Below are 72089 nucleotides of genomic sequence, written 5' to 3'. Positions count from 1 at the left end.
AGGATTCTCGTTCAATCATCCACGCGGTAAGTCGATCGGATGTCTTTCGGGTGGTAGGTCGATCGGACCCCGTTCGGGTGGTAGGTTCATCGGCCGCCGTTCGGGTGGTAGGTCGATCGGATCCCGTTCGGGTGGTAGGTCGATCGGACGATCATCTCGTCAAGTGTCTCCCAGAAGTCTTTCATTTTCCTCACGCAAGGTATTGATTTGCGCCCCGTTCGGGTGGTAGGTCGATCGGACGATCATCTCGTCAAGCGTCTCCCCGAAGTCTTTCATTTTCCTCACGTAAGGTATTGATTTGCGCTATGTTGGCTTATTGAGCTCGTCTTAGTGCATTGATCTGTTCTGCACTGGCTTCGTTGGCTTGTCAAAGGACGTCAAGTTGTACTAGCATCTCTTCATGTATTTTCTGCATGGTCTCTAGTTGTTGCGGCTGTGCAATGTCTGATCCTGCTGATATTCTGGGTTTGAGCCTCTTGTAAGTAGTAGAAAAATGGATTTTTGTATCGAATTCCCATAGACGGTGCCAAACTGTGGTGCAAATTTTTACACCCAAACACTTAAGGAAAGTAGTAAGCTAAAAATCAAAGACTTGGAATAGACGTAAATGAATCAGACAACAGAAGAAGTATTTTCAGTGGAATTCGATGCCTCCTCATTCTCATTCAGGCTCTATTTATAAGTTTTTCTCAAAGATTTACATGGAGCCGTTTCTTGGCTTTTATTCCCAAACGTGGGTAATTATGCCTACTGATCGTGTGTGCATCATTATGGCAAACGTTATAGAATTTTGGGCTTTATTGAGACTGGGCCTTCTATTCAACTTTTATGTTAAGTGGAACTTTCTCCATTTAATTGGGCCGAACTGGTGCCTGCTCATGGCCTCTTCTGTTCGGCTTCCAAATGACTGTGGGCTTCTAGTTGTCTTAATTTGGTTGTGGGATGTTTTTTTGTTGCCACGTGGTGTATTGTGATTGGTGGAGTTTTTTTTTTCCCTCCACAAGTTTAAATGTTTCCTGTGAATAATATGTAGGGTCGGTTTTTTTTGACGTAAAATATTTTTTTTTTGAAAAATATAATTTTTTTTAAAGTAAAATATTTTTTTATTTTTATTTTTTTAGTATTTGGTAAATGTTTACGTCAAGGTTGAGATCGAATTTATCGGACATGACATATAAAATAATTTGTCGAAAATTGATGGATAAGTTATTTTTATTAAATTTTAATATATATATTTTTTTGTAAATATTTTGCAACAACCAAACACCAGGAAAAAAAAAAATTTAAAAATATTTTATGTCCAAACAAACGGAGCCAGTAATGTCAAAGATTTTTATCAAGATTCTTCTATGAAGTTAGAATTTATTTCAGAATATCCTCATAGGTTGCTTTGTGAAACTATAAAAGAGAGTAGGATGTAGGTTGAAAATGGATTTGGATACATTTAAACTTACCTAGACTTTAAGGTTGTACTTGATCCAATTATGAAATGGTTATTCCTTGAAATTTAAGAAACAACGTAGCATTGTATTGGTAAAAGTGCAAACTAGTTTAAAAGAGTTTTCAAAGAACAAAAACTTATAAATTTGTTTGATTGTATCTAATGAAAATATTTTTATGCATATGAACTAAGAAAATAAATAAAATATTGCACATCACTCTTTATCTGGAGAAAGAGACGATCATGATCAATCACTAAGTGAGCTTCTATGAGGAGTTTCAACAATTTCTGACCTCTTAAGAGCAATACAGAGAAAAGAGACGAGAAGTGTTCTTCCGAAACATTATAAGCGAGCTAGGGCACCAGGTAGAGGTGGTCCATATAATTTTTTTTAAAAGTTAAAGGGGTCTCCGTGTTTTCTACTTACTCTCCTTGTTCTCGAAAAATTGTCAAAACAACTAAAAGTTGTTCTCCAAAAATATTTACTCATGTAACTGAGTTTCCAAAAAATTGTTTTTTAAAAAGAGTTCCAACAAACTAATTTTTGAGTTGCAATTCAAACAAGGCTTTTAGTTTTTCATGCTTCCATGAGCTTTCACCTAAGAAATTCAATAAATACCCCACGCACACTTGTGATGGAGTTGAGATCAAAGAACTTTTATTTGTAATCATTCAAATTCAAATTCAAATTCATTCATCTTTATATACCTTAGAAGAGTAATGGTCATTACAAAGGGAACAGATTATTCATGGAGTAATCGTGTTCTAAGTTAGTGGCTCATTTGCAAAATTGTTAAAGGGAGTTTGAGATATGTAGCAACTAGGTTCGTTGGCGTTCAAGTTGTAACTTGAATGAGACGGTTAGCAACCAAGTATTGGCAATGCTTTACTAACAAGTTAGTGGCCTAGCGGTACCAGACCCTTACTTCACAAAGAAAGGTTAGGAGTTCGAACCTTAGTGGAGACGTGTGTGAGAATATTAACTAGGGAAAAAAAACATGCTTTACTTTTTTTTTTTTTTTTTTATTTGGCAAGGAGGTCAGGCATGGTATGACTGGCCAACGAAAATTAATATGACAATTAGTTGAGACCAGTTTTAAAAAATAGGTGGGTCCAATTTCATAGAATAATGTATTTTCATTTGCTAAACATACTAATGATATGGCATGCCAGTGCAGGATAGGATGAGTCGAACTTGGGCTCCCACGTAATTTAGGGGAGTGCCTCTACCAACTGGACTACTGTGACGAGTGGATCGCTGATCCAAAAGCTTAAGCTATTAAGTAGTTTTGCATACCCACCCATTTATACCTATTTCACTTCCCATTCAGATCTAATCTGGGACACCTCTAACATTGCTTATAATTATCCAAACCTCAAGGATGTCAGTGAAAATGTGCTTAAATTTGATAACACACTGAGAATGACATTTCAAGCTATCATGCTATGTTAAATCTTTGCCCTTAAGCCAGATAAATCAGTCTTGTGATGTATTTTGTTACCATTTGAAATAAAAAATAAATTCAACTGAGGAGAATTAACAAATATTAATATTAACTTGGATTGAAATTCAAAAGATTCAAGTGATTTTTCTCATATTTTCTTTGCACTTCTTATTCCCTAAAAACTGGTTCCGCTCCAAAATTGATAAAAAGTTCAGACTTCCCCAGCTTCTCATCAACTCTGTACTTCAATTTCAATCTCTCAAAAAATTGCTAAAATTTATTTATTTTTAGCATTTTGAAACAAAAACAGAGAACAGAGAGAGAAAGCAACAAATATGGTTTCTTTCTCATCATCTCAGGCTTATCTTCCATTTTATTGTAATAGGAGTATTCCAATGTGTCATTTTATACATAAAACAAACCTTTAGTATGTCAGCACATAGTCAAAATGTGATGACTTTCCATTTTTCATTCTTCGACATTTTCAGATTTCGGGTTATGTGGGACCGAGTCGGATCAAGTGTTCAGGAATTTATTTTTAACACTTTGCATTTATTATTTTGGGATATATTGGAGATATATATTTCATTTGGGACATATTGGACATCATATTTTATTTTGGGGCGACTGCGTTATTATTTTTTGAGATATCTTGACTTTGGGTCTTTTGCGATTTTTGAAAATTGACAAGGCCCGCTGGAGATATTTAGATATGCATGGTTTGGAAGAGAAAAATCATTTACTCTCTCCCTTTCTTCTTTTCTTTTCTTTTCTTTTTTGGATCTTGGCTTCAAGAGCCGGTTTCATCTCTTTCCAGTCGGATTTTGCTGACGCTGTAGAATGGTTTTATGACGAGGACACCAAGGGCTTTAAAACCCTTGTCTTTGTTTCGAGTTCGGACCATTTTCAGGATTTTGGGATGAGTTCGGGTTTATAATTTGAGGTGACTGTAGGAGACTTTATCATTCCCCTGGTCATCCTCTTCGACTCTCCGAAGTTGTAACTCAAATGGAGCACTTTCATTTTGGTGATTATTGGGGTTTTCATCCCAATTGAGGGTATTGCATATGTAAGACTATTTCTTTGACTTTTGTGGGGTTGAATGTGTTATACATGCATACATGTGTGTGTATTTAGAATTTCATACATGAATTAGAAATGTTTAAAAGGTTAATATAATGATTTGGGAATATTGATTTCTTTGCTTAATGTATTATTAGATAACATTGCTTATAATTGATAGTCAAAGTATGAATTGATTTATTGTGATTACATATGCATGTTTTTATTAGTATTTCTTATATCGAGTATAAATTCATAAGTGGTGTTTGGTTGTGGCTCAAGGGATTGTATTGTTAGACTTGGTTCAAAAGCATGCCATTATAATCACTTATGTTGCCTCGTAGGTCTTGTATTTGGCAAATGCTTAAATAAGGAACTTGACATTATTATGATTGTATATTGCTTTAGATGTTGTCATTGCATTAATGAGCATGCCATAATAGCATTGGACTTTAGGGCATGATTCGTGAGATAACATGAGCTTATGTGCCCTTGTGAAGTGCAATTTGGTTATATATCGGTATGTGCTTACCTTGTGCAATTGGATGATGATTTTGAGATATTCTCGAGGAATTTATTGTACGGTTTGATTCGTGACAACTAGGGCTTGGTACTAGCAGGCGAGCTCGGGCTCTCCAACTTTATAGTGGCCACTTAGGTGGTTTCTTACAGGTTAATAACCCAAAAACAACTACGATTGTTTACCGGGTGTCTTATTTTAGAAGAGCCACTTTTATCAGTTCATGCAATATGTGTGACTGGGGGTGCGTGTGTAACGAGATATCCCTCTCCTTTGTTGATTTCGAATCTATTTTAAGTTGGCATCCATGTGTAATTATAACTTGGTTTATCATTATTATTTTTAATTCCCGGTTTTGTTGCAAGTTGGCATCCATGTGTAGTTGCGATTTAATTATTTGTTTTATTTCATTTGCTATATACATGTTTACTAGAAATGAAATTGATATTGTATATTTGTTGAGATTCATATAATGACATTGACATACCTTAGTGCAATTAGTAGCTTAGGACGATGCTTTTAGGATTTTCCCCAGAATTAGACGTTAGGGAGCATGTCCCTTTGCATTGTTGGCATGGACTACTCTTGTGAGACTAAAGAAATATAGTATGTGTATGTACCTAGCATATTTTCTACCGAGCATTGTAAGTTTACCCCATGTTGATTCCCTTTTTAGGTTGAGGCAGGGCTATTGAGGATGACTCTCCTCATGTTTGTTTTTGGAAGATATAGTTGATGTATATGTATTTGTTGCCATCTCATGTTGTAGCTAATTTGGATATTGTAATCTTGAGTTGAGATGCATAGTTTAATATGTATAATTTCATTTACAATGTATGATTATATTGAATAATAGGACAAGTAATGTAATAAGGTCATGGGGCTATTTTAATGCCAATGTGTATCTTTCATCATTAGTTACACACTTGTATGAGCAATTGCACACGCATACTTTGATTCACAATGTCAATGCCATAATTTGTGTTTCCATGAGGGTTAAGGTGGACTTTATACTAAGTTCATTGCATCTTTAGGTACCAAGGAGGTGCTAATGACCTTTGGCACTCTTCCTTTTGGGCTGCTGCATTTTCTGGGGTTTTGAGCTCGAGCATTTTTCCCAGTAGCTCAAGCATTGGCTCTGTGAGCTCGATCTCTCATTTTTTTGAGAAATCCATCACCTCATCCCCATTTATACTCGAACATTTTTTTCCAATGCTCGAGCATTTTCTCTGAGCTCGAGCATTTTTCTCAAAGCTCGAGCTTTCTTTACAGCATGCATATATTTAATTCTTTTTCTTGAGATGGCCATATCTCTTTCGTTTTAAACTTGAATTAGGTCATTCTTAAGCCTAAATTATAGGGTTTTGAGCTAATTTTCCAATGGTGTATAACTCATCCACCATATTTTTCATGCAACGACCATTTTACCCTTAGCTTATGTATTATGACCATTTTACCCTTGGCTTCCACATTAGTTGCCCCGGTTCTCGAGTCGGGTTTTGTTCTACTTGGTTAATGCACCAAATCATGGGATTTGCACCAAATCATGGGACTTGGAGCATTACAGAAAAGGATAACAATATCATTTTGCATGCAAAAAATGATTTGACATCGACGTTTGGGGTATGAGTGAAAAACGGACTAAATATATGTAGTATGAGTGATAATTATTTTCGAAAGGTATCTCCGTGTGAGATTTAACCAAACCTTAAGGGAGTGTCATTGAAATTAACCCTTATTTTTATTTAGCAATACCACATTCACCGTCAATCACCATATACTGATATTTGAGCCCTCTATATTTTAAAATCAAGAAAATATCACTTGACTAAACTTTTATAGTAGTCCATTTTAAACCCTTAGGTGTAAACCAACTCGATCTAGAGACAATGGATGGGGTCAACAAAAAAAAAAAAAAATATATATATATATATATATATATATTTCAATATAAAATAATTAAAAGAAAAGATTATGTATAATGTAAGATAACTTGAAAAAAACTCCAATGATTATCAATAAATTGAATATAACTATCTAATATTACAACTAATCCTACAAAATATGATAATTTTGCAAATAAGACAATGGTGTTAGCTGATGTTAACCTAATGAAATTATAGAAATACCTTAGTTTGTAAAAATACTTTATTTAGGTTTTTACTAGTGAAATACTTTATTTAGGTTCTCACTAGTGAAGATGTACATTGTCTTTCATTACCTAAAGACATATTTGATACGTGTTTTGTTTTCACTTGAAACAAACCTTCAAATCAAGGTTTGTTGTAGATTGTTTTGAATAGTAATCGAAAACATGTTTGGTAACGTCTATTTGTTATCATATTTTTTTTAAAAGTAAAAACAAGAAAATATGTATGGTATAAAAATGTTGCAAGTTTGAAAAATGTAATAATTAATTTAAAAATGTCATTTAAGAGTTTTTCAAAAATATATATATTTTTAATATACCACTGTACCGCTAATACAATATATGATTTTCTTTAATTGGATTTACCTATCAACTAAGCTTTTAAAAGCAGTGGCGTAGCCAGGAATTTTCTTCTGTGGGGGCAATCTTTAATAGCAATAATATATATATAATTTGAACCAAAACAATATATATAAAAATTAAAACATTGATTCATTATATTTCTATTCAGTATATTCATAACGATTTTTTCAGATTATTCAATGCTGTTTCAAAATTGAGTTCATTTAATTAAATATACTAAAAAAAATCATATTCAATGAATCAAGAATACAATATGAAAAAGAAAATAACACAGTTACCGGTTCTAATATATCACATATGTAAAAAAAAATAAAAATAAAAATCCATGATAAAATTTAATCTGTGATTTCATTGATTTGGGCTGCAAATAAAAACAAATTCTAAGTGTTATTTAGAGGATAATAATTAGTAACACGATTACACAAACTAAAATTTGAAAGAACAAACAAGCCCTAAAATAATTTTGATAGTAATAACTAATAAATTTTCTAATTAAAATTATAATATGAAATAATAATCGTAAATTCATATGTTAAAATATATAAATAAAAAAATCAGATTATCAGACTGCCGCACCGCAGTACGACTCTTAGTTATTGTGTCTACTGTGCGGCAGTACGACTCTTAGTTATTGTGTCTACTGGTTAATGGTTGCTCCGCTTGCTTTGTTTGGATTGTGAAATATGTTGAAAATTGAAGATATGATAGAAACAATCCATTTGTCTGTGGTAAAGTCAAAAGTGTGATAAAATATTAAGAAAGAATATAATATTTTCAGAAAGTAGAAAAAAATATCATATTTTAGGGAAAGTAATAAATTGATAGAATATTTACAATTATGTGATGATTATATTCCTTTGTTTTGTGCCGCCTCCTTTTTTTTGTTTTTTTTTTTTTTTCTTCGATGTAAAACCGTGAATGAGTTTTTGATTATATATATATATATCAAATTTTAGAGGGGACAATAATACAAAAATAAAAATCTTTCTATATAAAATTTAAAAAATTTAAAAGTTGAGTAGGGGCAATTGCCCCCACTTGTCCCTATGTGGCTACGCCATTGTTTAAAAGGGTCAAGTGCAAAAAAACACTCCTAAAATATGCTTACAACATATAACACCCCTCACGTGCAAAAAACACTTCTAAAGTTTCAATTTAGTCCAAATAGGTCACTCTGACAAATTTAAAACCTAAGTTTATTAAATTACCCTTATTAAACCATTTTATAAAATATATAAAAATAAATAACTTTGTAAAATGACTGAAAATGACACTATTGGAGGACGCACCTCACATGCAAAAAACACCCCTAAAGTTTCAATTTGATGCAAACAGGTTCCTTTGACAAATTTAAACCATAAGTTGACTAAATAATTTTGTAAAATGACTGAAAAGAACACCATTAGAGAAGCCGGCAATAGACAAGTAAAGATAAAAATAAAAATTAAAGTATAAAAGAAAATAAAAAATAAAAAATAAAAATAAAGTGCAAACTAAAGAAAACAAATAAGCTCTAAATTCTGAAAACCAATGCACACTGGTATTAAGATTTTTTTCCATTTCTTTTTTTGTTTAACAGTGTTGGTAAGAAAAAAAAAAAAAAAAGGTGAAAACTATAAATTGAAATCTCAAAAAATTTAAATCCTTGTTCTATAAATTCTCAAAGTTTCACAAAAAAAAAAAAAAAAAAAAAAAAAAAAAAGGGTAACATGTATATAATACTCCTATATTATGAGATTACTAACATATACATCCTTGGATATTTTCGTAAGAGTAAAAAGGCAAAATAGACATTACAGTATTAATTTATTTCATAAGAATATTTTTACACAATGTGAAAAAATTATGAATATTTTTTGTAAACTTTTATAAATAGGAAATAAAAATACTAAGCCAAATATACTTGCCCTTGTCACTTTTAAAACCCCCTTTCTTAAAGTCAAAACATGTCTAGTCTATTTTCTTCTAGGATTCTCATGGTTTAAAATGAGAAATGACAGTCCCCAATTACTGGGTCATGAGTCGAGCTGTATGTCTCCTTTGTCAAAAGGGGACATGAGAGATCCTAGCTCCATAATGGGCATTAAAAAAAAAAAATATTCCCTTCCAGTTTTGACAAAATTAAAGGATTTGACATCGAGGAGCCCTTACCATGAAACTCTGTTTAACATCATTTACCAACTTATTGCTAAAACTATTGTTGGAGAGGTTCAAAGAGAAACCAATCATCCCATGTACTATGATCTGAATTTAATCATAGCCGTTAAATTGTAGAGTAACAAGAAGAAAACCCTAAAACACAAACATCAACATAGCAGCAGCTACTCTCGACATCAAAACAGCACCATCAAGCATCTACCCCTCCTCCAACACTCCTACGAACAGTTACAAGGTAATTAACCCCTCCTCTTATCTCTCTCTCCATTGCCTGAAATTTCTCAACAGACCATTGTTAGTGTGTATCGAATACTTGTTGGGTCAATGTTGAATAAAGCAAGTCGCGGCTAGGTGTTAGTTGTTCAACTGATCTAGGGTTTAAACAATTTTTTGCAGTTGAATTTGAAGCTTTTGCTAATTAGGACCATATATAGTTGGAGAGCTTAAACATTTTGTGTTCACACTGTCAAGAGTTGACATCGATTACCAGCAGCTTATGCTAAAGCCACTGTTGGAGAGCTTCAGAGAGACGAAAGAAAGAGAAATATGGCAGAGTCTGCTGTAGATTTTCTACTGGAGAACATGATGCAGCTAATAAACTCGGACAACGAATTGATACTCCAGGCTTATGAGGAGAAAGTAGTGATTGAGAAGGAACAAATCGAATGGCTTTATGAGGAAATGCAATTCCTACAGAAGTTTCTTAAAGATTCAGATCAGAAGAAACGAGATGAGCACGAAGAGCTGAAAAGCTTCGTGGCGAGGATTAGAGATGTCACTTACAAAGCAGAAGATATCATCGACTGGTTCCTACTCAAATCTGTCTTGCAGCTGAGAGATAGAAGCACGGGTTGTGATTTTGTCCACAAGGCTCAAAATATCTGTCGGAGCCTGCTCCTTCCGTCGAGAAATTCATGAGTGAGGTACTGGAAATTCTCTCGTGGCTTCATTCTCACATGGCTTATAAAATTGGTGATGGCTTTCGCCAAACCATACAAGAGATCAAGCCTATCTTAAAGCAGGCGATCAATGTTCATGAGAAGGGATCGAGTCTCAGATGGCTTGACTCTAACGCATTTGATGTAGCTGATTGGCTCGACAGTGATGAAATTAATGCTTGCCTCCATCAATTGTGCAGAGAAAAATTTTGTGACGTTGATTTCCTCCTTAACACGTCCAGTAAGGAAATTCCCGATCGATTTGCCTGTATCACAGAAGAGATCAAGATTATCATGAAAGATGTGATGGTGATTCATGAGAAACGAACGGGAGAGTTGAATGATAAAACTGATACACTCTGTCATTTATCCGTAGAAAAAATTCAACAAGTAGATCAACTTCTAAATTCATCAAGTAAGGAAATCCGTGATGCCTTTGGTGTTGTCATAAAAGAGATCAAGTCTATCATAGAAGTGATCAGATTGCAGGAGTGCCACAGACAACTTGCTGTTCGTTTGTCCAAAGCAAATCTTTGTGAAGTAGATTGCCCCAACAATGTTTACAGCATGTTCATTCCGTACAAAGAGATGGTTCGGTTGGCTGAGAAAATTCATCAGAGCTTTGGCACCATTGCGGAAGAGATCTATGAGAAGGGATTGAGTGTCCCCTGGATTAATTCTCAAATGACTTGCGAATTCCTTCACCTCCTCAGTTTGTCCTTAAAGTTGGTGGACCTGGCTAAGAATATTCCTCGTAGATTTTCGTCTGTCATAGAGAAGACTAATTCTATCATGACAGAAGTGATGAAGATTTACCAGAATGGTTTCAGAAGTTCATGGCTTGAATCTGTTATGGGTGACGAAATTCATAAATGGTTTGCCATTGTAACAGAAGAGATAAAGTCTATCAAGAGAGAGGTGGTGAAGATTTACGAGAGGAAAATGTATGGCATTGGAGTGCTGCGAGTTGAGAAGTCTTCCCGTGGAGCTTCTTCAATACGCACCACCTTCAGAGACAGGGAAGAATTAATAGTTGGCTTTGCAGATGAAACAACCAAGTTAATGGAGCTGCTTATCGAAGAACATGAAACGCAGCTTAAAGTTATACCAATTATCGGGATGCCTGGACTCGGTAAGACCACTCTAGCCATACAAGTGTACAACAATCCTCTCATTGTATATCAATTTCATTTTCGTGCATGGACCCATGTATCTCAAGTATACTGGAGGAGAGATTTGTTGCTAAGCATTTTGAGTTCAGCAGATATCCAGCTTAAAGGTGAAACTGAAAAAATGAGGGACGAAGCGTTAGGTGAAGGATTGTACAGAAGCCTGAAAGGTAAGAAATATCTCATTGTAATGGATGATATATGGGAGTTCAGGGTCTGGGATGATATAAAAAGATATTTTCCGAATGATAACAATGGAAGCAGAGTAATATTTACTAGTCGGCATGTAGATGTGGCGTTAGCTTCGCATGCTGAACCTCACTATTTGCGGTTTCTAAATTCAGATGAAAGTTGGGATCTATTACAACAAAAGGTATTTCGAGGAGGTAGTTGCCCTCGGGAGTTAATTGAAATCGGGAAGAAAATTGCCAAAAAATGTCAAGGATTACCACTTGCAATTATTGTAATAGCTGGACTTCTCGCAAAGGAAGACAAGAAGCAAGACTCATGGAGGCATGTTGCTGAAAGTGTAAGCTCATACATTGCTACTGAACCAGAGCAATTCATGGACACACTATCACTGAGTTACAACCACTTGCCATATCACTTGAAACCATGTTTCCTCTATTTTGGAGCATTCCCTGAAGATTATGATATTCCAGTTTGGAAATTGACCTGGTTATGGATTGCTGAAGGATTTATAGTGCAAAATCAACAAAAAAGCTTAGAGGAAGTGGCAGAGGATTACATGATGGATCTAATTAATAGAAGTTTAGTGGTTGTTTCCAAGAAAAGTTCTAATGGCGGAATTAAAGCATGTCGTATCCATGATCTCTTGCATGATTTATGTTTGAAAAAAGCTTGAGAAGAGAATTTTATGCATTTTTCGAGGTATGAACCAACATCTTCATCTCTTTCAAGTCATATGGATAAAAGACAGCGTCGCATTTGCATCAGCACTCACATTGAATTTTTTACCATTCGTACTCACCTTAATGGATGCGGTTATTCAAAGCATGGTGATCCAGAGGTTCGCTCTTTCTCTTCAACTGCAGAGTTAACTCTGTCTTCTCTTATTTCATTTTGTGGAGCCTTCAAACTTCTTAGGGTGTTAAATATATCATCCGTTAAAATTTCCTCATTTCCTGAAGAACTGCAATTGCTGATTCACCTGAGGTATTTATCATGTCATGTCGGCAAAGAATATTTTCAACCATCAATATCAAAGCTATGGAAGCTAGAAACCTTTATTGATGAAGGAGCACAAAAAGGTTGTATATCTTTCTCAGATGATATTTGGAAGATGGTGAAGTTGAGGCATCTATATACAAAGCGGTTTATTGAAATCCCTCATGTACCCAATAATGACTATCCCTTCATGTTGGATGACCTTCAGACCATATGCAATCTAAATCTTTGTGGTGGAGATGAGCAAGTTCTGCGATGGATTCCGAATCTAAGAAAACTAACATGTTCTTTTGTGGACTCAAGGGGTTCGAATGATATTTTTCCTAAATTGAATTTTCTATTTCACCTTGAAACTCTGAATATAAGTTATGGTGGATGCAAAAGAGATCTTGGAAGATGTCCCTGTCTAACTGAGTTTCCCCCAAATCTCAAAAGCTTAACTTTGTCAAATTTCCGTCTATCTTGGGAGGAAATGTCGACCCTTGGAAGGTTACCTAACCTTGAGGTTCTTAAATTAAAATATAACGCCTTAGAGGGACTAAGTTGGGACACGAGTGATGGGTTGTTTCGCAAACTCAAATTCTTGAAGTTTCAATACCTGGATATCAAGAAATGGAATGCTTCTAGCAGTCAGTTTCCCATCCTTCAGACGTTGGTTTTAGATACCTGTGAACAACTGGACGAGATCCCATCAGGTTTACATGAAAGTTTTACATTGGAAATGATTCAGCTCCGGTATTGTAGCAGCTCTACAGCACACACCGCCTTGCAAATTCAGAAATGGCAACGAAGCATGGGATATGATGGACTTAAGATCCACATTTACCCTTGGAAAAATGAGTACAATGACGAGGATGAGGACGATGCACAAGTGATGGGTTGTTTTTCTACTCTCTGTCAATTATTATTTCAATTCATTTTTTCTAAATTCTCAAGAGGAAGGGAAATCCCTTTTCCGTTAGCTTGACTTCATGGAATACATAAATTTAGCAGAATAAAATTTTAGTAAACTGCAATAGTTTATCATGCGTTGTGAAACAAAGGTTCTTAATTAGTTTTGGCTCTCCTCTTCTGGAACCAGATAGATTATAAAACATCAAAAGGAGACATGTTTAGAGCGTGAAGGATGGATGTCAAATTGCAACGTTTTCTCTGCAGTGTCAGGAACCAAGAATAGTTTAAGAGATACACACATGAATTTTCTGAATTCTAATAAGATGTCAAACACCTAATCATAGAGGACCTAATTCATAGAGGTTGATACTTCAACAAAAACAAGAATTCCCTCTTTCTTTCTTTCATTTTTTAAAATTTAAAATTTTATTTATTTATTTATTTTTGCTGTGGAATCAAATTCCTTTACATGTTTGTATTCTGAGCTTTGATCACTACAAAAATGAGCTCACAACAAGCCTCGTATACCAAAAATCCTTCAGAAGACATGTTAGGATTGGAAGTAATTGATCTAATAAGAATAACTAACCATGCAAGAGCTATTTATAAAGAGAGAAACATGCTGCAAGTCCAAGGCATTGGAGATGGAATTAAAGCTTAACTGGTACATTGTAGTTCTTAGTTGCTCTATACACCACAAGTTTTAGCGTCCAACTGTCCATCAAGGCCCGGAGATCTAATTGATACTTTTTGTGATTTGTGACTCATTTTTCCAGAATTTTGAGACTCGAGACAAACTCTCATACTAAACTTTTCAATATGTATAGTTTGACACATCAATCAACAGAGGAGGTTGTACCGATTCATGAGTTTTAAAAATACTTCCACCAAGATCAACTCAATATTCTTGAGTAACTTGTTCCGACACAGAGGACAAAGTGGCAGTAATGTATATCTCAATTTCGAAAGACCTAGAGGTTTCATTTACTTTTTTTGATTGATTTTAAAATTTTGTCCAATTTTAGTGATTTAAGAAAGCAACACAAAAGCAAACACAAACAAGACCAAAAACAGTATGGTAAGAGTGCGAGAATGAGAAAAACCTCAGCGACTAAAAAACCACAAACGAGACCAAAAACAATATGGTAAGAGTACGAGAATGAGAAAAAACTCAGCTACTAAAAACCACGAAGACTAGTCGTCTCAAGGATACCATCCAGTATAACTAGAGAGAGTACAACGAGTTTCAGTACTTCGAAACTGTTCTCCATGAGTCGCCGATTCCAGTGCCTTTGGAATCAACGATCGTGGATTATGCTTAGTGTTCTCCTACTCCAATGTCTTTTGACCCTAGCCAGACACAATATTATCCGCTTTTGGCTCCCCCGGACCAGAGACTTCTCGGGGGTCACCCATCTTAATACTACTTTAGGTTAAGCACACTTAACTTTGGAGTTCTGGTGGGTTCACGACCATCACGGCTTTAAAACGTGTATTGTCATAAAAGGGTGTTGAATCTACGTATAGCACTTGCCCCATCCACACCCAGGCGATGTGGAATTGTGCATCTGCAGCCCATCTAGTGCGGTGCCACCTGCACGCGCTCACACACACCTGCCACAAAGTTGCCACAAGTAACATCTCTGATGTGTCAATGCAATCAACTCACAATGATCCGCATCTCGTAGTGATCAATTACACTATCTTCCACAAGAGAGTGCAAAGAATCTGAATAAATCGCTTTAAATATTCTTTAGAGTATAAATCGCTTTAAATATACTTTGGAGTATAAATCGAAATCACATGATCAGGAATGAAAAACACACTACTAGCACACTAGTGTCAAAACGTGATTTAAAGAACCAAATTCAAAAAATCAACCAATTTTCTCTCAAAAAGCACTCTGATTTTCAATGAAATCTCTTCTATATTGAAAGACGTTATAGCTGAGTTTTTATGCATAGAAAGCCCTCTATTTAGCTGAAAAATTCATCCAAAAAGTGTAGAAGACATCTCTAGGTGTTTTGATTAAGATTGGAAGTTAAAACATATCAAAACTCAAAATCCTAGTTGAAGATTGTAAGGTTTTACCAGTACAATGTACTAAATTCAATTTATACCAGAAGCATGTTCTACCAGTACAACTGTATGGTCACTGGACAAAAGATAATAGACATTCTATTGATACATGAACCTATTCTACCATTAAAATACTAATAAACATCAGAATCACATTCTGTCGTTATGAAAACTTATTCCACCAGTCCAATAGTAATCCAGAATTTTATTCCGTTAGTCCAATAACCTATTCAAACCAACTTTGTTGAGGCTTGACTTCAAGACTATCAATCAACTTATTAATTTTTGTTTCAAATTTTAATAATTGAGGAGTCAAGATATTCAATGCTGGGTAACTTTACTGTAAGAAGTACACAAAATGAAATCATTCAGCTCTTTGGTGGCTAAAATGCAATGAACTAATGACTAAAGAGAGAAGCCTTCTCTACCTAGCAAAGCTGTGTTGGTATGAAAAAGTTTCATCAATGAAGTTTCACTAATCTCCAATAGGGAAAGATATTCACAAAAACAAATCAAATATAATACAATAAAATAAAAAAAATTGGACAATAACTGTAAACATTCAAGGCTCATTCAATGGAAATTTTTCAGAAGGAAAATAAAGTAAAGAACATTAATATCCATGGCTTCATAATTGAAGTTCTACCTTGTTTTCTGAGAGAGAGAGACAAAACATTATGGGTTCATCGTTCTGGAGAGCATCCAAACAGAGATTTGCTTCCATGACTTATGAGTGAGAAAATTCCTTCATTCCCTCTTGCTCCAATCAAAAAACATATGACAGAAAATAACCTCGTAGCTGTGAAGCAAATAAATCAACAGAATCGCCAATTTCAAAATTACACGAAAGACAAAAAAGATTTAAACAAGCAGGCAACCAAGAATGATTATATACAGGCACCAAAACAACAACAACAACAAAAAATGATCGTCAAATTTCCCTACTTCAATCAAGTAAGAGGAAAAATGTTACCAAAAACACAATATGCTCATCCCACATTTGCAAATTGTAAGAGCTACTCAATAATTAATAACCCAAAGGCAATGGAGTTTCCATATGTCCCATTAACCTAATGATTCGCTCTAAAGTTCAGTACGCACTCTGTATAATCACATGATGAATAGGCAAAACCAAGTTTATAATATAAGCAGTGTCTTTAAAAACATTGTTAATTAAGTAAACTCTACCGAATTAGATGTAGATAACAATGAAACAGACCATAAAATGTGGAATTGGAACATAACAATGGAACTGCAAGTGGTAGTTGCTGACGTTCAGAATCCTCAAACCCCTTAAACATTATGGGCATGTGACATCATTTCTTTAGGTGAAAGAAGGCTCGAAACATAAACAACTGCATATATGATATCATAAACCTTGAGTTCGGAGAAACTCCTTGTTTTTGGATCAAAAGGAGCTCCAGTATCAACCTGTAGTTTAGTAAAACTCCTTGTTTTTGGATCATAAGAAGTGAGAGGACCTTGAATACATAAAAACAAGATCTTTCCATCTTTCAGAAGTGCGATTGGGGCAGAATCACGATGATTAACGAGAGATGGCATTGAGGTTGTCAAAATCCAGTCTTTAGTCCAAGACTCGGTTACTCCGTAATCTTTCATTGTCCATATACCAAGATAACACCAGGAATGATGAAATATGCAAAGACAATTTTCTAGAACTCCCAACCTCATGCTGTTTTCCTCCTTAATTTCAGGAGGTGTTGGAATAAGGCGGACTTGTTCATCCCCAATATCAAACGAACATACAAATTCAGCATTTGAAATTTTAGAGGTGATCCAATGAAGAGCCCCATTCAAAGTAATGTAAAATGAAGTTCCAAAATTATAGGCTAACGGGAAATTCCCAATCTTTCTCCATGTATCACTTCCCAAAGTATAAATCTCAGCCTCCAATTCATTGTGTAATCTTTCTTGTTTTTGATAAATGAATTCATTGTGTAATCTATAAATGAATTCATTGTGTAATCTTACTATCTTATAGTGTCCAGAGGCCGGACTAAATCCAAACATGTAAGTCACCAATGGGTTGAGAGGGGTCTTGTTTCAGTCTTTCGCGTTTGGGAACACGAACACATTCACCCAAAATTGGATTGCATATGTAAAGGGTTTCCCTTGAAAACCGATCCGAAAAACAGAGCAAGCCATTACAAGAACCTATTAATTTTAAGTGATCAAATCCGGGATTGATCTTCAGTGGCCGGTGAGGCCGATGAACAAAGTTGGAGTCATCTTCAAGCTCAAGCAAGTAGGTAGATCCATTAGCACGAAAGACAACATCCTTCACGTCGGGTCTTGCAAGGCGAATCTTGGTAAATAAAGGGTCTGAGAGTAAATTGAACCAGGTTTTACAAACGCACCTGCAGCTTATGAGAGTAGTGGTTGAGAGTCCTGATAGAATGTCCATCACAATGGCACAGGGAAGATCCAACAATGTTGTTGTTGGTTTTTGTTTTCGTTGATTTTGGTGGCCTCTTGCTGTTGAGCCTTCATTAGTGATATTGCTCGAGTGACGGAGGGTTGCTCTTTTTCTGCTTTTTCTGTGCCTTTCCATGGCGTGATTGCCTGTGTGGGAGAAGCGATCGCAAGCTCAAAACGTTTTGCAGAAGCAAACCCTAGAACAAAACAAGCAATTGGAGTCTCAGTGTGCAACCCCAGCTTTTAAATAGACCAAAAATTACAAATAACCCTCTTTCTTTTCTTAGATTTCTAGCGTACCCCTGGTTATTTTATTTTATTTTATTTTTTTTTTAAATTCCATGGTCCTCGTCGCTTCTTCTTCTTGTGCGTGGAATGGAAAGAAGAAGAATTTGTATTCAATTTATTAATTTTTACATGATATTTTTTATAATCTAAAATGACCACAATTTTTGCTGCATATCATACTTTTATCCCATATAATCTCAAATAATATGATATTTTTATCACATTCTCTTGATCAAAATTCAAACTTGAGACTTGTTAAATTGTTTTCGCAATCAATAGGTAAAAATTTAAGAGCCCGTTTGGCATGCACTTTGTTTTAGGCGTTTTGTTTTTGGCTAAAACAGAAATAATATTTTTGTTGTGGAGTGTTTTAGAAGAAAATCGAAAGTACGTTTGGGAAAGATATTTTGCTGTGAAAATATCGAAAACAGAAATATGCAAAGCATGTTTGGTAGGTTATGCGTTTCAAGAATTGTGAAAACATAACATGTTTGGTCATTACAACTGTTGCCAAAAAAAATATAACAAAAACAAAAAAACATGTTTGATTATCAATGTTTTTAGTTTGTTTTTATAAATTTTAAGTATATTTATAAATTTATTTCTATATAAATAGTCATCATATTTTTAATAGATATGGAGGAATTTGAACACACAAACATATATATATATATATATATATATATATATATATATATATTCCATTTTTGCAATAACCTATTTATAAGTTGTTTGCAATAATCACCTGTATAGTCCAACACAACATTAAAAATAAAAACAAACACAACTGCAAGCATAAGGCCCTGTTTGGTAGTTGTTTTGTTTCAAGTGTTTTTGTTGTAGGGCTGCTACAGTAGCTCATTTCTGGCCCAAAACATGTTTGGTAGTTATTATTTTGTTTGAAACAGTAACAAAACATTGTCAAAAATTGGGCCAAAAAGTGAAACACCAAAATGGTGTTTTACCCTGTTTTAGTACTGTATGCCCAATACAATCACTGTAGTGGAAGAAACAACTTACGCCAATCACTGTAGCGGAGGAAACACGTACAAAATCTGACTTGCAACATTTTGCTTCATTTTGACCCGAAAATTTCTCTCCCCTCTGAAACCCTAGGTCTGGCGATTTTGGAAGCGACCCAAACATATCTCCTGCGATATTGAAGAAGAAGGTCAGGTGATAATAGTGTTAGTCCTTTGAAGCCCTAAAACATTCGTTTTAGTGTGATTACAAGTGTTCTTCAGTTCGGAGTTGTTCGATTATGTCTTGGAGACTCTCCCTTTTCCAAATGTAAGGATATTTTGAGATCGTTTCATATATAAGCAATTATATTAAGTGTTTGTCTGATTTGCAATAGAAAAAGGACATCATTTTCATTTATAGAATCACAACGTATTTTGGTTAAATATATTTGATGCAGATTAAATGGATCTGCCCAACTGCTCCTTCTCAACCAATAACATTATTTGGTGGTTTTCCCTCAACTGATTGTAAGTTTTATTCCTTTGAGAAACTTGCATTATTTTCCTTTTGATTTATAATGGTTGTTGCAATCCTGAGTTAGAAGTCGTACAATTTGGTACTGTAATTAAAGTAGTTGGGTTCGATTTTGAATTTTACAGAAAGAGGGCAAAAAAAAAAAAAAAAACAAAAAAAAAAAAAAATTATTATCTTCCTTTTTATGAACTTTCACTATAAGAGGGAAAATTGTGTTATAATCCTGAAGTAAAACTTGATGTGTTACATATGTTTGGAACCAAAATTCTGCTGTTTGTCCTGCTAATAAATATTATATGAATTCTTGCATGATTTAATTTAGGGTTTGACGTAAATGACCTTTCGGAAAATGCTCATGATGATTTGGAGGGTTTGGATGCTTTAGCAGAAAATGTTGCAGGTTTGTTATCAATGGAGCCCGCTGACAGTAGGTTCTCTTAAATTCAGGCTTGTTATAAATTCAAAGAATTTGGTATATTTTCTGTGTTTCCTTGATAAGCGATGATATAACTAAGAGCAAATATTACTTAGAAAATTATAAGCTGCACAACTTTCCTGATTCTTCTTTTCATTTTATCTTCATTTTTTTTTTTTTTTTTTTTTTTCCGGTTAGTCTCACTCAGTTTTTGTTGTTATGCCATCTTAACTGATAATATAAGAATACCCTCAGTATTCATGTAATTTCTGTATCTACGTACTATTGCATCGGTTTTTAGGATCAATATATATTACATTGTGTTGGTCTCCAAGTTATATGAGTTGTGTTTTATATGCATGTGCATGATATTGTTACTGCCTATATCTATAAGGTTATGATTGGTATATGATAAAGACAATTGGGAATGGGAATTAGTTTTTTTCCTTTGTTTGCTCCATGGAATTTAAATTGATTCCAGTTACATAGTATTGGAAACGAGATTTTGACATTTTGCGCACAATAGATGTCAGGACTGAATGAAATGACGTTGAACTTATCTTTTTTTTGCATTTATAAATTATGATTAGCACTTTATTCTTTGTAATGAATTTAAGGATTAATTGGTATTTTAAAGTGCCATGAGAAGCACAATGGAACTATTTCAATACCTTCTGGTCCCTGAACACCTACTCTTGAGGATGTTGACATTGGTTGTTAGACCTGTGACTAAAGAACATTTACCTGTACTTCAAGACATTTCTTAAAATGTTATTATGGAAAAATAGGTAAATCAAGAAGTTCCTATCCACGAGAATCCTGTTGTCAATGAACCTATTCTAAATAAACATATAGAGTTAAGAAGGTCCTAAAGACCCAATTACGTTTTCACAAGCCATGAGTGGAGAAAATTCAAGGTTATGGTATGATGCCATGTTAGAGGAACTTGACTCTATGGCTAAAAATCAAGTCTGGGATTTGGTTCAATTGCCAAAAGGGGCTAATGCAGTTGGCTGTAAATGGGTCTATAAGACTAAAAGAGACTCAAAAGGCAAGATTGAATGATATAAAGCCAGACTTGTAGCCAAAGGGTATACCCAAAGGGAAGGCATTAATTACCATGATACATTTTCTCTCGTTTCTATAAAGGATTCTCTTCGTATTATCATGGCATTGGTAGCTTATTTTGATTTAGAGTTACATCAAATGGATGTGAAACGGCACTTGAATGAGGAGGTATACATGAAATAACCTGAAGGTTTTCATTCAGATAAAGAAAACAATATGGTTTGCAAACTCAAGAAATCCATATATAGGTTGAAACAAGCTTCACGTTAGTGGTATTACAAATTTCATGATGTTATCTCTTCTTTTGAGTTAAAGAGAACATCGTTGATTAATGTATATACCTTAAGGTTAGTGGGAGAAAGTTCATTCTTTTGATCCTATATGTGGATGATATTTTGCTTGCCAGTAGCGACTTAGGGTTGCTACATGAAGTTAAAGAATTTCTCTCTAGAAATTTTAATATGAAAGATATAGGTGAAGCATCCTATGTCATTGGCATAGAAATTTATAGGGATAGATCCTAAAGATTGATTGGATTATCCCAAAAGGCCTATATCAATAATGTTTTAAAGAGATTTCGAATGTTGGGTTGTGCTTCAAGTGTTGCTCCTATTGTCAAGGGTGACAAATTCAGTCTAAATCAGTGCCCAAGAAATGATTGGGAAAGGGAAGAGATGGAAGTCATTCCTTATGCATCTGCAGTAGGATGTCTAATGTATGTGCAAGTATGCACTAGACCAAACATTGCATTTGCAGTAAGAATGTTAGGCAGATACCAAAGTAATCCAGGAATGGATTATTGGCGAGCTGTAAAGAAAGTGATGCGATATCTACAAGGGATAAAGGATTACATGCTGACATACAAAAGATCAGATCTTTTGGAAGTGGTTGAATATTCTGATTCTAATTTTGGAGGATGCATTGACTCAAGAAAGTCAACATCAGGATATGTATTCCTTTTTTCAGGAGGAGCTATCTCGTGGAAAAGCTTAAAACAGAAATCAATTACTTCCTCTACTATGGAGGCGGAGTACGTAGCACGTCATGAGGCTACAGGACATGCCTTATGGTTACGGAATTTTATCACATATCTTAAAGTTGTGGATTCTATATCTAGGCCATCGAGAATCTATTGTGATAATTCCGCTGCGGTTCGTTTCTGTAACAACAATGCAAGTGGGAGTTCAAATAGGTGGATTGACATAAAGTTCCTTGTTATTAAAGAAAAAATTCAGAATCATCAAGTGTTAGTAGATTACATAGGAACAAGGTCAATGGTTGCAGATCCTATGACAAAGGATTTGCCACCCAAATTGTATAAGGAACATGTAGGACATATGGGACTTATTGATATGTCTTATGTTTGATTTACTAAGGCACTTTAAAGTTTGCAATTGCATTTATGTTTTGATGATTCTTAGTATTTATTTGTCATTTTTTCAGGAAGTATACATAAAGTTTATAAATGACAAATTATCCTTTTGGATAATAAAGTAGGACCTCAGAATAGGCTTATGGGAGCTTATTCTTACAGATAGTCCATTGGGACAATAAAGTTCACTTCCTTGAATAGTTTTTCTTGAAATACTATTTATAAAGTACTACCACAAAAAAATGTTTATCTAAAGAAAGAAAGTGATATAATGATACATGGAAGGTAACACTCATATATAGAGTGTGATTTCCGCCATGATTTTATACACTTAAATTCTTTAGATAAAGTTTTAGTTCTCAACCTATAAGGAAAGTATGCGTGTCAATATTGGTCAAGTGGGAGAATATTAGACACGTATATTTATAACACATGTGTGGCCTATATTGCCACAATACATTTATATTATAATCCACTGCGTCTGACACAACGTTACACATTGTGGGAAGTTACAGCAGCGTGGTTGTGGGAAGTTGATGGTGGTTATCATCTGACTAGTTTAAAACAAGGGTTAGCGTGATGGATTGCTCTCTCTCGTTTCATTCATATAGAATCCTTACACAGGTCCTATGCATAACAAAAGTAGTCTGTGTTGTCTTCATCAAGTATACGCATAAAGATTTGTATAGGCGTGAAAATCATTAGGATTTCCAAATTTGTTTTGCAGGCATTAACCAAACTGATTTCATGGTTGGAGGTTATGCAATCTCTTTGGACTTGATAGTTTCTTTCACATTTGACAAATGTTTTGTTAGCCTTTACATAAAATTAAATAGTTTACAAACTTTTAGCAAAGCTTAAATGTAATTGGTTACATTTCAAGCTTAACTTTGGCTAATGATGATTCAATTTTTTTAGATATATATAAATATTTTTAAACAAGTTATATATTAATAGTGTGTTGATGACCGCGCCACGTTAGCTGTTTAAGTGGCGCCACCTCTGCAAAGTAGGCACACCTGGCCAACGTCTACCTGGCGTGTCCACGGTGGATTAGGTATTCTCGAGTTACCTATCCAATAACTGAACTTGCTGGCCGAGGAAGGGGTCGCTACCCTTCCTCTACTGATGAGCGCTGAAAAGTGTGTATTTAAACACCTTTAGCTTAGGTATTCTAGAATCTTTATCTATCTTATTTTACCATTTTGTATTGATTTCGTGTTATTTCCATTTTCAGATACTTATCCCCAAAATAAGCTAACTCAGCCAAATAAGAGCATAATTGAAGCAATTCTGGGATGAATCAAAGAAAGGAGCAAAGTAGAGCAAAATGAAGCAAAGGGTGGAATTTCAGCAACTTCGATCGATTTTAAGAAAAGTTCAATTGATCCAACTTTCATCGATCTTAGCACTTCAAGATGGATTTGAGCCATGTTTGCCCTTGTACAAAGATCTCAAAAGTTCGATCGATCCAACTTCCTACTATGATCGATCGAACATTCTTGTCCTTATCCAAATGATTGATCTTATCTAGTTGTGCCACCCTACCAACCACTTTTGTCCTTTTCCCAAAAATATCTTCAAAATATCTCAGATTTGTTTTTATCCAAAAAGGCGCCGCCATTGAGGATCGATCCAACTTCAGTTCGATAGATCTCAGCCATGTTCGATTGATCCAAGTCCAAGGTTCGATCGATCGAACTTCCTCTAGTGCGAAAAAGTTAAATTTTCAGCTCATAAAAAGTTGTCCCTTATCCAATTATTGGGGAATATTTGCTCTACGACCCTAGCTCATTTTGGGTGTCATTTGACCTACCTATATAAGGATAAGGATTACTTTTTGTATCATATCATATTGTATCACATCATATCATATCATATCTTGTAGAACTCTTAAGGAGGAAGAAAAGAAGAGGAGGAGGCTAGAGACACCATTGGAGACTTTTCATCAACCAAGGAGCAGATTTCTTCCATGGAGCTTACCCTTGAGGGTTGGAAGACATCATCCATAAGTGGCTAGACATCCTCTTGGGGCTAGAGTTAGCCCTAAGCATGCTTTCTACTTCTTGATTTATGTATTTTTGAGGGGATTTGTATTGTGATTCATGTCTTGACACTTTTATATATATAGATCTTGTTTATTCAATGATTTATGCGATTTAATGCTTCCAATTGATCATTTCATTCTATCCATATGTCTATGTATGCTAGAATAGATGTTCATGTGTTTGTCTCTATTTCTTGTGTTATTGATACATGTCTATGTGTGTTGTTGCTATAGATCTAGAGATTGTCAAGACATAGTGCTTAATGTCATGTTCTTGTGATTTATTTAATGGTTCATACTCATTACTTGATGGATTGTGCCTGTCCCTTAGTTTAATTAGCTTAATTTCATGTCATTAACTTAGTTGTAGTATAGTTGTTAAATGGGAGGACAATTCATACTTGTTGTTGATGTTCCATACTTATGAAAAACAAGTAACATCTATCTCTAACCTTGTGATGTGTTTGGATTGTGAGCTTAAAGAAAGGATTAATGGCTTAATTTGATATGTTGTGTTATCCACCATATTATTTAGACAATATATGCTTAATTTGTCATCCATGCTTATTGAAACAACGACACACACACAAACTTTGTTACAATACATGTTCTTCATTAAAGGTGTAGAAAAGCTATGCTTAATGGTGATCTCTAAACCCCAAGATCTCTCTCTCTTTTATTCTCTCTATTGCATTATTGTTTACTTTAGTTTAATTTGCATCTAGTATAATTCAACCAACCAACCACTATTTTGATCACTCGACCTACTAACCCTAATTTTGATTCCTCAACTAAGTACGACACTCAATCCCTTGGGACGATCCCTACTCACCCTAGCTATATTTTTAGTGAAAGGTAGTAGTGGCAATTTATAAATGTAAAACTTGGCCACATAAGCACATAAACTTTGGGTTTGAATTGACGACACACCAAGTTTTTGGCGCCGTTGCCGGGGATTGATTGATTGGCAACGTCGTATTTGTGGAATCAATTAGGAATTAGTACTCTTTTGATCATGTCTTTACTTTGTTTTCAATTTTTGTTACTTATTGTGTTTGTTCTTGTTTGACTAGAAGCATTGAGCTAGGAAGCAAGCAAAGGAACATTCAAGCAAAGGAGCTAAGTAAACAAGGAAAAATGCTAAAAATCTAAAAAATTGCTAAGCTAAGCTAAAAATTTAGAGTTGAAGTGCTAAAGACCTTTGTGAGCTTTTCTTTACTCATCCATTAGTTAAGTTGTCGGCCCGCGTGGAGGCTAGTATTTTAATTCTTAGATAAATCGTGAGCCCGCGTGGAGGCAATTTACTTTTCTTGCATTTTGTTAAAGCATGGGAGTATGAGAACATTGAATGTGGAGAAAGTTTGTTAATTGTTGATTTGTTGTGAAGGTGAAGTGTTTGTTATTATTGCTTGTTGTGTTGCATTGTGCATGCATGGTCGTAGATCATTGAGACGCACTCTTGTCCCTTTAAATTTTTTATCTTGAATCCATTGTTCGAAACCTCAGGGAAGAGGTAGTTCTAGTCAATCCATTTCATCAATGGAAGGACATAATGAGGACCATGTGGAGGACCTTGGTTACATAGACTAACAAGGTATTCTCCACCCTAATGTGCATCATGATAACATGCAAGTTCCATTAGGCATACCAAAGCCATTTGTTCACCCATCACAACAACAAGGCCAAGTTTCATTGGAAATGCCAAGGCTAATCTATCCTTGACCACCTCCCATCATTCAAGGTAACCAAGGTGCCCATGTTGCACCTCCAATTGCTAATCCTTCCCTTGCTTTAAGAGATCACTATGTGCCTAATGAATATAATGCACCCACATGCATTCAATTGCCGCCATTTAGAGCACACCACTATGAAATCAAGCCACAAACCATTCAAATGCTTCCTAATTATTATGGACTTCCAAGTGAAGAACCTTATAAGCATTTGGATGAGTTTCTTGAAGTATGTTCCACTGTAAAATATACGGACATGTCGGAAGAGGTCTTAAGGCTTAAACTTTTTTCATTCACCCTAAAGACAAGGCAAAATATTGGTTTAACAATTTTAGGCCTTTTTCAATAACTTCTTGGGCGAAAATGCAACAAGAGTTCTTAAAGAAGTACTATCCGGTTTCTAAGACCAATGCCATGAGAACCTTAATTCGAGAATTTTCACATGGGGATGGAGAAACATTTCATGAGGCATGGGAACGCTTTAATGAATTGCTTAGGAAGTGTCCACATCATGACATGCTCAAATGGCAATTAGTTTAATATTTCTTTGAGAGCTTATCGGATATTTACAAAGGCATGGTTGATGCTTCCATGGGTGGCTCTTACATTGATAGGCATGAGGATGACGTGTGGTGTTTTTATGAGAGCATAAGTGAAAACTCTTTGCATCGTACTTTATCTTTAAAGAATGGTAGAAATTTTAGTGGTAGGAAGAGTGTTGGCTTACATCAAGTCAACCACTCCAATGAAATTGCCGTCGAAATGAAATCATTATCTCAAAGGTTTGATCAATTTTTGATCAACCAAAACTCGGTGAATCAAGTATCTTCCTTCGCTAACCATTCTCATCATGCATCTAATGAGACATGTATGACTTGTTCAAGTGTTTTACATTTTACTTCCAATTGTCCCCATGGACATGTGCAAAGTGAGCGTCATAAACAAGCAAATGCTGTTTTTACTAATTAAGGGAACAATCCTTATGAAAATCATTACAATCCTAGTTAGAGGAATCACCCGAATTTCTCTTGGAAAAACCAAGGGGAGGGCTCAAACCCTTCCCAAGGTGGTTTTCAAGGAAAGTACATTCCACCTCCAATGCAAGGCCAAGGTTCTCAAGGTTTTAGATCATCATATCAATCACAAGGGAACCAATTTTCAAATTCTCATTTTCCTAATCAACCATCATATTCCCAAGGAAATGTTAGAAGTCTCGCTTTTGAAGAGAAAGTTTTGACCGCTTTGGGCACTTTAGAGGCAAATACACAATTACTTCATTCTCACTCTTAATCCATTACAAAGCTAGAAACTCAAGTTGGGCAAATAGCTAGCACTTTGAATGCAAGAGAGAAGGAAAAAAATGCCTTTGAATGCCCCGCAAAAGCAAGAATGTGTTGTGGAGACTCATTCCTCATCAGAAGGTCACACAATAGAGCATGTCAATGCGGTGACTACCTTGAGAAGTGGAAAGATTGTGGATATAACCAAGTGAGTGTGTCCAATGAAGAGAGTGAACCGGTGCAACCACAAGTTGACACCCCGTCCCGTTTCATATCATATTCCTCCTTCATTGGATGTGCATGACCAAATAAATGAGAATGTGTTGAAAAGTGATTTGAAAAGTGATTTTGAAAAGAAAGATTTGCAAAATGATTTGAAAACTTCTTGTGTTGAAGAGACTTCAAGGAAAAATTTTGAAAAGGTTTTTGAACCAAAAGCTCCATTTCTGGATGCCTTAAAAGGATCCATTTCAAATGACAAGCAAAAGTCTAAAATCAATGAAATCATGGACGTGTTTAGGCAAGTGAAAGTCAATCTTCCACTTTTGGATGCAATCAAGTAAATTCCGGCTTATGCCAAATTCTTGAAAGACGTGTGCACCCAAAAGCGAAAGAACAAAAGCCAAGCACTTAGAAAAGTGGTCTTAACCGAGCAAGTGAGCTCAATTTTGCAGTATAACACTCTCCCCAAGTTTAAGGACCCCGGTTCACTTATCACTTCATGCATCATTAGTGATCATTTTATTAATCGGGCTCTTCTTGACCTAGGAGCTAGTGTTAATCTTCTTCCATACTTGGTATATGTCAAATTAGGCTTAGGAGACTTAAAACCAACGTCAGTAGTTTTGCAACTTGCCGACCGATCAATCAAAAATCCTAGGGGTATCATCGAGGACGTATTAATTAAAATTGATAAATTCTTCTTTCCCGTTGATTTCGTTGTCATTGACACGGAACCGGTTCCAAATCCTAAGAGCCAAATTCCCGTTATCCTTGGCCGTCCTTTCTTGGAAACCGCGAATGCCAACATTAATTGTAGGATGGGGATAATGAAGATCTCATTTGGCCACATGAAGGTAAAGTTGAATATTTTTAATCCAACCCCCAATTCATTTGACAAACATGAAGAGATTAATGTTGTAAAAAATTGTCATAACCTTAAAAGTGAAGGAATTGAGTTTTTGCGTGAGACCAAGGTTTCAAAAAGTCCATATTCAACCTTGGAACCAAAGAAAGTTGTTTCAAAATCTTGTTTTGAAAGGATGTGGAAGCCCAAAGATTGCATTGACCAAGGACCGAAAATGTCTTTTGAGCTTAATCCAATAAGTTCCTTAAAGAACCATTTGTTGGGTGGAGTTCAAAGCACTTATCACCCCATTGAGGAGGGGATGCACTACAAGATGTTTGATTTGGGCTATAAGAGCCCAACGTCTTGCTAGAGATGTTAAAGACTAGCATGACATTTTGTAGGGTGTCGAAACCCTATTCCCCCCCCCCTCATTTCTATCTTTAATTTCATTTCTTGCGAAGTCTAGATACTTGTTTTTGGTTCATATGCATTGCTAGGAACTGTGATTAGGATTGCATAAATTCGATCGATCTCAGATGAGAGTTCGATCGATCTCAGATGAGAGTTTGATCGATCAAACTTCAACCTGCATCCAACACTTAGAAAATTTTCGACCTGCATGCACCTGCATCCAAATCACCTCTTTGTCCCATTGTTCGAACTTGTTCTCAAATCGATCATAACTTTTTCGATCGATCCAAACTTAAAGTTCGATCGATCTTGAGTTCCAAGACTTAGAAAAATTTTTGAATCCAAAACCTGCATATTTTTGCTTTTTGTCAGATCAATCTCTGTTCTTCATCTCACCATCTTTGACTTTGTTTTGACTTTTTAATTTTTTTTTAAAATTCCAAAAATATTTTTATTTTATTTTATTTTCCAAAAATCCCAAAAAGATTTTATTTTATTTTAATTCTTCAAAAATCCAAAAAAAAAACTTTTATTTTCAATTTTTAATTTTCAGTTCTTAATTTTTAATTTAAAAAAAAAAAAAAATTTCAAAGTGAGATCATTTCAGTTCGATCGATCTGAGGTCTCAATTCGATCGATCGAATTGGTTCGGGGAAGTTTTTTAAAAATGAAACCGAGGATTTCAAGATCGATTACAAAGATCGATTTAACCCTCTTCCAAACCCTATCCCTCATCGCTGCTGCACCAATCTTCTCTATCTCCGGCGAGCTTCCCCTCATCCCGAATCACTCTCTCTCCTCTTCGATCTCGGATCTCCATCATTTCTTCGCATCTCATCTCTTCTCTCTCATTTTTGGTAAGATCTGAATCCCTTTTTTGATTTCAAGCTTCGATTTGATGTAGCCTTGCTTTAAATGTTAGATCCATGCTCTTTTAATGTTGAAAACCTCCATTAATGAAGCTTTGACTCACTTTGTATATATATGTATATATGTGTATATATATATTTAATTAGATTTTATATTTTTGATTTGATTTTGGGAGTATGGGCTTCATTAGGTGAATAGGATTGATGCTATGTTGTGTTGATGGGCCCACGACTATGTTCATGAAGGCCCCATGCCATCCACGCCACATATCTGTGACTGTCCACGACTATGTTCGAACATATTTCTCAGATCGATTGAGTGAGATAGATCGAACTTAGTGACTTAATTTCTCAGATCGATCATGTGAGATCGATCTCACATTTTTTGTGATCGATCGAACTTCACAGATTTCATATACACATTCCATGCATCTTATCTTGTATTTATGCTATCTCATTCATGCCCAATGCCTGTGATTTTCCACATTGGATGCATTTTACACTTATACTGCTTAGCATGTTTACAGCCTGTCACTTCCATAGATTAATGTCATTTATCTGTTTTGTCTATCTTACTTGACAAACATGATTCTATTTTGTGTTTTAAATTCTTTATTCTGGTACTGACTTCCCTTGCAAGTTTTCAATTATTTTACAGGCCATGGCTCAGGTCAAGACCGTAGCCCGCGGACACTATCACCGCCGGGGCAGGCCGCATTTCGAGGACGAGGCTGGTCCTTCCCATGCCCAGGACCTTATACAGGAGGAGCTGGCTGAGCCCACATAGTCTCCCCATTCTGACAACAGATTACATTCTGATGCTGGCGCATCTCCTTCACACGGTGATGCTGAGGCTGAGCATATACCATCTCCACCACCACAGCTAGCTCAGCCAGCTCGGGAGTTAGACCAGCCATTACGCAGATACTCACACCTTCCAGTGGCGCATGAGTCAGTTTTTGACACAGATTTCTTCTCTCAGTCGATACTTACCCGATCCGCTTATGATGATATACTCCGGAGGGTCCTTTGTAATAACCCTAATTTCAAAAGGATAGTCCTAGTATTTAATTTATTGTTTTAATTGAATTTTTTTTTTTAATTCTTTAATTGGTTCTTTGACTTATTTGACTTACTTGAATTATTTGACTTATTTGACTTACTTGAATTATTTGTTTACTTATCTAATTATTTTTGTATTTGTTTATTTATTTAATTCTTTTTATTTTATGTACGTGGTTAATTATTTTATTTATTTTTCTTATGTTAGTGGATCGTTTCTATTAGTTAATTATTGTATGGTTCATTATTTTAAATTCATGGTTTTAGTGGCTTAAATTAATTACTTATTTATCAAATTAGGTTTCTATCAGTTTTTAGGAGTCACGTATTTAGCCGACATAGTTTTTAACCTAGAGTTATACTTGGATTAGGGTTAATGTTGAGTCTATAAATATATAGGTTACCTTTGTTTAGGGTTTTAGGAAAAGAAAAAAATAAACCTGTATTCGTCTGTGGAGGCAGAGGAGGAACAGAGGAATTTTTCAGTAGGAATTGTCGGGAACCTTCGAAGACGGCGTAGAGATTTTGAGCAAAAGTCTCAAAGGCAAGTTCTATCCTTACTCTCTCCCTTAGGTTTCGTGTTCTTTGCATTCGTAAACAGTTTTAGGATTAATGGAATCAATTTAAAACATTCTTTGTTCGGGTTTAAACTGTAATTTATCAATATATTTTATGTTTTGTAAAATTGTTAAAAATATGATGTTGCTTGCATAAATCTCTGTTAAAAGCCATGTATATAATGTTAACTGGACTTAAGCATGGACTGGGAATGTACTGGGATTGGGTTGCAGCCTCTGGAAGTTATGGCGTGAGGTAACAGAGGCGTAAAACGGAGACAGAAGGCGAAGAGACGAAGCAGAGAGGGGGAGAGTCGACTCTCCTTTGGAGAGAGCTGACTCCCTTTGATGGGAGGTAGCTCCCATGGATGTGGGAGCCGGCTCTAAGGGTAAAGAGCCGGCTCCACACTTGTTTAGAGCAAGCTTTTGCTCTAGTGGTCTGCTATTTTGTTTTCCCGTGTGTTTTTCTTTAGACAGTGAATGGGTTTGATTTTTCTGGGATGTTCAAGGATTGTAAGTGGAGATTTAGATGAGTTCTCTGGTTGTATTAGAACTTCAGAGGATGCAGGAAAGAATATTAAATCACTTAGGATTGCTAGGTTGAACATTAAACAGTTTCTAGCAAGTTATGCAAACTGTGGTGGCTGCAGGTGGTTCAAATTGTTTAGGTTGTTCTATGAACTGTTTGTGAATGGTTATTAAATAATAATCATGGATTTGTGGTATAAACTTAGCATGTTAAAAATCTGCACATTTTTTTTATGCCTGTTGTGGAGTATTTGCCATTTAAACCTTAGCAAACATTTCATAACTTGTGGGACTGTGTGTTGAAGCTTGATAACTGCCTATGATTAGTAAGCTCACTGTGATATTATTTGGTGTGTACACTTACCATGTTCTAGCTCTCATATGGATTCTGGAAATAAAACTGATAATTGCATATACTGATGTATGGTTAATTGCTAAACTGTGGTGGTGTAGTGTAGGTTCAACATATTAAAAATACACAACTCTAGTATGCTTACTCTGGAACTTGTGACATTTAAAGTTAACATTTATAATATCAATGGTGGAGATATGGATTTAGTTGCTATTCACTTTAGTTGTTGGTGTTAGCAACTGCTGGATGGTTGGATAGTATACACCGGTATGGGACGGTGGTATACTAGGGATAGTTGCTGTTTTACTTTAATTGTTGATATTATAAACTGCTGGATGATTGGATAATATACACCGGTATGGGACGGTGGTATACTGGGGACGGTTTGGTTTTAACATACCAAAACCTACCTACTCTGGATTAAGAATTGGATTAACTAAAAGTTAAGTCCTATTGATTTTGGTGTCATGGCAACGACTAGTTGAGCGGCACTACTAGGATATAGGATGGATTTTAAATATATTGTTATGGTACCTCGATATGAGCTTGAGTCTCAGGATTGACGGTTAGGGAACGTATATGCATTGGGATGCATAGCTGGATACGATGGTTAGAGGTGTACCCTGTTTAGGTTTAGGTACACATGCCCACCTCGTGTGCGTTTTAGCATGTTACCTCTATTCAGGTTGAGATTGGCTTGTAGTCTAGTGAGAGTCCTTTAGTATAACGATATATATATATATATATATATATATATATATATATATATATATATATATATATATATATATATATTTACGGACTATTAGTTATTGTGGAATTTTTTAGGATGTACATGCGTATCGTGCCTCTGTTTGGATTGTAGAAGTATAGAACTTGCACGTGGGCCTGACCTACTTCTATTTTTCAGGTACACGCCAGTTCCAGACTTAGACGTGTTCGTGCTGAGCAGAGGTTTCTACTCACTCTACCGACGATGTAGGATTTCTCTTCATAGCTTATCAGGATGTTCTTTCAGTTGTTTTAATTCAGTTTGGTTTTTATTCGGGGTCCACTAGAGATGGATTCTCGAGTTGTTAAACTTATGGAGTTTGGATTATCGAATTCTAACAATTATATTATTGGGACTTAAGTATTTATTTTTAAAGGATTTATATTTAGTTTCTTTCAGCTTAAATTTTATTTCTTAATTCAATTTGTATTCTGTGTTCGTTTTAAAGTATTAATTGTTTGATATTCCTCGGGTTTGGGCCTGGGCCTGATGAACCCGTGTCTCGGATCCGAGGGGTATCATAGTTGGTATCAGAGCACTCCAGGTTCAAGTGTCTCTAGGATGTTTCGTATTAAGTCTTCCGCGTAGCGTTTTCTCTTGATTAGAGCTTAAGTTTAGGATTCATTGTATTCCTTACGGTTCATTTAGAAATGGTACTGATGTTTGTCTTTTCGTGTTAACAGATGGTTAATGCTAGAAACGGATAGAACATGCAAGGAACTAGGAAGGAAAGGATAACGGCTCGTAGGCAACAGTATCTCCTACGGCGTCATCAAATGGAGGAAGAACAGCAAAGGCTTGGGTTTCAGGATGGTGATGGGCAGGTTCAGGAGGAAGTTCAACAGACTTTGGATCAGGGAGGAGATCCAAAGTAGCATTCTCACATCAACAACCTTATTGCTCGGGCTATAGAAGCTGGGGTAATAGCTGTACTTTGGAATCAGCCTCAAGTACCGCCGGCACTGCCACCAGCACCGGTTGTTCAGACTGATACTTGGGAGAAGGCCAGGAGTTCTTTCACAAAGAGGAGTCCACCTGAGTTCACAGGCTCCACCGATGCGAGGGCAGCTCACCATAGGAAACAGGACATTGAGTGACATCTTCGCTTGGTTCAATGCACGGAGGTTCAGAAGCAGATGCTTGCTACTTTCAAGCTAGTTGGGGATGCACTACAGTGGTGGGAGTTAGTTACTACCATAGAAGAGAGGATGGCCTTGACTTATGATGAGTTTAGTGCACGCTTTGAAGAAAAGTATTTTCCCTATGCAGTCAGGGCAGCTATAAAGACTGAGTTTCTAAATCTAGAGCAGGGAAACATGACAGGGGCAGAGTATGAATAGCAATTCACACGTTTATCTTTCTTTGCACCGGATGAGGTGGATACCGAGGAGAAGAAGCGCAACAGTTTCATTAAGGGACTGATGTGGTCTATCAAGAGAGCTATTATAGGTAGTCCAGCCTATACTACCTATGCTCAGGTGGTAGATGCCGCTCTACAGTAGTATCAGTTGACTGTGGACATCAGACAGGCCAAGGGTGAGAAGCGGGGTGACAGAGACTTTGCTAATCAGTTAGCTGAGAAAGGGAATGGGAACGTTCACCGACAGCATGACAAGGGCAAGTTCCAGGGACAACAGCCTTGGAAAAAGCACAAGGGTGGATCAAATGCTCCCAGGGATGTGGCACCTGTTCAGCGACAGCAGAATGGGGGACCACAGGCAGGACAGGGTTAGCCACAGGCTACCCGATAGAAGAGGCCATTCGGTACTTTCCAGGGTAGTTGCTATACTTGTGGGGAGTATGGTCACACTTCCAGGCAGTGTCTTACAGTTAGACAGGGACAGGGACAGAGACAGGGACATGGACAACATGTGCAGCAGGGACAGAGGGCGCCAGTGCCTTTACTAGCTCCACAGGTTCTACGGATTCAAGGACAGATACATCTGGCTTTACCGGCACCGCCGAAGCCTCAGGGACAGGCACCGCAGCAATTACATTATGGCAGGGTGTACAATCCTAAGCCACAGGATATCCTTGCACCTCAGGCTGTTGAGGGTAAGTTTCCTATACATGGTTTTCATGGACGTGTTTTATTTGATACGGGCGCTATACACTCATTTGTAGCTAGGATTTTTGTTGTTTTATCTGGCATTAGGACGAAGGTATGCATTAGACCTCAGGGTATTTCTACACCATTGGGCGATACAACTATTATACATGAGAGTGATGGGCCTGTGACACTAGATATTGGCAGACTCAGATTTTTAGCCAACCTATTGGTCCTGGATATGCACACTTATGATGTGATACTTGGGATGGATTGGTTGTCTCACTACCATGCCCAAGTTAATTGCTTTGATAGGTCTGTTGTATTTACCATACCTGGTCAGGACATGTATGTCGTCGCTATGCCACGTTCTAGCGGGGTCGATAGCACCTATTTGTTCCATGTGGAGGAGGAAACGGAGGAGTGGACTACTGTATCATTGGATAACATACCGGTGGTACAGAATTTTTTGGATGTACTTCAGGAGATTCTAGGGTTGCCACCTAGTTGCGAGATTGATTTTGTAATAGACTTAGCTCCAGGCACTGCACCTATTGCTTGGGCACCCTATAGGATGGCACCGGTGGAGATGAGAGAGCTGAGGGATCAGATTTAGCAGTTACTCAGCCAGGGTTATATTCGTAGAAGTACATCACCTTAGGGAGCACCAGTGTTATTTGTGAAGAATAAGGATGGTTCGCTCCGCTTGTGTATAAATTACAGGGAGTTGAACAAGGTTACGATTCGTAACAAGTATCCTTTGCCCAGGATTGATGACTTGTTTGATCAGTTAAGGGGAGCCACATATTTCTCCAAGATTGATCTGCGTTCTGGATATCATCAGTTGAGAGTTAGGGAGTAGGATGTTCCTAAGATCGCGTTTCTCACGAGATATGGTTCTTATGAGTTCCGTATCATGCCGTTTGGGACAACTAACGCGCCAGCAGTGTTCATGGTCTTAATAAACAGAGTCTTCAGGGCTTTTTTGGATCAATTTGTCATTATTTTCATTGATGATATCTTGATCTATTCTAGGTCTGAGGACGATTATGCGCGACATCTTCAGATGGTGTTGCAGATACTTCGTGAACACCAGTTATATGCCAAGTTCAAGAAGTGTGAATTTTGGAAGTGTGAAGTGAAGTTTCTGGGTCACGTGGTGTCAGAAAGGGGGATAGCGGTTGATCCAGCCAAGGTTTCAGCTGTGATAGAGTGGGGACAGCCTACTTCACCTACCGAGATTCGGAGTTTTCTCAGTTTGGCAGGATATTATCGTCAGTTCATCTAGGGTTCTCTAAGATAGCAGGACCACTCACTCATCTGACCAAGAAGGGTGTACAGTTCGTATGGGATGAGCACTATCAGCGAGCTTTTGATGAGCTGAAAAGTAAGTTGATTTCTACACCGGTTCTGGATACTCCACGGAGCGGGATAGAGTATCTTGTCTACATGAATGCTTCGTTGCAGGGTCTTGGATGTGTTTTGATGTAGGAGGAGCGACCGATTTCGTATGGATCTCGGAAGCTTAAACCTTATAAGCTTAATTATCCAACGCATGATTTGGAGTTGGCAGCTGTGGTCTTTGCCTTACGAATTTGGAGGCATTATCTGTTGGGTAAGTCCTTCAGGTTGTTTAGTGATCACAAGAGTCTGCAGTATTTGTTCACTCAGCGGGAGCTGAATATGAGACAGCGCAGATGGTTGGAGTTTGTGAAAGACTATCACTTTTCCATACAATATAATCCAGGGAAAGCGAATGTGGTGGCGGATGCACTCAGTCGCCGACTTGTTGGTTGTCTTTCTGCCTTATTCACCACTGAGTGGAATGCTTTGAAGAATGTAGATGAGTTATCGGATGCTTTTATGGCTTGCATGGTGGTTACACCTTCCATCATTCGCAAGGTTTTACAAGCACAACTCACTGATGAGCAGTGTATCAACAAAGTTACAGAGATAGCTTTCGGAGAGGTTCTATTCTACTATGTTAGGGTTGATGGAGGTTTGCGGTACAAGGGTCGGTTAGTGGTACCTTCTGCTGATGATTTGAGGAAGGATGTGATGACCGAGACGCACCACTCTGAGTTTTCTGTTCATCCAACAGGCGACAAGATGTATCAGGATATGAAGCGGCAGTTTTGGTGGGCAGGTATGAAGAGGGACATTACTCTATTTGTCTCACGATGTAGTACTTGTTAGATAGTCAAGATTGATCATCAGAGGCCGCCAGGACCTCTACAGCCACTGCTGATACCGGAGTGGAAATGGGAGAGCATTTCTATGGACTTTGTGGAAGGGTTGCCAAATTCCTTCAAGGATCATAATTCCATTTGGGTCATTGTGGATAGACTGACTAAATCAGCTCACTTCTTGCCTATTCGCACTGACTACACTTTGGAGCAGTTGGCGAGGCTTTACATTTCAGAGATTGTGAAGTTGCACGGTATTCCATTGTCTATTATATTGGACAGGGATTCGAGCTTTGTGTTTGGATTCTGGAAGAGTTTCCAGCAGGCTTTGGGTATGGAGTTACACCTTAGTACTGCTTATCATCCTCAGACTGGTGGATAGACTGAGAGGGTGAACCAGATTATAGAGGATATGCTTCGCTCCGGTATTCTTGACTTCAAGGGCCATTGGGAGGATGACTTACCACTCGTGGAGTTTGCTTATAACAATAGTTTCCAGAAGACTATTGGGATGGCACCATTTGAGGCATTATACGGCCGACCATGTCGATCGCCTGTTTGTTAGATGGAGGTCAGTGAGAGCAGATTCTTGGGTCCTGAGTTCATGAAGGATACTTCAGAGATGATTGCTTTTATTCGAGATCGTATACGTACTGCCCAAAGTAGGCAGAAGAGCTATGCTGATCGTCGAACACGTGCTTTGGAGTTTCAGGTTGGGGATCAGGTTCTTCTCAAAGTATCGTCTATGAAAGGTGTCATGCGCTTTGGGAAGAAAGGAAAGTTGTCACCACGGTTTGTCGGTCCATTCATGATTACGGATAGAGTTGGCGCTGTGGCTTATCGGTTGACACTTCCGGATAATTTGGATCGCGTGCACAATGTGTTCCATGTTGCGGAAATTTCTGCGGGATGAGGATCGGTATCAACATATTGATGTTGGGGAGATTGAGTTACAGCCGGATGCAACTTATTTGGAGCCACCGTGTCATATTGTCGATCGTCCGGATCAGATTCTTCGTAATAAGGTTATTCCTTTGGTACGTGTTCAGTGGAGTCATCACAATGAGGTTGAGTCCACTTGGGAACGGGAGGATGTCATTCGCTCGCAGTATCCTGAAATATTGGAAGAAGGTAAGAGCGAATTCCGAGGACGGAATTCCTTTTATTTGGGGGGAAGAATGTAATACCCCTAATTTCAAAAGAATAGTCCTGGTATTTAATTTATTGTTTTAATTGAATTTTTTTTTAATTCTTTAATTGGTTCTTTGACTTATTTGACTTACTTGAATTATTTGACTTATTTGAATTATTTGTTTACATATCTAATTATTTTTGTATTTATTTATTTATTTAATTCTTTTTATTTTATGTACATGGTTAATTATTTTATTTATTTGTTTTATGTTAGTGGATCGTTTCTGTTAGTTAATTATTGTATGGTTAATTATTTTAAATTCATGGTTTTAGTGGCTTAAGTTAATTACTTATTTATCAAATTAGGTTTCTATCAGTTTTTAGGAGTCACGTATTTAGCCGACATAGTTTTTAACCTAGAGTTATACTTGGATTAGGGTTAATGTTGAGTCTATAAATATATAGGTTACCTTTGTTTAGGGTTTTAGGAAAAGAAAAAAATAAACCTGTATTCGTCTGTGGAGGCAGAGGAGGAACAGAGGAATTTTTCAGTAGGAATTGCCGGGAACCTTCGAAGACGGTGTAGAGATTTTGAACAAAAGTCTCAAAGGCAAGTTCTATCCTTACTCTCTCCCTTAGGTTTCATGTTCTTTGCATTCTTAAATAGTTTTAGGATCAATGGAATCAATTTAAAACATTCTTTGTTCGTGTTTAAACTGTAATTTATCAATATGTTTTATGTTTTGTAAAATTGTTAAAAACATAATGTTGCTTGCATAAATCTCTGTTAAAAGCCATATATGTAATGTTAACTGGACTTAAGCATGGACTGGGAATGTACTGGGATTAGGTTGCAGCCTTTGGAAGTTATGGCGTGAGGTAACAGAGGCGTAAAACGGAGACAGAAGGCAAAGATACGAAGCAGAGAGGGGGAGAGCCGGCTCTCCTTTGGAGAGAGCTGACTCCCTTTGATGGGAGGCAGCTCCCATGGATATAGGGGCTGGCTCCAAGGGTAAAGACCCGGCTCCACACTTGTTTGGAGCAAGCTTTTGCTCCAGTGGTCTGCTATTTTGTTTTCCCGTGTGTTTTTCTTCAGACAGTGAATGGGTTTGATTTTTCTGGGATGTTCAAGGATTGTAAGTGGAGATTTAGATGAGTTCTCTGGTTGTATTAGAACTTCAGAGGATGTAGGAAAGAATATTAAATCACTTAGGATTGCTAGGTTGAACATTAAACAGTTTCTAGCAAGTTATGCAAACTGTGGTGGCTGCAGGTGGTTCAAATTGTTTAGGTTGTTCTATGAACTGTTTGTGAATGGTTATTAAATAATAATCATGGATTTGTGGTATAAACTTAGCATGTTAAAAATCTGCACATTTTTTTTTATGCCTGTTGTGGAGTATTTGCCATTTAAACCTTAGCAAACATTTCATAACTTGTGGGACTGTGTGTTGAAGCTTGATAACTGCCTATGATTAGTAAGCTCACTGTGATATTATTTGGTGTGTACACTTACCATGTTCTAGCTCTCATATGGATTCTGGAAATAAAACTGATAATTGCATATACTGATGTATGGTTAATTGCTAGACTGTGGTGGTGTAGTGTAGGTTCAGCATATTAAAAATACACAACTCTAGTATGCTTACTCTGGAACTTGTGACATTTAAAGTTAACATTTATAATATTAATGGTGGAGATATGGATTTAGTTGCTATTCACTTTAGTTGTTGGTGTTAGCAACTGCTGGATGGTTGGATAGTATACACCGGTATGGGACGGTGGTATACTAGGGATAGTTGCTGTTTTACTTTAATTGTTGATATTATAAACTGCTGGATGATTGGATTGTATACACCGGTATGGGACGGTGGTATACTGGGGACGGTTTGGTTTTAACATACCAAAACCTACCTACTCTGGATTAAGAATTGGATTAACTAAAAGTTAAGTCCTATTGATTTTGGTGTCATGGCAATGACTAGTTGAGCGGCACTACTAGGATACAGGATGGATTTTAAATATATTGTTATGGTACCTCGATATGAGCTTGAGTCTCAGGATCGACGGTTAGGGAATGTATATGCATTGGGATGCATAGCTGGATACGATGGTTAGAGGTGTACCCTGTTTAGGTTTAGGTACACATGCCCACCTCATGTGCGTTTTAGCATGTTACCTCTATTCAGGTTGAGACTGGCTTGTAGTCTAGTGAGAGTCCTTTAGTATGACGATATATATATATATATATATATTTACGGACTATTAGTTATTGTGGAATTTTTTAGGATATACATGCGTATCGGGCCTCTGTTTGGATTGTAGAAGTGTAAAACTTGCACGTGGGCCTGACCTACATCTATTTTTCAGGTACACGCCAGTTCCAGACTTAGACGTGTTCGTGCTGAGCAGAGGTTTCTACTCACTCTACCGACGATGTAGGATTTCTCTCCATAGCTTATCAGGATGTTCTTTCAGTTGTTTTAATTCAGTTTGGTTTTTATTAGGGGTCCACTAGAGATGGATTCTCGAGTTGTTAAACTTATGGAGTTTGGATTATCGAATTCTAACAATTATATTATTGGGACTTAAGTATTTATTTTTAAAGGATTTATATTTAGTTTCTTTCAGCTTAAATTTTATTTCTTAATTCAATTTGTATTCTGTGTTCGTTTTAAAGTATTAATTGTTTGATATTCCTCGGGTTTGGGCCTGGGCCTGATGAACCCGTGTCTCGGATCCGAGGGGTATCACAGTTGGTATCAGAGCACTCCAGGTTCAAGTGTCTCTAGGATGTTTCGTATTAAGTCTTCCGCGTAGTGTTTTCTCTTATTAGAGCTTAAGTTTAAGATTCATTGTATTCCTTACGGTTCATTTAGAAATGGTACTGATGTCTGTCTTTTCGTGTTAACAGATGGTTAATGCTAAAACGGATAGAACATGCAAGGAACTAGGAAGGAACGGAGAACGACTCGTAGGCAACAGTATCTCCTACGGCGTCAGCAAATGGAGGAAGAACAGCAAAGGCTTGGGTTTCAGGATGGTGATGGGCAGGTTCAGGAGGAAGTTCAACAGACTTTGGATCAGGGAGGAGATCCAGAGTAGCATTCTCACATCAACAACCTTATTGCTCGGGCTATAGAAGCTGGGGTAACAGCTGTACTTCGGAATCAACCTCAAGTACCGCCGGCACTGCCACCAGCACCGGTTGTTTAGACTGATACTTGGGAGAAGGCCAGGAGTTCTTTCACAAAGAGGAGTCCACCTGAGTTCACAGGCTCCACCGATGCGGGGGCAGCTCACTATAGGAAACAGGACATTGAGTGACATCTCCGCTTGGTTCAATGCACGGAGGTTCAGAAGCAGATGCTTGCTACTTTCAAGCTAGTTGGGGATGCACTACAGTGGTGGGAATTAGTTACTACCACAGAAGAGAGGATGGCCTTGACTTATGATGAGTTTAGTGCACGCTTTGAAGAAAAGTATTTTCCCTATGCAGTCAGGGCAGCTATGAAGACTGAGTTTCTAAATCTAGAGCATGGAAACATGACAGGGGCAGAGTATGAATAGCAATTCACACGTTTATCTTTCTTTGCACCGGATGAGGTGGATACCGAGGAGAAGAAGCGCAACAGTTTCATTAAGGGACTGATGTGGTCTATCAAGAGAGCTATTATAGGTAGTCCAGCCTATACTACCTATGTTCAGGTGGTAGATGCCGCTCTACAGTAGTATCAGTTGACTGTGGACATCAGACAGGCCAAGGGTGAGAAGCGGGGTGACAGAGACTTTGCTAATCAGTTAGCTGAGAAAGGGAATGGGAACGTTCACCGACAGCATGACAAGGGCAAGTTCCAGGGACAACAGCCTTGGAAAAAGCACAAGGGTGGATCAAATGCTCCCAGGGATGTGGCACCTGTTCAGCGACAGCAGAATGGGGGACCACAGGCAGGACAGGGTTAGCCACAGGCTACCCGATAGAAGAGGCCATTCGGTACTTTCCAGGGTAGTTGCTATACTTGTGGGGAGTATGGTCACACTTCCAGGCAGTGTCTTACAGTTAGACAGGGACAAGGACAGAGACAGGGACATGGACAACATGTGCAGCAGGGACAGAGGGCGCCAGTGCCTTTACTAGCTCCACAGGTTCTACGGATTCAAGGACAGATACATCTGGCTTTACCGGCACCGCCGAAGCCTTAGGGACAGGCACCGCAGCAATTACATTATGGTAGGGTGTACAATCCTAAGCCACAGGATATCCTGGCACCTCAGGCTGTTGAGGGTAAGTTTCCTATACATGGTTTTCATGGACGTGTTTTATATGATACGGGCGCTATACACTCATTTGTAGCTAGGATTTTTGTTGTTTTATCTAGCATGAGGACGAGGGTATGCATTAGACCTCAGGGTATTTCTACACCATTGGGCGATACAACTATTATACATGAGAGTGATGGGCCTGTGACACTAGATATTGGCAGACTCAGATTTTTAGCCAACCTATTGGTCCTGGATATGCACACTTATGATGTGATACCTGGGATGGATTGGTTGTCTCACTACCATGCCCAAGTTAATTGCTTTGATAGGTCAATTGTATTTACAATACCTGGTCAGGACATGTATGTCGTCGCCATGCCACGTTCTAGCGGGGTTGATAGCACCTATTTGTTCCATGTGGAGGAGGAAACGGAGGAGGGGACTACTGTATCATTGGATAACATACCGGTGGTACAGAATTTTTTGGATGTACTTCAGGAGATTCTAGGGTTGCCACCTAGTTGCGAGATTGATTTTGTGATAGACTTAGCTTCAGGCACTGCACCTATTGCTTGGGCACCCTATAGGATGGCACCGGTGGAGATGAGAGAGCTGAGGGATCAGATTTAGCAGTTACTTAGCCAGGGTTTTATTCGTAGAAGTACATCACCTTAGGGAGCACCAGTGTTATTTGTGAAGAAGAAGGATGGTTCGCTCCGCTTGTGTATAAATTACAGGGAGTTGAACAAGGTTACGATTCGTAACAAGTATCCTTTGCCCAGGATTGATGACTTGTTTGATCAGTTAAGGGGAGCCACATATTTCTCCAAGATTGATCTGCGTTCTGGATATCATCAGTTGAGAGTTAGGGAGTAGGATGTTCTTAAGATCGCGTTTCTTACGAGATATGGTTCTTATGAGTTCCGTATCATGCCGTTTGGGACAACTAACGCGCCAGCAGTGTTCATGGACTTAATAAACAGAGTCTTCAGGGCTTTTTTGGATCAGTTTGTCATTATTTTCATTGATGATATCTTGATCTATTCTAGGTCTGAGGACGATCATGCGCGACATCTTCGGATGGTGTTGCAGATACTTCGTGAACACCAGTTATATGCCAAGTTCGAGAAGTGTGAATTTTGGAAGTGGGAAGTGAAGTTTCTGGGTCACGTGGTGTCAGAAAGGGGGATAGCGGTTGATCCAGCCAAGGTTTCAGCTGTGATAGAGTGGGGACAGCCTACTTCACCTACCGAGATTCGGAGTTTTCTCAGTTTGGCAGGATATTATCGTCGGTTCATCCAGGGGTTCTCCAAGATAGCCGGACCACTCACTCATCTGACCAAGAAGGGTGTACAGTTCGTATTGGATGAGCACTATCAGCGAGCTTTTGATGAGCTGAAAAGTAAGTTGACTTCTGCACCGGTTCTGGATACTCCACGGAGCGGGATAGAGTATCTTGTCTACATGAATGCTTCGTTGCAGGGTCTTGGATGTGTTTTGATGTAGGAGGAGCGACCGATTTCTTATGGATCTCGAAAGCTTAAACCTTATAAGCTTAATTATCCAACGCATGATTTGGAGTTGGCAGCTATGGTCTTTGCCTTACGAATTTGGAGGAATTATCTGTTGGGTAAGTCCTTCAGGTTGTTTAGTGATCACAAGAGTCTGCAGTATTTGTTCACTCAGCGGGAGCTGAATATGAGACAGCGCAGATGGTTGGAGTTTGTGAAAGACTATCACTTTTCCATACAATATAATCCAGGAAAAGCGAATGTGGTGGCGGATGCACTCAGTCGCTGACTTGTCGGTAGTCTTTCTGCCTTATTCACCACTGAGTGGAATGCTTTGAAGAATGTAGATGAGTTATCGGATGCTTTTATGGCTTGCATGGTGGTTACACCTTCCATCATTCGCAAGGTTTTACAAGCACAACTCACCGATGAGCAGTGTATCAACAAAGTTACAGAGATAGCTTTTGGAGAGGTTTTATTCTACTATTTTAGGGCTGATGGAGGTTTGCGGTACAAGGGTCGGTTAGTGGTACCTTCTGCTGATGATTTGAGGAAGGATGTGATGACCGAGACGCACCACTCTGAGTTTTCTGTTCATCCAAGAGGCGACAAGATGTATCAGGATATGAAGCGGCAGTTTTGGTGGGCAGGTATGAAGTGGGACATTACTCTATTTGTCTCACGATGTAGTACTTGTTAGATAGTCAAGATTGATCATCAGAGGCCGCCAGGACCTCTACAGCCACTGCTGATACCGGAGTGGAAATGGGAGGGCATTTTTATGGACTTTGTGGAAGGGTTGCCGAATTCCTTCAAGGATCATAATTCCATTTGGGTCATTGTGGATAGACTGACTAAATCAGCTCACTTCTTGCCTATTCGCACTGACTACACTTTGGAGCAGTTGGCGAGGCTTTACATTTCAGAGATTGTGAAGTTGCACGGTATTCCATTGTCTATTATATCGGACAGGGATTCGAGCTTTGTGTTTGGATTCTGGAAGAGTTTCCAGCAGGCTTTGGGTATGGAGTTACACCTTAGTACTGCTTATCATCCTCAGACTGGTGGACAGACTGAGAGGGTGAACTAGATTATAGAGGATATGCTTCGCTCCGGTATTCTTGACTTCAAGGGCCATTGGGAGGATGACTTACCACTTGTGGAGTTTGCTTATAACAATAGTTTCCAGAAGACTATTGGGATGGCACCATTTGTGGCATTATACGGCCGACCATGTCGATCGCCTGTTTGTTAGATAGAGGTTAGTGAGAGCAGATTCTTGGGCCCTGAGTTCATCAAGGATACTTCAAAGATGATTGCTTTTATTCGAGATCGTATACGTACTTCCCAAAGTAGGCAGAAGAGCTATGCTGATCGTCGCACACGTGCTTTGAATTATATTATTGGGACTTAAGTATTTATTTTTAAAGGATTTATATTTAGTTTCTTTCAACTTAAATTTTATTTCTTAATTCAATTTGTATTCTGTGTTCGTTTTAAAGTATTAATTGTTTGATATCCCTTGGGTTTAGGCCTGGGCTGATCAACCCATGTCTCAGATCTGAGGGGTATCACAGCCTTGTAGCCATTCTTGCCCCTGTCACATACCCGGTGTACCCGAGGCTAGTACGGATGTTCTTCCAGAACCTTCGGCCTACCCCGCGTAACACAGCGGAGCTGAGGACCTCCATTGATGGCCATCCGATTTCTATCACTGTAGACACATTCGCCAGATCGTGCCATTGTCCACATGACTGCCCTCCCGAGCTACAGGAGACATATCCCTAGCTATACAAGCATTCATATGCAAATATGGTCGTTCTTCTCACAGGTCATTACGCCGATGGAGAGACCTTCACCACCCGCACCTATTTGCCTAATGATTTATGGTTCTTTGACTCAGTCTTGTTCCACAACGTCTTTATGGCTGGCCATAAGATTCAGCGGAGAGGCGACTACTTTATAGCTCTGTACACTTTCTATACAGAGCATTGGTTGTCTATCCCCGCGCTCATCTGGAGCGTGATGAGGAAGCTCTACAATGAGCACATTAGCAAGGAGAGGCCCAAAAGGGCTAAGTCTCTCCCATTTGGCCACCTCATCAGCCAGATCTTGCTAGACCAGTGCTATCCTTTCCATCAATGGGAGCATCCTGAGAGGGGAGCCAGTCACTTCCTGAAGAAGGACTAGGATAAGAGCTACAATGCCATTATCAAGAGACTACAGGATGACGCAGTAGAGGCGGCAGAGGAGCTAGAGGCTGAGGAGGCAACAGCAGCAGCAGACCCGGCAGCGGACGATGCAGCAGTCGATCGGGCTGCCGTACACATGGACATTGATTTAGAACAGCCTACTGAGGATGCAGAGTAGCCCTCTCCAGTTGGGTCACCCATTCATGATGCGGAGCAGGCTCAGGATCATCATTCTCCTGATCCATCCACACCTGAGGCTCCAGTACAGACACCTGGCTTTGGAGAACGTCTCTAGGCTTTGGAGGATGCTGTCGTATCTATTCGAGCAGACACGGTCTCTCTCCAAGAGGATGCTATCTCCATCAGAGCTGATATTGCTACCCTCTGTACGGATGTCATGACAGCATTCAGGGATCTATCCAGAGGCATCCGCGGAGCGTGACCTGCCCGTCCTACCTCTTCTTCCTGATCTCTCTATCCCTTTCCTCCTGTTATTTTATATATCTGTGATCTCATCATGTTTTTGATACTGTTATACTATTTTTGCAGCCGTGTCTGTCGACTCTGATACTGGGTGTACTATACTTTATTTATTTTATCTATATATGTTTTCTGTATGGATGTCATATTTTCATATTCTTATTGCTATCTGTTTGACTCTATCAGGTGCATTCCAGTGACTTCAGTGAGAGAGAGTACTGCCCAAAATTTTCAAGACCACCCTTTTACCTCTCTCTATTTTCAGTTGCTATCCCATTTACACTTGCATAACCACTGTACACTGTTATTATCCCTTTTGTTATCTGATGAGTTTATCCAAGTGCCAAATTTTAGGACCACAATTAATCCCAAGTTTGGGGGGGGGGGGGGGGGGGGGGCGCTATGCCACCCACTTTGGATACTTTAGTCCCAGCCATTCTTTGCCTTACTTGCACTGGTATACTCTTTCCTTTTGTTCTCTTTGCACATTGAGGACATTGTGCTATTTAAGTTTGGGAGTAATGGTGCTTTGCAGTGTTTGTTTTTAAATGCAAAATTTTGAGCATGTTTTGTGTATTTGAGAGATTTTATATGATTGGTTCATGACTAGCTATGATTTTTATATTTTGAGGACTATATTGCTTAAAATTTAAAAATTGCTTGACTTAAGAGTCCAATACTCCTTGTATGCCTTGCGGATGCCATTTAGGAGCAAATTTTTCAAAAAATTGATATCTTGCTTGTAAGGATGCCATTTAGGAGTAAATTTTTTAAAAAATTGATATCTTGCTTACACTTGTGGTCCACATCATCTTGATTTTGTGATTGTTTTGAGATTCATTCTAGGATTCTACACTAGCACAGGCGCACACTTGTAATACCCCTAATTTTAAAAGGACGTGATGGAATTTTATTTAATTATTTTAAATGGTTTTTAATTATTTAATTGGTTGTTTGCTTGTTTTAATTAACTTGATTGGTTTTTGTTTTCTTTAGTTGACTTAATTGTTTTAATTGTTTGATTTAATTGTTTAGTTGGGTGTTTAAATTTCATTTATTTGCTTATTTAATTTATTTTTATTTTAATTCGATCAATTAATTGTGTATTTTTCTTTAATTGATTGTTTAAATTTATTTTCTTGCATTAACTGTTAAATTGTATTTCTATTTTGCAAGCACGTATAAAATTAAAAATGCTAACCGACTTAGGTAGTGGGTGGATTCTAGGGTTTTACGTTTGAACATAGCCGACTTAGGGTTGGTGTAGGATTTAAAATTAGGGTTTGTGTCCCTAATTTTACATAGAGTAGGATTGTTGTTTAGAGCCTATAAATATATAAGATCACTGGGGTTTAGGGTTTTAGGAAAAACATAAGCACAAGTCTGTAAACAGAGAGTCAGTGAGATACAGAGGGAAAAGAAAGAGATAGGAGAAGAAGGCTAGGTTGGACCAAGGAGGAGGAATGAGAGGTTTCTTATAGGTAAAACCAATAGCGACAGAGGTGGAACTGCAGTCTAGGACATTACCGAAACATTCAGAGATGGTGGAATTAGAGTTTAAAATCTGAAACTCAAGGCAAGTCTCTGTTCTTCTCTTTCCCGTTAATTCGTGTTTTGTGCATGCCTAGTTAAGACTCCAGGGGTTAATCACAGATTAAAATAGATGAAACGAATGATATGATTCACCCTGTATGCATGTTTAAATCAGTTTTTAGTTCCATCATATTAATCTGTTTTGGTGTTGCTTGGAAGTATTAACTGAAATCTTGTTGCCGATTGTTTTCAAATCTAGTGTTAAATTCTTATTGTAATCGTATAACTATGTTGGAGGATTAGTCTGAGATATTAAATGAGCTTTAGAATAAGTACTTAAAACAGTGCTCAAATTCACCAAATTAATCCGTTGTGGGTTGCCTACAATTTCAGACTAAGTTTCTGTGATCAGTGCTTCTAAACCTATGTTCTATGTATGCTATCATTACATATCAGTGATTTAAAATTAATCTAGGACTGAGTTTGAACCTGAGAACAACCATTAAGAACCTTACAGAGGTCTGGAAAACACCGCAGTCGAGGAAGATGCAGCAAAACGGACGACGACAACTAAGGGGAGAAGAGCAGGCTCCAAGAAGAGGAGAAGCCGACTCTTTCTACCTTAGAGCCGGCTCCAAAGGAAGGTGGAGACAGCTCAAGCATCTAGGAGCTGGCTCCTATATCAATGGAGCAGGCTCTTTTGAAAAAAGAGCAGGCTCTTTGTTTTGAATGAGCCTGCTCTCAGTTGAATGCACCAAATTTTGTTTCTGTGCACTGTTTGGTCTGTATAGGTTGTTGGAACTTTATTTAAACTGTTTTAAATTATTGTTGGGTCTGGAATAAACCTGTTATACTAAGGGAAATATTAATCCATGATTAGGTTAAGGATTGGAGCAAATTAAATTTAAGAAATATCGGGGGTTGCTAACTGTTTTGAACATTTAAAACCATGTACTGGAACTTGGAATTTTTCTGGCATATATATTTTATTACTATTTGGTTGTATTTAAACAGAAGTATAAGAATAATAAATGCTTGAATTCATCTATTTTTGATATGGAATAAATTGATAAGCATACTTTGTGAATTCTATCAATTTATGGATTTTATGGAGGACTTGAGTGCTATGACTCATATTAGCAACTTTAATGAATGAAATGTGATGCTTAGGTTCTGTAATGATTTTCCTAATGTCATGTGATATGTATTAAATTGTATTTATGCATATTCTGGATAATGGTTGATAAGTAACAGTAATTATCTTAATAATTATGTTAGATGGATTGGATTGTATGTACCGGCATGGGATGGTGACATACTGGGTATGGATTAGTTTAAAATACTAAGTCCTACCTAATTTGGATTAAGGTATGGATTAATCATAAAGGTTAAGTCCATCACCTATATGTGTCATATCAATTATGAATTAAGTGACCTACTTTTGGTTTAAGGATGGATGCGTTATACATTATATCGAACCACTACAAAGTTGGATGATATATTGTATTAAGAGGAGTACGGACTTTATATATATATTTTATGTGCTATGGTATGAGCCTGAGTCTCAGGACAATGGTTAGGGCGCGTATATCGCCTAAGATAGATAACTGGACATAGGTGTTGTTCCTTGGTAGGTCTAGGTACTCATGCCCACCTTCGGGTGCGTATTCGCATGTTGCCTTCTATTCAGGCTGAAATAGACCTACTGGACTAGTGAGCGTCCTATAGTGTGTACTATATATATATATGGACTACTCTAGATATTGTTGAGTCTTCCTTGGATGTATCTGCATATCGGATTACTGTTTGGATTGTAGTAGATCAGGACTTGCATGTGGGCCTGACCCACTCATTTATTTTTCAGGTGCTCGTCAGTTCCAGAGTTAGAGGTTGATCGTGCTAAGCAGATAAAGATATTCATTCCTCCGATTATGTAGGAATCTTTGCTATGTTAGCTTTGGATTTTATTTCTATTATTTCAGTTTTGGTTTGAGAGTTTTAATAAGGGGTCCAATGGATGGATTCCCGAGTTGTAAACTTATGGAGTTTTGGATTATCAGTTTTAATTAATTATGATACAAGGATTTCCTTTTAGTTTCTTCCAACTTATTATATTATTTCGTATTTCATTTTGTATTCCGTGTTTGATTTAAATACTTTAATTGTTTGATATCCCTCGGGTTTGGGCTCTGACCTGATCAACCCCCGACTCGGATCCGAGGGGTATCACAGTTGGTATCAGAGCACTCCAGGTTCAAGTGTCTCTAGGATTCTATCGTATAAGACTTCCGCGTAGCGTTTTCTCTTGTTTAGGGCTTAGGATTAGGATTCATTGAATTCCTTTACGGTTCGTTTAGAAAGTCCTGATGTCAAGTGTATTATGTAATTGTAGAATGTTTGGCACTAGGAAGAGGGTAGGGCCGCGATGAAAGCTAAAAAGGGCCTAAGGCTGAGGAAGGTTACTTCAGTGATTCCCCTACGAAGGCTGACCAAGAAGGCGGAATTGGAGACTAGAGAGTTGATTCCGATAGGCGTTGCATCAGAGTACAAGTCAAGGAAAGTTTCTTACATGCTGGATTGGCCACCATACTGTGGACCTAACATAACTTCGGTGGTACTCGAAGCTGAGCCAAGCAGAGAGGAAGACCCCAAAGAAGATCAGGTTGGAGGAGATACCGTTGCATCCAAAATGAAGGGCACCGGAGTTCAGGGATGACTGCTCTTTTAAGAGTACTTATAGTTACTGGTAGTGGAGGAGGTATTAGTGAGAATGTAGTACGGATTTAATCACGTACATTAGGATTACGTTAAAGAATACCTTACGGTCATTCGTTTGACAGTTTATGGTTTGGAAAAGTTCTTAATAAAGTGAACTGGTGGATTTGGCTATTTTTATTTTGTTGTGTGATAGCATTTTGGTGATATATATGGTTTTATTAAACTATAATGGGATGTTTATGTTGCATTAATAGATGATTATCCTAGTGGAGTAATTGGGGTTTGTGGAACAGGCAAGCAAATAGTTGCTTGGAAATACATGGTGTGGAGACAGATTGGTTACCAAGAAGTTTATAAAAGAACTTATGTAATCAAAATAGTAGGTTTGGTTTCGAAGGCAGAATTCCCAGGATTTAATGATAGTAAGAAAAAAAAATGGGTAGCTTACGGAGTATTTTGTTTACTTTATGTGTTTTGCATTACGAAGTATTCAAAACAGTTGGGATTTAGGTTGGTGACACATGTATGCAATAGACCTCAGGGTATTTTTACATCTTTTTAGTAATACCGCCATTTTACATAAGAGTAATAGGCCTGTGACACTAGATATTGGTAGACTCAGATTTCTAGCCAGTCTTTTGGTCCTGGACATGTACACTTATGATATGATGCATGGGATGGATTGGTTATCGCATTACCATACCAAGTTAACTGGTATGATAGGTCTATTGTGTTCACCATACCTAGTTGGGATTTGTACGTTGTAGCTATGTCACATTCTAATGGAGGTACTAGCACTTACTTGTTCCATGTGGAGGAGGAAACAGAGGAGGAAGTTACTATGTCATTAGATTGGATATCTATTGTACAGGACTTTCTGGATGTGTTTCAGTAGAGTCCAGGGTTGCCACCTAGTCGCGTGATCGACTTTGTGATAGATTTAGCTCCAGGCACTGCGCCTATTGCTAAGGCACCCTATAGGATGGCACCGGTGGAGGTGAGAGAGCTGAAGGATCAGATTCAACAGTTACTCAGCCAGGGTCCATAATAGTACTTCACCTGGGGAGCACCGGTTCTGTTTATGAAGAAGAAGGATGGTTCGCTCTGCCTGTGTATAGATTACAGGGAGATGAACAAGGTTACGATTGGTAACAACTATCCTTTGCCCAAGATTGATGACTTGTTTGATCAGTTGAAAGGAGTTACCTATTTCTCTAAGATTGATCTACGGTCAGGGGTATCATCAACTTCGGGTTCAGGAGCAGGATGTTCCAAGCACAGTGTTTCTCACTAGATACGGATCTTATGAGTTTCGTATGATGCCGTTTGGGTTGACTAATGCACCAGCGGTTTTCATGGATTTGATGAACAGAGTCTTTAGGGCTTAATTGGATCAATTTATCATTGTCTTCATAGATGACATTTTGATTTACTCGAGGTCAGAGGACGACCATGCTAGACATCTACGGATTATGTTGCAGACACTTCGTGAACACCAGTTGTATGCCAAGTTCAAGAAGTGTGAATTTTAGCGGCGGGAAGGGAAGATTCTGGGTCATGTGGTGTCAAAAAGGGGGATAGCGGTTGATCCATCCAAGGTTTCAGCGGTGGTTGAGTGGGGACAGCCTACTTCACCTATCGAGATTCGGAGTTTTCTCGGTCTGGCAGGATACTATCGTCGGTTCATCCAGGGGTTCTCAAAGATAGCAGGACCACTCACTCATTTGACTAAGAAGGGTGTACGGTTCGTGTGGGATGAACATTGTCAGAAAGCTTATGACGAGCTGAAGACTAAGTTGATTTCTGCACCGGTTTTGTCTACCCCACAGAGCGGGATAAAGTATCTGGTTTACACGGATGCTTTATTGTAGGGTCTTGGATGTGTTTTGATACAAGAGGAGCGACCAATTTTCTTATGGATCTCGGAAGCTTAAGCCTTATGAGCTTAATTATCCAACACATGATTTGGAATTGGCAGCTATGGTCTTTGCTTTACGCATTTGGAGGCATTATCTGTTGGGTGAGTCCTTCAGATTATTTAGTGATCACAAGAGTTTGCAGTATTTGTTCACTTAGCGGGAGCTGAATATGAGACAGCGCAGGTGGTTGGAGTTTATGAAAGACTATCATTTTTCTATACAGTACCATCCAGGGAAAGCGAATGTGGTGGCGGAATGCACTCAGTCGCCGACCTGTTAGTAGTCTTTCTGCCTTATTCACCACTGAATGGAATGCTTTGAAGAATATAGATGAGTTGTCAAATGCTTTTATGGCTTGCATGGTGGCTACACTTTCCATCATTCGCAAGGTTTTGCAAGCACAACTCACTGATCAACAGTGTATCGACAAAGTTTCAGAATTAGCTTCTAGGGAGGTTCCATTTTACCATGTTGGGGCTGACAGAGGTTTGAGGTATAAGGGACGCTTAGTGGTACCTTCTGCTGATGATTAGAGGAAGGACGTGATGACGGAGACTCATCATTCTGAGTCTTCGGTTCATCCAGGAGGCGACAAAATGTATCAAGATATGAAGCGGCCGTGTTGGTGGGTAGGTATGAAGAGGGACATTGCTCTATTTGTCTTACAATGTATTACTTGTCAGGTGGTAAAGATTGATCATCAGAGGCTGCCAGGAGCTCTACAGCCACTGTCGATACCAGAGTGGAAATGGGAGAGTATTTCTATGGACTTTGTGGAAGGGTTGCCAAATTCCTTCAAGGATCACAACTCTATTTGGGTTATTGTGGATAGATTGATGAAATCAGCTCATTTCTTGCCTATTCGCACTGACTTCACCTCAGAGCAGTTGGTGAGGCTTTACATCTCAGAGATTATGGAGTTGCAAGGCATTCCATTGTCTATTATATCAGATAGGAATTCAAGCTTTGTGTCGGGATTCTGGAAGAGTTTTCAGTAGGCTTTGGGTACAGAGTTGCATCTTAGCACTGCTTATCATCCTCAGACTGATAGACAGACTAAACAGGTGAATCAGATTATGGAGGATATGCTTCGGTCATGATATCATGAATCAGGTGAACAACCATTAAGAACCTTACAGAGGTCTGGAAAACACTGCAGTCGAGGAAGATGCAGCAGAACGGATGACGGGAACTAAGGGGAGAAGAGCAGGCTCCAAGAAGAGGAGGAGCCGGCTCTTTCTACCTTAGAGCCGGCTCCAAAGGAATTTGGAGCTGGCTCTAGCATCTAGGACCCGGCTCCTAGATCAATGGAGCAGGCTCTTTTGAAACAAAGAGCCGGCTCTTTGTTTTGAATAAGCCTGCTCTCAGTTGAACGCACCAAATTTTGTTTCTGTGCACTGTTTGGTCTGTATAGGTTCTTAGAACTTTGTTTAAACTATTTTAAATTGTTGTTGGGTCTGGAATAAACCTGTTATACTAAGGGAAATATTAATCCATGATTGGGTTAAGGATTGGAGCAAATTAAATTTAAGAAATATCGGGTGTTGCTAACTGTTTTGAACATTTAAAACCATGTACTAGAACTTGGAATTTTTCTGGCATATATATTTTATTACTGTTCGATTGTATTTAAATAGAAGTATAAGAATAATAAATGCTTGAATTCATCTATTTTTGATATGGAATAAATTGATAAGTATACTTTGTGAATTCTATCAATTTATGGATTTTATGGAGGACTTAAGTGCTATGACTCATATTAGCAACTTTAATGAATGAAATGTGATGCTTAGGTTCTGTAATGATTTTCCTAACGTCATGTCATATGTATTAAATTGTATTTATGCATATTCTGGATAATGGTTGATAAATAACAGTAATTATCTTAATAATTATGTTGGATGGATTGGATTGTATGTACCGGCATGGGACGGTGACATACTGGGTATGGATTAGTTCAAAACACTAAGTCCTACCTAATTTGGATTAAGATATAGATTAATCATAAAGGTTAAGTCCATCACCTACATGTGTCATATCAATTGTGAATTAAGTGACCTACTTTTGGTTTAAGGATGGATGCGTTATACATTATATCGAACCACTACAAAGTTGGATGATATTTTGTATTAGGAGGAGTACGGACTTTATATATATATTTTATGTGCCATAGTATGAGCCTGAGTCTCAGGACAATGGTTAGGGTACGTATATCGCCTAGGATGGATAGCTGGATATAGGTGTTGTTCCTTGTTAGGTCAGGTACTCATGCCCACCTTCGGGTGCGTATTCATATGTTGCCTTCTATTCAGGCTGAGACAGATCTACTGGACTAGCGAACGTCCTATAGTGTGTACTATATACATATATGGACTGCACTAGATATTGTTGAGTCTTCCTAGGATGTATCTACGTATCGGATTACTGTTTGGATTGTAGTAGATCAGGACTTGCATGTGGGCTTGACCCACTCCTTTATTTTTTAGGTGCTCGTCAGTTCCAGAGTTAGAGGTTGATCGTGCTGAGCAGATACAGATATTCATTCCTCCGATTATGTAGGAATCTTTGCTATGTTAGCTTTGGATTTTTTTTATATTATTTCAGTTTTGGTTTGAGAGTTTTAATAAGGGGTCCAACAGATGGATTCCTGAGTTGTAAACTTATGGAGTTTTGGATTATCAGTTTCGATTAATTATGATACAATGATTTCCTTTTAGTTTCTTCCAGCTTATTATATTATTTTTTATTTTATTTTGTATTCCGTGTTCGATTTAAATACTTTAATTGTTTTATATCCCTCGGGTTTGGGCTCGGACCTGATCAACCCGCGACTCGGATCTGAGGGGTATCACAACACTAGCATTCATTTGTGGGATACATGCTTTGTTGATTATTGAATTAGTTATATCCCAATTGAGCTAGTAGTGCATTGAAAGCTTTCATTCTTGATAAAGGTGGATAACAACCCCTTTTCACTAAGTAGCCGGGATTCTGTCCTCATCAAGCACTGAGCTTCTCGCGCCAAAAAGTGGAAGGCCCAAACTCTAGGTTAATAATTGAACTTAAAAAAAAAAAAAAAAAAAAAGAAAAGAAAAAGTTGCAAAAGCAATAAAAGTGAGGACTTCTCCCAAAGGTGAGAAGTGAGAAATGATTAGATGGAGGTTGTTTTGATTTGTAACCTAGTTGATTTGAGCTTGTAAGTCCGTAGGGGTGTTTGAACGCCTAATGCCCTAAAGCCGTCTGGTTTGGGAGTCATTGACTTAACGCTCGACCTCATAAATCGCTAGAAAGCTTAATAGATTAACACATTGCACCATGCTTCCTTCTTTGATCCTCAAAAAAGAAAAAAAAAAAAAATGAGTGAGAAGAATAAGCGCACCTAAAACAATAAAGCTTTAATAAAAGGTCAACTTTTTGTCTTGATGATCAGTACTAGATATGTGTGCTACTTTGAGGGTAATGATATGATTAATTCTTTAGTTGGCTTAGATAGTAACACATTTGATGCCGGTCCACTCAAAAAGGATTCTAGAATTGTTTTGATTTTCATGATCATTTTCTTGATGTGTGGAGGACTATACTTGCTTGCTTGCTTGATGTTAAGACTTTGGGAGATTGCTTAGAAATGTTTGAAACATTGTATACTTAAGGTAGTTTTCTCCCAATGCTTGTTTGCAATATTGGTATCTTTTTTGAAAGAATGAGCTTAATATTTGTGGGTATCATTTCTGAAAACCCTTACGAGACTTCACTCGTCCACTAGGGGTAACCTAGGGGTTTCAAAGGCTTGTTGCATGTGCTAAGTGCAATTGTGTTCCCTACGAAAGTGGCGTTATCCATTTATTGCTTTATAATTCATAGTTGTATAGTTGTTCATTTCATTCCTTTACTTGTAGTTCATTGCTAGGGACTAGCAATATTTAAGTTTGGGAGTGTGATGAGCGCTGAAAAGTGCGTATATAAACACCTTAAGCTTAGTTATTCTAGAACCTTTATCTATCTTATTTTACCGTTTTGTATTGATTTCGTATTATTTCCATTTTCAGGTACTTATCTCCAAAATAAGGTAACTCAACCAAATAAGAGCATAATTGAAGCAATTCTGGGATGAATCAAAGAAATGAGCAAAGTAGAGCAAAAGGAAGCAAAGGGTGGAATTTCAGCAACTTCGTTTGATCTTAAGAAAAGTTCGATCGATCCTACTTTCATCGATCTCAGCACTTCAAGATGAATCTGAGCCATGTTTGCCCTTGTACAAAGATCTCAAAAGTTCAATCGATCTAACTTCCTTCTATGATCTATCGAACATTTTTGTCCTTATCCAAATGATTAATCTTATCCTTGTGCCACTCTACTAATCACTTTTGTCCTTTTCCAAAAAATATCTTCAAAATATCTTAGATTTGTTTTTATCCAAAAAGGCGCCGCCATTGAGGATCGATCCAACTTTAGTTCGATAGATCTCAGCCATGTTCGATCGATCCAAGTCCAAGGTTCGATCGATCGAACTTCCTCCAATGCGAAAAAGTTAAATTTCTAGCTCACAAAAAGTTGTCCCTTATCCAATCATTGGGGAATATTTGCTGTACGACCCCAGCTCATTTTGGGTGTCATTTAACCTACCTATATAAGGATAAGGATTACTTTTTGTATCATATCATATTGTATCACATTATATCATATCCTACCTTGTAGAACTCTTAGGAAGGAAGAAAAAAAGAGGAGGAGGCTAGAGACACCATTGGAGACTCTTCATCAACCAAGGAACAGATTTCTTCCATGGAGCTTGGCCTTGAGGGTTGGAGGACATCATCCATGAGTGGCTAGACATCCTCTTGGGGCTAGAGTTAGCCCTAAGCATGCTTTCTACTTCTTGATTTATGTATTTTTGAGGGGATTTGTATTGTGATTTATGTCTTGACACTTATATATATATATATCTTGTTTATTCAATGATTTATGTGGTTTAATGCTTTCAATTGATCATTTCATTCTATCCATATGTCTATGTATACTAGAATAGATGTTCATGTGTTTGTCTCTATTTCTTGTGTTATTGATACATGTCTATGTGTGTTGATGCTATAGATTTAGAGATTGTCAAGACATAGTGCTTAATGTCATGTTCTTGTGGTTTATTTGATGGTTCATACTCATTGCTTGATGGATTGTGCCTCTCCCTTAGTTTAATTAGCTTAATTTCATGTCATTAGCTTAGTTGTAGTGTAGTTGTTAATTGGGAGGACATTCCATGTTTGTTATTGATGTTTCATACTTACGAAAAACAAGTAACATGTATCTCTAACCTTGTGATGTGTTTGGATTGTGAGCTTAAAGAAAGGATTAATGGCTTAATTTGATATGTTGTGCTATCCACCATGTTGTTTAGACAATATATGCTTAATTTGTCATCCATACTTGTTGAAACAACCACACACACACACTTTGTTACAATACATGTTCTTCCCCTCATTAATCATTCATTAAAGGTGTAGAAAAGCTATGCTTAGTGGTAATCTCTAAACCCCATGATCTCTCTCACTTTTATTCTCTCTATTGTATTATTGTTTACTTTAGTTTAATTAGCATCTAGTATAATTCAACCAACCAACCACTATTTTGATCACTCGACCTACTAACCCTAATTTTGATTCCTCAACCTAGTATGACACTCAATCCCTTGGGACGATCCCTACTCACCCTAGCTATATTTTTAATGAATGGTAGTAGTGGCAATTTATAAATGTAAAACTTGGCCACATAAGCACATAAACTTTGGGATTGAATTGACGACACACCATCTACTATAGACGTGCCCCACTTCAGTCTGATGGGCTCCTCCCCCTCCCTGCTCGCCCGAGGTTGCTCTCTGAAAGAGCAACCTCGGCCAAATTGCTTCACGAGCTTTCCTTTTCGATTAAAGAGACCTCAAAGATAAAATTGGGATAGAGCTTGCGAGGTCACGAAGGCAGGACCTCGAGGGGGGGGCCCTTTCCCTCTGAAGTTCGGGAATCTAAGGACATATGGATAGGTGGCTGAGATCCAAGGTATCGCCTCAGCCCGAGGCCAACACAAGGGGGAAAGGATATTCGGTACCTGAGCTCGAACAAGGAAAGACTGAGAGCGCATTAATTGTGAAGGACGTCTGATAAGACCCGTATTAATTAATAAGTGCCATTACCTCTTTTGACCAAGAGGCAAAGCATTGCAGCCCATCCGTTAATGTCTTTTCCATCAAAGGGAAAGACCCTCGAACCCTTGGGTAAGAGCAGGCCCACCCGAAGAACTAAAAGACATTAACCGGGGAGGTAAACACTATAAATAGGGGTGTTAATCAGCCTTTAAGACAAGAACCACCCACATTAATAGCAATTCTCTGACAAGCTCAAGCTCATACAGTACCGAGGTCGGCCTTCCCTTTCTTAATCTCCATATTCAGAGAATCCCTTATGTTTCTTGGATCTCCACTTAGATACTGGTCTCAAGATTCTTGGCTTACTGAAACGGTCTTCTAATCCTACTCACGAATAACCTTCAACATTTTGGCGACTCTGCTGGGGAGAGCGCTCCACATATGTCAAGCATGCGAGAGATCAGTCCACCTTCTCAGACTAGCTCAGCCCTGGGTAAGGGCTATGATGGATCTATAAGCATGCCTGAGTCATACTTTCCCGGGACCAGAATTATTTATCCTGATGCTTTAGTCGAGGCCCATAACGCGCTGTCGCAAAATGGAGCAACTTGAAGGCACCCAGAGAGAGGTGGTGACATTGCTGCGGGAGATGGTTGACTGGGGAATACCTCGGCGAGGTACAGATCCGGTCGGTGATTTCTCTGACGAGCTTGCTGGGGGACATGCTGTAATACCCCTAATTTTAAAAGGATAGTTTTGATTATTTAATTAATGTGTTTATTGCATTTTTATTGAATTATTTGATTTATTTGGATTTTTGCTTAATTGATTTATTTGTTTAATTGATTTTGTTGTTTACTTAAATTATATGCTTATGTGGAATGTCATAAATTGTTTTATTTGTCTTATTTATTTAACTGATTTATTTGTTCTATTTATTTAACTGAATTAATTGTTTTAATTGAATTTTGTGTTTAGGTGAACTTACATTGAATGGTTAAATTAAATATTTTAAAACAGAGTTGGGCTTGGATATGGGATTTTATGGGTACAGTAATTACCCATGGATGGATATACACGTATATATATATGTGTGTGTGTATAGGATTAAGTTAACTATTAGGATTTATTAATAATTTCATTTATACTATTTTAATTATTAATGATTCTAGGGTTTTATATTTTCATGTAGTCGCCGACTTGTAATTCATTTGGGGTTTAGAATTAGGGTTTTGTGAAAGCTTATATATATACTGTATAATCTGACTTAAGGTTTAGTCGTATATATATATTCTGGGTTATGTCTGTTAGGGTTGGAGAATCCTATTCACGTATTATGAGGCAGAGAGATACAGAGAAGGATTTGAGAGGCAAAACATAGAGGGTTTTGAGAGATTAATAGAGAGGCTCAAGTGATTAATAAAGGGAGTTGCTCGTGGGTTGAGCCAAGAAGCAACAGAGAAAGAGAATAGTGGTTAGAGGAGGAGAATAGTCTTGGGGTCGCCAAAATTTAGGGACAACGTTGAAAGGTTTCAAACCGAAACCTAAAGGCAAGTTTCATTCTATCTCCTTCTTGTAAACTTGTGTTCTGTGCATTCTATATAGTCTCCAGGAATCTAATTTAAATTCTAAAATAGATGTTTATGCATGATGGATAATTGGACCTAATGACGTTCCTTGGTAGGTCTAGGTGTGCATGACTATGCTACGTGCATTTTGCATGTTACCTTCTACTCAGGTGAGATGACTATAGGTTAGTGAGCATCCTATAGTGTGTATCTATATCTATATGGACCATTTTAGTTATTGCCGAGCTATCTAGGATGTATCTGCGTATCGGGTTTATGTATGGATTGTAGTAGAATGGAACTTGCATGTGGGCCTGACCCACTCTTATTTTTCAGGTATTCGTTAGTACCAGGCATAGAGCTTGATCGTGATGAAGCAGATACAGACACTCACTCTTCCGACTACATAGGATTTCTTTTTATACTATAGTTTGGATATTGGTTCTATAATTTATTTTTCAATTGAGATTATTAGGGGTCCACTGGATGGATTCCCGAGTTGTACGGATTGAAAAGATTAAATTTTATTAATCTATTATTTTAGAGGATTTTATATTTAGAATTCTTTTCAGCTTATGTTTATATCTTTTAATTCTTTTGTATTCTTGCTTGTTTACATATAGATTGTTTGGTATCCCTCGGATCTGTGCTCAGACTTGATCACCCGTGACTCTAGAATCGAGGTGTATCACACATGCCACCCCAGACAATTTGGCATGACATGCACTCTCATCATTAGCTGAGGTAAGGTGAGTTGCTGGCTAACGCAGGCGGTCACGAGATACACCATCGCGGGTTCGCCGAAATCTTTTCAGTAACACTCTTATGGCACCCGCAAGGTTGAGTATGCCAAGTACTAGTCGAAGGGAGGCACATCACAGAGACACGGGTTTAGAAGAGCTCGGACATCAACAGGATCTTGTGCAGCGGTCGTCGTATTTGACTATGGCGGATCTACAAATGCTGCTATGAAATGAAAAGAATATGCTGATGCAGGAAACGGCCCCTAAACCACCTTACGCACAATCCATCGCGCTTCTCCCTTACCCCCAGGGGTATCTGACCCCTAAGTTCAGCAAGTTTGATGGGAAGAAAGGGAATCTGTGAGAGCATGTGGTGCGATTTATTGAAGCCTTATGAGATAACAGCACAGGTGAGGGACGACGTGCCCAAGCATATCAATGCCACATTATGCAGTAATGCAACTAGTTTGAGATAAAGATGAAACTCAACAAGTCTAGAGAACAAACAGAAATATATTCATTAAAATAGTTCTTTTGCCCGCTTTATAAGTTGCAGAGAGAAAAATGAGGTAAAAATACAATTTTGAAATAGGCAAAGTTAGACATCATACACAAAGGGAATATAATGCAGAGGACTGCTAATTGCAGTCGAGGTGGGTTGTGATTGATTAAAAAAACAACTATAATTAATACATTGATCCTATTTTTATGGAGCATTAAAATTTAATTTTGTAAGACTAAATTACCCTCTTTTGTTTGTTAACTATTATTCTTTCTTTTCTTTCCATTCCTGTCCATATATAATATATATATATATATATATATATATAGCTAACTCCTGTCAATGCATTATTTCCTTCGTTGATGGATTATGTACACATTAAATATTATTTATTTATACTTTAGATGTGAATTTTTAAGACTATAAATTTTAGTTGAAGTAAATTATAGAATTTAATTTTCATTGAAGTAAAATTTTATAATTGAGTTTAGTTTATTTGTAAAAGATAGAAATGAATGATTTAGTAAAGACAAAGGGAGAGCAAACTATAGTGGTGATGGAATAATCACATTTATTGAATTTTAATTGAAATAAAATTGTATAATTGAGTGTTTATTATTTGTAAATGATAAAAGTGAATGATTTAGTAAAGACAAAGAGAGAACTATATTGGTGATGAGATAGTCACACTTTAGAGATAGATGGTTTGATGAGGATATAATTATTGATGATAACATAGGATAAATGATGATAACATAGGATAAATGATTAGTTTTGAAAAAACTAAAAAAGAAGAAGTAAAGAATGAGTAAAGAATGAATCAGTTTAAAAATGCATTTAACAAATAAAAAGAAAAAAAAAAAGTTAGAAAGAAGAAAGATATATATATATACACACACACAAACACACAGGAGGAGAGAAAATAAAATTCAAGAAAGAGGGTAATATTGTCTTATAAAATTAAATTTTAATGTTTCATAAAAATAGGAAAAATGTATTAAATATAACTGTTTTTGTAACCAATCACAATAAGAACAGTTGCGACTGCAATTAGCAATTCTCTATAATGCAATATAAATTGAACATAAACTTTTCAAATTGAATTCGCAAGATAGTGACTTGCCTCTCTATTTTTCACAATTTCCAATGACTACCGTGAGTTGGAGACTATTTTTATAGAAAAATGACAATTATTGGACATGATACACTACAATACCCAAAGCTTTATTGGTTTATTTAGTCTATGTTGATATATCTGTGTATATATGTGTGTATATGTAATTATGTACTACCTCCATCCCTTATTAGTTGTCTATATTTGATTTTATAACTTTTTAAGGGGACATGCAATTAATGCATTGTCTCTTTTTAAAATTACCAAATTGCCTTTTTTAATTTAAATATATATAGTTACAAAGTTTGAAATTTTTTAAAAAAGATAAAGGACAATGATAAAAATATAAAGAAAAGATGTTTTGACTTTTTAAAAAAGACAACTAATTTGAGACATGTAAAAAGAGAAAAATGGACTACTAATAAGGGACAGATGGAGTATATGTGAGGGAAGTTGGCTTGCTTGACTTTATGTCTCCACGTGGTAATGCATGTTTCAGCTGAGTTGCTTAGCAGATAAGTGATGTTAAATTAATCACTATAAATCAATGTGACATCAAATATTTAACAAAACCAAATATGGTAGTTTTTCAAAAGCGCTACATTTTTCCATTTCCTTATTCTTGTTTTCTCTTTACTGCCATCCACAATCATATCATCAAGAACGACAAAAGCAGAAGCTCTTCTAAAATGGAAGAATAGATTGTTATCTTCTAATAATTCTATCACTTCATGGTCTGTCACCGATCTAAAAAATTATTGCAATTGGATTGGCATTGTCTGTCACAGTACTAAAATTGTATCCAAGATCAACCTGTTCGATTCGAATTTGAATGAAACACTTACCCAATTCAATTTCACTTCATTTCAATATCTCACCCATTTTAACCTCAGTAGCAACCAGCTCAATGGGCCAATTCCATTAACAATTGGCAATCTCTCCATGCTCGTTGTTTTGGATATCATACCTGCAAAGATTGGGTGCTTGACAGAGCTTGGGTACCTTAGTTTCTATAACAACAATCTCAGTGGTACCATTCCATATCAAGTTAGCAATCTACAGAAGGTATGGCACTTGGACCTTGGAGGGAATCATTCATAAACTCCAGATTGGTCAAATTTCTCATGCATGCCTATGTTGACTCATTTTTACTTTGATTCCAATGAACTCATCTCTGAATTTCCAGATTTCATACTCCATTGCCCCAGCCTCACTGACCTTTATTTGTCAAGGAACCATTTCACTGGCCTAATACCTGAGTTGGTATTCACCAATCTTGTGAAGCTTGAATATCTTTATCTCACCAATAATTCATTTCAAGGGTTATTATTGTCATAAAATATTTCAAAGCTTTTGAAGCTCAAACATCTTAGTGTGGGTCACAACCAGTTTGTCGGTTCAATTCCTGAGGAGAGTGGATTAGCTTCAGATCTTCAATTCATGCATTTGGCTACCTGTATAACAATTCTTCTACAGTTCCTTCTCAGCTTGGCTTATGCACTGAGCTCACAGACTCGAGTCTTTCTATGAATTTACTTACCAGACCCTTATCTTTATCCCTGTTCAATCTATCCAAGATATCTACACTGTACATATTAAATAATTTTCTTTCCAGCGAGATCTCACCTTATCTTGTCACCAATTGGACTGACTTGGAATTTTTACAACTCCAAAACAATTCATTCACTGGTAAATTTCCACCTGAAATTGGCCTATATATTGACAAACCTCATATACAATTTCTTGCACAATAATCAACTCTCTGGCTTGATCCCGCCTGATATTGGAGTCCTGAAAGTATTTTCGGCAAACCAACTCTTAGGTCCAATTCCTCCAACAATTTGGAATCTCACAAACCTTAGTTCCTTGAACCTCTTTGACAACTATCTTAATGGAACAATTCCACCTCAAATTGGGAATTTAAAACTACTGAATGCTTTTGATCTGAGCAACAACCAATTAAATGGTGAAATCCCAGCTCAGGTAGGTCGCTTGACTCAATTGTCCTATCTAAGCCTCAAATCAAATGAATTAACGGCTAGAATACCACCACCAATTGCACCTTGAGTTCCCTTGTGGTTCGTCAATGTTATTAGATAGATTAAGAACCACAAGGAAACTCAAGTTGCAATGATTTTTTAGGTTGGTGATAAACCATGAAGTGATGGAATTATCAGAAGATAACAAGTTATTCTTCCATTTCAGAAGAGCTTATGCTTCTATCCTTCTTGATGATATCATTTTCAAAATTTGATGTCACATTGATTTATAGTGATTAATTTAACGTCACTTATACCGCTAAGCGACTCAGCTGAAACATGCATTTCCACGCGGAGACACAAAGTCAAGTAAGGCAACATACATAATTATATATATACACAGAGATATCAACATAAACTAAATAAACTAATAAAGCCTTGGGTATTGTAGTGGATCATGTCCAATAATTCTCATTTTTTCTATAAAAATTGCGTCCAATTCACAGTGGTCGTTAAAAATTGTTAAAAATAGATAGACAAGTCATTATCTTGTGAAGTCATTTGAAGTCAAGTTAATATGTTAATATTCATTAACTAGGCAGGCCAGCATTTTTGGCATAGTAGTTCAAATTGAATTCAACTACTCAAATAATAGAGCCCTTATATAAATATTCCCTAACTTCAACCAAGATCCTCCCTATTGATAGTCAAAAATAAAAAAGTAAAGATTGACGCCAAAGGAAGGGATCTTGATCACTTCAAATAATATTTAAATATATAATAGGAATGTAAAGTCAAATTTTATGATATAGAAAAAGTACAAAAATAAACAGAAGTATAAAGTCAAATCTCTCCATGGTCGTTGTTTTGGACATCATACCTTCAGAGAGATTGGGTGCTTGACAGAGCTTGGGTACCTTAGTTTCTACAACAACAATCTCAGTGGTACCATTCCATATCAAGTTAGCAATCTACAGAAGGTATGGCACTTGGACCTTGGAGGGAATCATTTAGAAACTCCATCAAAATTCTCAGGCATACCTATGTTGACTCTTCTTTACTTTGATTCTAATGAACTTATCTCTGAATTTCAAGATTTCATACTCCATTGCCCCAACCTCACTGACCTTTATTTGTCAAGGAACCATTTCACTGGCTTAATACCTGAGTTGGTGTTCACCAATCTTGCCAAGCTTGAATATATTTATCTCACCAATAATTCATTTCAAGGGTTGTTATTGTCATAAAATATTTCAAAGCTTTTGAAGCTCAAACATCTTGGTCTGGGTCACAACTAGTTTGTCGGTTCAATTCCTGAGGAGAGTGGATTAGTTTCAGATCTTCAATTCATGCATTTGGCTACTTGTATAACAATTCATTCCAACGAAAGATTCCTTCCATAGGCTAACTCAGAAAGCTTCAAACACTTGAACTCAGAATGAATGACTTGAATTCTACAGTTCCTTCTCAGCTTGGCTTATGCACTAAGCTCACAGACTTGAGTCTTTCTATGAATTTACTTACCAGATCCTTATCTTTGTCCCTGTCCAATCTGTCCAAGATATCTACGCTGTACATATTAAATAATTTTCTTTCCAGCGAGATCTCACCTTATCATGTCACCAATTGGACTGACTTTGAATTTCTACAACTCCAAAACAATTCCTTCACTGGTAAATTTCCACCAGAAATTGGCCTATATATTGACAAACCTCATATGCATTTTCTTGCACAATAATCAACTCTCTGGCTTGATCCCACCTGAGATTGGAGTCCTGAAAAAATTTTCGGCAAACCAACTCTTAGGTCCAATTCCTCCAACAATTTGGAATCTCACAAACCTCAGTTCCTTGAACCTCTTTGACAACTATCTTAATGGAGCAAAAACCAATTAAATGGTGAAATCCCAGGTCAGGTAGGTCGCTTGACTTAATTGTCCTATCTAAGCCTCAAATCAAATGAATTGACGGGTGGAATACCACCTACCATTTGCAACTTGAGTTCCTTTGTGGTTCTTAATCTATCAAATAACATGTGGTTCTTAAGAACCACAAGGAAACTCAAGTTGCAATAATTTTTGAGGTTGGTGATAATTCATGAAGTGATGAAATTATTAGAAGATAACAAGTTATACTTCCATTTTTCCATTTTAGAAGAGCTTATGCTGTGTCCTTCTTGATGATATAATTTTCAAAATTTGATGTCACATTGATTTATAGTGATTAATTTAACGTCACTTATACTGCTAAGCGACTCAGCTGAAACATGCATTACCATGCGGAGACACAAAGTCAAGTAAGGCAACACGCATAATTATATATATACACAGAGATATCAATAAACTAATAAAGCCTTGGGTATTGTAGTGGATCATGTCCAATAGTTCTCTTTTTTCTATAAAAATTGCGTCCAATTCACAGTGACCATTGAAAATTGTGAAAAATAGATAGACAAGTCATTATCTTGTGAAGTCATTTGAAGTCAGGTTAATACTGTTAATTACGCAGGCCAACTTTTTTAGGCGTAGTAGTTCAAATTGAATTCAACTACTCAAGTAATACAGCCCTTATATAATATTCCCTCTGTTTAAAAAAACAAAAATTGTCATTCGCCATACACCCATTGACATATGACTTGGTTTGAACACATGAGGCAACAAAATCAACCTCTTGCAATGCTGCTAAGAGACACCAAACTTGCAACTTAAACAATTAAGTTAAAACCTAACTTAAAAGAAGAAACAAGGCATATGTCATAGGATATTTTTGCATGCAAAGATTTTCTTTCATAATATGGCAAGCAAGTTAAATTAACAAATATTAAAATTCTACTTGATTTTACAAATAGATAAAAAAATAAATATAATAAAATACAAGGTGGTATTAAAAATTTAAAACATATTGATCTAAAATATATGTAAACAACATTGAGGACTAGAATTTGAATGAAACTCATGCATTATGGAAATTTTATTTTTCTAAGCTCCATTAACAATTTCTCAAGCAGCTTAAGTCAAAGAAAAGTCTAGTTGATAGTAACACAATTAAGTAGCTAGATTCTACTTGATTACTTGTATATAACAATGACACAAGGCATAAAACGTGGTGTTAGAATGTACTGCTAGTGGTAGATTATTATTTCAAATCGACATTCACATTCTCAAAATCCTCAAAACATTATGTGCTTACGAAATCTTTAGGTGAAAGAAAGCTTGAAGCATAAGCAACTGCATATGAAGGTCTGATACCATTAATCTTGAGTTGGGTAAAAATCCTTGTTTTCGGATCATAAGAAGCTAGAGGACCTTGAACACATAAAAACAAGATCTCTCCGTCTTTCTGAACTGTGATTGGAGCAAAATTATGATGATGCATGTTCGATGGAATTGAGGTTGTCAGAATGCGGTCGTTAGTCCAAGACTTAGCTACTCCATAATCTTTCATTGTCCATATATCAAGATGAGTAGACCAGCAATGATTAAATATGCAAAGACAATTTTCTAGAACTCCCAATCTCATATTGCTTTTATCCTCAATTTTAGAAGGAAGTGGAATAATAGGACGACCTTGTTCTTTCCCAATATCAAATGAATATATAAATTGATCGTCATTTGAAATTTTAGAGGTGATCCAATGAAGAGCCCCATTAAGAGTAACGTAGAACCAAGTTCCTATGTGAGAGGGGAACGGGACATTCCCAATCTTTCTCTATGCATCAGTTCCCAAAGTATAAACCTCAGACTCAGATTCACTGTGTAATTTTACTATCTTATAGTGTCCCGAGGCCGAACTGAATCCAAACATGTTTCACTCTTTTCGATTGGGGAACAGCAGCACATTCACCCAAAATTGGATTGCATATGTAAAGGGTCTCAATTGAAAGTCATTCCCAAAAACAGAGCAAGCCATTACAAGAACCCACAAAAACTAGGCGTGGCTTTATGTGGTCAAATCCGGGATTGAACTTCATTGGTCGGTGAACAAAGTTGGAGTCATCTTCAAGCTCAAGCAAGTAGAAAGATTCTTTAGTACAAAAGACAACGTCCTTAATGGCCGGTCTTCAAAGACGTATCTTGATAAATAAAGGGTCTGAGAGTAAATTGAACCAGGTTTTACAAACGCACCTGCAACTTATGAGAGTAGTGGTTGAGAGTCTTGATAGAACGTCGATCACAATGACACTGGGAAGATCCAACATTATTAATTGTTTTTCTTGATTTCCGTGGCGTGATTGCTTGTCGTCGTGTGTCTGACAAGTGATGCAAGCTCAAACGTTTTGCAGAAGAAAACCCTAACAAAACAAGCAATTGCCAGGTTAAAAAAAGAAAAAGAAAACGTCCGTCTGTGGATAAATTACAAATAACCCTATTAGTTATCTTAGATTTCTAGGATATTCCTGAGGTTTTTAAATTTAGTATTCCTCGGAGGAATTGAATGGAAAATAATTCCTTATCACTTTCCTTTGTTCTGGATGGAAAAAATTTTGAAGCATAAAATGAGGGAATTTTCATAGGAAATTTGTTGAGAGAAGGTCTTCCTATTAACGTTTGGAGTCCCTTAATGCTGTGTTTGGAGTGGAAGGATTTCACCAAAATTGAATTTGAAATAAGATTTTAAGGTGTTTGGAATGTGTGCAATTTTAAAAGAATTGGGATTTGACGGGAAATAAAACAACCTAAACAAATCCTACAAAATTTGAAGAAATTTGACAAGATTTAACAACTAACTACTTCACTTACTGAAATACCCTTTTACAAATAGTTTTTACGTCTCTCATCCTACAAACTGATTTCACGTGTCTCATTCTAAAATTTACCAAAATTTATTTCTTTTCAAATTCCCTTTTACAAATCCCATTTTATTGCAAACGTAAAATCCATATTAATTACAATCTAATTCCTTTTCCAATTTTAATTTGAAGTCACATAAATATTTAGTTCCAAACAAGGCATAAGGTCTAAAAATTATTCAGACTTAACAAATGATGTTAGGAGTCCGTTAGGTCTCAATATTAGTGAGTGTGAACAAATGATGTGGCTTTCTTTTAACCCCTTAGGTCTCAAAATAGGGCCAGCTTTAATTTTTAATTATTATTTTTTAAAAATTCCAATTCCAATTCTAATTCCAATTCCAATAATTAACTTATACTAAGTTATAACTTGCTGAAATTGTAAATGGAAATTTGCTAATTCTTGTATGGAAACAGGTGGGTGGATGTCTCCCAAATAAATTTATAACATATTCAGAGATGAGAAAACGTTTCGGTTCCTTTGTGTTGTTGGGTTTTCCTACTCACCCCACGCCATGGAAAGTCGAACAAGAATACGTAGAAGTGGAGGTTTAGGGACAACCCTTTCAAGCAATTGCAATGAAGAAGAAGAACAACAAACCTCCCTTATTCTGTTATTCATCTTCCCTACTCGATGGTTGTCGAAATTTTTTCGTGGCTTCCAACCAAGACCCTCTTGAATTGCGAGTGCGTTTGTAAAGCCAGTCGATACTCATGTGAGATATAAATTTTATAATTGGCTAATTTTGTTGTCAAAACAAGTTCGATTGAGTTGTAATTTTTCAGTTCTAACATTCAAGATTGAATATTGAATGCGAATTTGAAGAAGTTTAAGTGTTCATTATTTACTACATTGAGAAGAACAATGCTTTAGAAAGGTATGTGAGTGAGTGAGAACACTTAGGAAGTTTAAAAGGTTGAAGGAAATAGAGAATACCTTTCTGTAATGTTTAAGTTTTTTTTTATATATATATTTGTGTGTGAGGTGTAATTTAAAAGCAAAAGAAAAAGAGAAAAGAAAAGAAAAGAAAAGAAAAAATGGGTGGGACCCACTCCAATTTTAAGTCTATAAGATTGGTAATGGGTTATGACATACCCATTGTTTTTCTTTTTCTTTTTTCTTCTCTCTCGGCGTGCTCCCTCTCTGCCGCTTGCTTTTCTTTGCTTTTCTTCTACACAATTAAGCTTGATTAATTCCTCATCTCTTGGTATTTTGAAGTGCCGTTTGCGGCAAATTAAAATTCACGGCGAGGCCTACAAGTTGATAGGAGAAATTTCTAGTTTGGTGCACTCCTTAATTTTCGAAATCTAGGGCATCAATTTGGGGTTTTTCATTGCTTTAGAGGTAGGGGTCTCTAATACTCAAATTCTTGTTCCTTTATGAGTTTCCCTACTTTAATTATTGTCAATCATGCTAGATTTGAACTGATAATCTCTAAAATGATTTTAATTGTGTATGTGAAGCATGCTATTATGTGTATTTGTTGTTCTACATGGAAAGTATGCCTAATTGTTGATCTTCAATGCTTGCTGTGTTAATTAAATTATTAAAAATTATTATGAGGAAACATGCTAGTTGTGTAACATTAATTTTCCCCAAATTTTTATGGTATTAAAAAGGCATGTAACATGCATTCAAAGCATGGGGTATGAAAAGGGTGAAATGATTTGAAAAAGATGAAAAAGGGATTTTGGGGAGAATTTGATGAAACGGTTTTTGAGAAAAACCTAGTCGCCGCGGAGTCACGAAAGGGCCGGTGTGTTAATATAGCCTAGAGGGAACTAGGGAGATTGCTATCTGGGCCCCAAATGACGCTGCGGAGGTACCAAAGGTCAGGGACAGTAGCCAATCCTTCTTTCGTGTCGCTGTAGAGTCACCAAAGGGCGGGTTATATTAACAGTTTGTGAAGTGATGATATTTTTCTGAAAATAGGGAGTGACATGCATAACATTGCATTCATGGCACGAGATTTATTTGCTTTGAACTTAGAATTGATATTGTGTTTTCTCGGCTTTGCATGACCCCAAATTCCTATTGTCCTATTACTTGTTTGGATTCACGGGGACACAAGAGGTGTGTCTTAGGCACCACCTACTGAGCAATTTTGTACACCCCTTTTA

At 37.2% G+C, this 72089-nt stretch overlaps 1 protein-coding gene, 1 long non-coding RNA gene and 1 other non-coding gene across 8 annotated transcripts; 1 reads left to right on the top strand and 2 right to left on the bottom strand.

Moving 5' to 3' along the window:
- Positions 1-17257: 17257 nt before the first annotated feature.
- LOC132295300 (F-box protein At5g49610-like) lies at positions 17258-18320 on the bottom strand. The gene has a single exon (XM_059793498.1). It carries the CDS (start codon positions 17975-17977, stop codon positions 17423-17425), a length of 555 nt encoding a protein of 184 aa, XP_059649481.1. The 5' UTR covers positions 17978-18320; the 3' UTR covers positions 17258-17422.
- Positions 18321-19133: 813 nt separating this feature from the next.
- LOC132295298 (uncharacterized) lies at positions 19134-61374 on the top strand. 6 transcript variants are annotated; one of them, XR_009478428.1, is made up of 4 exons: positions 19134-19419; positions 19550-19619; positions 19949-20053; positions 61179-61374. It is a non-coding gene; the product is annotated as an uncharacterized LOC132295298 (long non-coding RNA). The 6 variants fall into 6 exon arrangements; XR_009478427.1 differs by lacking the exon at positions 61179-61374 and adding an exon at positions 30546-31094; XR_009478429.1 differs by lacking the exon at positions 61179-61374 and adding an exon at positions 23719-24705.
- Positions 26670-26776, bottom strand: LOC132298012 (small nucleolar RNA R71). The gene has a single exon (XR_009479484.1). It is a non-coding gene; the product is annotated as a small nucleolar RNA R71 (small nucleolar RNA).
- Positions 61375-72089: the final 10715 nt, after the last annotated feature.

The sequence above is a fragment of the Cornus florida genome, unplaced genomic scaffold (assembly GCF_030987335.1).
Source record: "Cornus florida cultivar Cherokee Brave unplaced genomic scaffold, ASM3098733v1 CherokeeBrave_3.0.0_Hap2_Chr02, whole genome shotgun sequence".
Classification (NCBI taxonomy): Eukaryota; Viridiplantae; Streptophyta; class Magnoliopsida; order Cornales; family Cornaceae; genus Cornus; species Cornus florida.
Note: the sequence above shows the minus strand (reverse complement) of the source record. Positions and strands in the feature narration are given on the sequence as shown.

Excerpts from the sequence above, each read along its gene's own strand:
- LOC132295300 (XM_059793498.1), bottom strand. The coding sequence starts at position 17,977 with ATGGAAAGGCACAGAAAAAGCAGAAAAAGAGCAACCCTCCGTCACTCG.